The sequence below is a fragment of the Onychostruthus taczanowskii genome, unplaced genomic scaffold (assembly GCF_017590055.1).
Source record: "Onychostruthus taczanowskii isolate IOZ18803 unplaced genomic scaffold, ASM1759005v1 scaffold18, whole genome shotgun sequence".
Classification (NCBI taxonomy): Eukaryota; Metazoa; Chordata; class Aves; order Passeriformes; family Passeridae; genus Onychostruthus; species Onychostruthus taczanowskii.
In genome coordinates this window covers 4,231,338-4,302,581 of record NW_024499017.1, presented here as the reverse complement: position 1 = coordinate 4,302,581, position 71,244 = coordinate 4,231,338, and the positions used below count along the sequence as shown (strand labels likewise).

At 44.4% G+C, this 71,244-nt stretch overlaps 1 protein-coding gene and 2 long non-coding RNA genes across 3 annotated transcripts; 2 read left to right on the top strand and 1 right to left on the bottom strand.

Moving 5' to 3' along the window:
* Positions 1–36,864: 36,864 nt before the first annotated feature.
* IRX5 (iroquois homeobox 5) lies at positions 36,865–39,578 on the bottom strand. The gene is made up of 3 exons (XM_041400849.1): positions 39,134–39,578; positions 37,494–37,899; positions 36,865–37,247 (listed from the first exon to the last, which is right to left on the bottom strand). Exons 1-3 carry the CDS (start codon positions 39,380–39,382, stop codon positions 36,865–36,867), a joined length of 1,038 nt encoding a protein of 345 aa, XP_041256783.1. The 5' UTR covers positions 39,383–39,578.
* A 2,368-nt stretch (positions 39,579–41,946) lies between these two features.
* Positions 41,947–46,263, top strand: LOC121334082. Its single transcript, XR_005952398.1, has 3 exons — positions 41,947–41,999; positions 42,470–42,597; positions 46,165–46,263. It is a non-coding gene; the product is annotated as an uncharacterized LOC121334082 (long non-coding RNA).
* Positions 46,264–46,994: 731 nt separating this feature from the next.
* On the top strand, positions 46,995–54,935 carry LOC121334081. Its single transcript, XR_005952397.1, has 3 exons — positions 46,995–47,149; positions 47,353–47,484; positions 54,719–54,935. It is a non-coding gene; the product is annotated as an uncharacterized LOC121334081 (long non-coding RNA).
* The last annotated feature ends 16,309 nt before the right edge of the window (positions 54,936–71,244 follow it).

Here is a 71,244-nt window from a genome sequence, read left to right as displayed (position 1 = left end):
CTTGAAACTTGAGGATGTTTAAATTGAGTTCGTGTTTGACCCTGCAATGGGGAAAGGTTCAAGCAGTAAAGTTCAATTAGATTTGTATTATCTCATTAATTGGAGGCGTTTTCAGTCATGGATTTTGACGCTGGGTTCATCTTTTATGACCAGTGGTCAAATATAATGAGCTCTTAAACTGTCCAATAAGGAAGTTTAACACCTGCTGAGATGGGCAGCCCATGACTTCCCCAGAAATGCTCTGTTGTACTTAAACAAAATAACTTCTGCTGGCAGCTGGAGAAGCCTGGTCCCTTAATAGATGGAAACCTAAGAAGTAGAAAAGGGCCAAACTATTTTTTTATCAAAGTACTTTGATTCATATTAAATGCTACACACTTCCAAACACTCTACTTGGATTTCTACCCAAATACCAAAGGGCTGTTACAGACATATCCATAACAAAGGCAGAATTACTGAAACCTCATGTGAGAAATGCTGTTCTTAACATATCCTTCAGCTGAGTTTTGCAAATGAACTACTGCTGATTTGTTCAGATATGGCCCAAATGTTCATATTGATTTTGTGGGCTGTTCACCCAAACATCTCAACTGTAGCAAAGGTTTGACCCATCACCCACCCCCCATCCCCCTGATGCCTAGACCAAGATGTTATGGTGTGCAGTGATGCTGATAATATTGCATTTCCCAGGAGCTTTTAATGTTACGGTGATGAAGACACAACATGATACATGAGTTTCAAATCCAAAAATTTATGTGTTATACAGTATTTCAAAATAAATCCCTTAGAATGCTTTTTAATAATGTACTCAGAATCTTATCTTTCAGTTGTAAGCGAAGAATTGTACCATTATAAGTTGTTAGTTTCTCTTTTTCTTTCTTTTCTTCTTTTCTGTTCTTTTTCTTTTCTTTTCTTTTCTTTTCTTTTCTTTTCTTTTCTTTTCTTTTCTTTTCTTTTCTTTTCTTTTCTTTTCTTTTCTCTCTTCTCTTTTCTCTCTTCTCTTCTCTTCTCTTCTCTTCTCTTCTCTTCTCTTCTCTTCTCTTCTCTTCTCTTCTCTTCTCTTCTCTTCTCTTCTCTTCTCTTCCCTTCCCTTCCCTTCCCTTCCCTTCCCTTCCCTTCCCTTTCCCTATTTAATAATGAGAGTAGCTGTTTCTCTAGATAAAGACACTTTTGCACGAGCAAATGTTTAATATGTTTCAGCCAAAAAGAAACAAAGTGTAATAACTGTGTAATAACTAGGATCATCTTGAAAAGAGCTATGAGTTGTGTAATTGTGGCTTCGTAGTTTATATAATCTGGGAAACCTGATATAAACCTTTCATTCATTTCAACCAAGCATTCTGAAGTTAGTGCTATGCCAGAGTTTAAATGAACTTTGGTCCTGTTCTCCGTGCTCAGTTGCTGATGAAAAAGGAAACATCAATATTGTCTTCATGAAGTATTTTTAAAATATTTATCTAACATGAAAATTTTTGAAGTAAAATGCTTTTGCAAGCTATTAATGTCCTTGTTTCTGTCTGCAAATCTCATTAAAAGCAGCTATACACATGATTCCTCCTTTAATACAGAATTGTTGTAGGGATCTGTGATTCTTTATGGGCCCATCACTACTTCTTTATAGTTTCTTCATTATGAAGGGTTTTGTACTGAAGAATGTTGGCCTAAATTAAAGGGGGGTTAGAAAATAAATATGGCTTGCTAATAGTGCAGCCATTGTTTTAGAGGCTTCTAGGTTTCACATTGACACATCTGGTCATTATAGTTCAGCTTTTGTATTTGAAGGGACATGAAAAGGAGAATCCATGCTATGTATTTACCAATTATTTGACTTTTAGCTTTAAATGAAAAGGGAATTTTCTAGCATGTGCATTTAGTTACCTCTAGCATGTACCTCGTCTGTGTCACTTAAACTTTTTTCTCATCTGTAACTAGATCCAGTGACACTTTATCTATTGTAGAGAGATATCATGAAGATCCATTTCATGTTGTAAAGATGTTCCATCAAAAGGTAATTTCCAGGGCTCGATACCATCAATACCTCCTATTGATTTCAGTGAGCTATGCAGTGAAAGTAATCCAATAATAAAAGCATTCAATAATAATGTGAGGTGCAAATGTCAAATTTAGCAGAAATATTCCTGGGTTTCCATCTCCAGTGGTTTAGTTTCACCTTTATCAATGTGTAAGGATGATTTGGCTTCATTCATGATGAGCTATGCCAAACACAAGTAAGGTGAGCATTAGGCATAGGAATTTTCCACTCTTTCCTGTTTTTCTGGATACTTTCAAAATTATTTTACTGTGTTCACCATTGCTAGTGCCACATAAATCAAAATAAAGAAAATTAGGCACTGATGTGAACTATGTAGCTGATATAATACTGATGTGCAGTATTTAGCTAATTTCCCATCTCCAAGCAGGGCTGTAAATTCCAGCAACTAAGCTACACATAAGAGTGACTTGGGATCTGTCTTTTTCATGCTGAGGCCAGTGCAGAGGTATTAGAAGTAAATATAGATACAATAAAATGGATATTTTTATTTTACTGTGTCTCTAAAAAAAATAAACTTGGATTAACATAAAGAGCCCTTCATTCTGTGAGCATGTACCGTGTGATTCCAGGACGGTGTATGACCTAACCATATGTTCTGCAGAATAATCTCTGGATCCCTGAACTTTCACACGACAGCTTTGCAGGGGCATGTCCAAAAGAATTGGGTGAGTCTCCCAGAACGTGATGGAGATGTTGTCCCTGAAGCCTTTGTACACAATACCTGACACCTTTCAGTGCCAATGAGAGAACCTGTCTCGGTTTTCCCAGCGTGTTGTAACAACTCTCACTCTGCTGAGCCCCGCTCCGGCTGCAGCAGGAAGCTCTAAACAAAACGCTCGAACGTGTGTTTATGCTCAGTGCCAGATTTCAAGCACAGGAGAGAATCCCAGTGCCAATTTATTACTAATTGTCCCTCCTGGCATTGTCTGTTCAACTTCTTGGAACTGCCAACTCTACAGATCACTGTAAATACTAATCTTCTTATACTTGAGGTATCAGGTTTTCTTTGATGTTACCAAACATGTTGACTCTTATCTTGGTTGAATGCACAATCCAGACACAGTTATCATTAATAATGTTGTGTCTGCTGCTTTATTATGGAGAAAATAGCAAGATGCTTCCTTTCAGAATGATAGCTTTTCAGCACTTCAATAATGATCAAGCCTATTTGATTTACACCCTATTTAATGTTCAAAATGAGACACATTTACATCTCTGAATTTAAAAAGGAAGCTAGGCCCTCATCCTGGTTATGTGTGTATGTTAGCTCAACACTCACAACCTCTTCCAGTAAACAAAATACACGAATAAATATGTGCAGGACTGAGGTCCTGTGCTCTGTTTGATTGCATGGCTGTCCTGAAGGCAAGGATTTTTCTAATATATATAGTCAGCTTTCAACTCACAAAGGGTCTGAATCTGTTAGCTTTAACTGGCACAGGCAGATCCATTTCATCCTCTATTCATGTGATATTTTGCCAAGTCATTAGCTTAAGTAGAACAATTCATCCAAGCAAAGGCTTTTAGGCAGAATCTGAAGAGTTAAAAAAATTACATGCACTAAATTTCATTATATAGAAGATTAAATGTCATTCACTAAATTCCACACTCTTGTAAACATAAGGCCTGATCTTCACCTACAGTAAATTGGCATAGAGCTATTGACTTCACCGGTGCCACTGCAATTAATATCAGCTCAGCACAAGTCAGTTTTCTATACAGTGACATTTTAGTCTCTTCATGACTCATTAACTTGACCACATACTCCCTGTGAACCTGATCTAAAACCTGTATCTCAATTACTTGATCATCCTAAAGAATGGCTAATTAACAACGGCAGGCTTTAAAAAAAAAGGGAAAAAAAGAAGGGGAGATATATTTTTATGTTTTCCATTTGGCAGAGTATTGTGCTATGAATAATATAATATGCATTTCAAGATCTTGTTAATTTTGATGTGATAATAAATGGGAATTCCTAGTGGAATTTTTTGTCCAGAAATAAGAATGGTATTAGCTCAACAGTTATATGATTAAGCAATAAGACGTGCTGAGGCAGGCACTGCTCGGGGATGATTGACTGCTTTAATTGATTGACATCCAGAGGTAAAGCCAAGGGCACCAATTTACAGATCAGGTCAATTATCTCCTGGTAATGCCCACTTGGTATGTCTTATTGCTATGCTAATATTAACTGTTATTGAAACATTTTAATGAGTTTTTAATTTAAAAGTGATAAATTTAAAAAGGGTGAGCATTAAATTATTCAACTTGAAATAATAGGAACAGAAATATTCTGCTTTCCTAATGGTGATGTAAAAGTTTTGTTGTGCATATCAATACTTCTAGAGATCATTTTAGTTCATCTCCCAGGGAAGTCAAATTCTGTTCGGCATTTAATGAAAACCCTGAATGTGGCAGCACACAAAACACCCAGGAATCACCTGAGCAGCTCCCAGAGCCTGGGAAATAAACACGCACTGCCACATCTGCATATTAGGTGGAAAGTCACCCCAGGGAGGGGCCTCCTGTGGCAGTCAAAGGTCTTACGGAGGCAAGGGAAGGTACTCGGTGTGACCCCAAACAGATAACTCTAAAAGGCAGGGAGCTCAGTACAGGACTGAGTACGTGTCTCACAGAGGGGGGACATGTCCCTGGAAAGGGACACACCCAGCTCTGCCAGTCCCCACCCACAGCCCCCTGCTTTCTCCACCTGCTTTAGAAGCGCAGGCACAAAGTGCTGCAGGGGAGATCAGCCCTTGTCAAGGTCTCACTCCTGTAATTTAGCCCAAACTCTGTAAGGAAGATTTCATTTCAAAGAGCCTGTGTTTTTTACAGAGCAAGGGGTGTGAGTGCCCTGGCTCACTCCCCACCTGCGAGCCCCCGTGGCCTGTGGCTGCTCCAGGTTACCCAGAAAGCCAGCAAGGAGCACAGGGGGATAGCATGTGTTGGTCTCAAGGATGTGCACAGCTGTTCTCAGGGCCAGGTCAGAGACAGTGACAGACCTGTAAAAATCACCAGGGGGAAAATAATCTGAATGCAGTTGCCATGTGAGCTTGCAATGGCAACCAGGAAGATGCAGGACCTAAGGTTCTACATGAACAGCCAATTAGCACCTCTAGAGCTCTGTTAGAGAAGTAAGACACTTAGCCAGTCACTGGAAAATAAAGGAAGCAGATGCATTAGGCAGGTACTGAAATATGCTGTAACTTTTTCTGTGTGTAAGACATGCAATAGAACAAGTACATGGGTTGTAGCCAAAGGACAGGAACTGTCTTTCCTTTATGTAGCCTCAAAGTAGAGTTCCAGTGTGGTCATAAAATCTTGTCCAAGGAAAAAGTCAAACAGATCTAGGAGCGCCTTCAAGAAGAGTATGAAGTGCACAAGTGCAGAGTCCCTGTGCAAACAAAAGAGAGGAAGGACAGTAAAAATCCAGTTTAACAAATCACAAATGTTTCACTGGGAAAAGGAGGGAAAATAGCCTTAAGATCAAAGATTTATGATTTGTAAGTGGAATGGGATGCAGTTAGACAGACCAATGCAGAAAATGCAATGCAGATGGGACATCAGTAACCTAACAAATTTCTTTGTAGTTCCTGTGAGAAGCTAGAGTAGTCACAGGGCTTCTGGGAATGAAAATCATGTCACTGGGCTACAGCATAGCAAATATGGTTCTTTCTCCAAAGGACTAGGCATGGAGTGTTTTAGGAAGGCTCTTGACATCATCCCATGTGCTATTTGCATCTGAAATCTAGGGAATTGGTTGAAAAATGTTGAAAAGCTGTAGTTGCTAACAAAAAAGCATTAGTGGGCATTTGTGGAAGCATGCTGCAGGCCCTGTACTTCTCAGTATTTTCATTAGCTGCATGGATTGTGTAGGCTGCAGTATCTCCAGCACTGGGGGTGTTTATGAAAATGTGAGACAAATCTGTCATGTGGGACACAGCAGCTGATCCAGCCTACAGGCAGAAGCATGAACCAGGTGACCTCCACAGTCCTTCCAGTGCCATCCTTCTTTGCCTTCATCAAAATATTTTAATTAATATGCCAGAATTTCAACTGGAATGGCCAAGACAGAGGAAAATATTCTTTTCTGCCAATCCTGGTTGGTACACTACAACCTTTAGCAGAGGTGGGGGAAGAGCAAGGGATGCAGTAACATCTTAAATCACCATTGTAAGACTCAACACAGCTCATGTGTCAGCAAGCCTTGACAGGAGACTCCTGAAAAAAAATCCCCAAACAGGACTATCAGGTCTGCAGCCTAGGTGGGTTCTTTCTTGTCTTTTTCCCTCCCCCACTTCTCCCTTCATTTAGTCTCTCTGTCAGCCTCTATTTAAGGGAAGAGAAAACTCAGTTATGCTCTAGTTCAAATGAAACTTTCCAACTTACAAAGTTTCATTGAGTACCAAATGATGCCAAGCAAGCTTTCCTGTCTCTGGCTGACATAACACTGTGCCACTGCCGTCCCTGGGAGCAGCACAAACACCACTTATCAATCTTCTAGGCAAGGCAAGGTTAAATGAAAGATTGAAGGGAACGTGCATGATGACAGACGAGCTTTGCACGCCCCTCTTGGGTGCTACAGGTTGCTCAGTGTACTAAAAGTGTAGATGTAACATGAGATGTAAATAGCTTTTACATTATTAGTGTTTGGGGTCAGTACCTCAGACTGTCCATAGAAAGAATGGTTTTGTAGACATGGTGTGGAAGTCAGGGGACTTGGTTTCCCAATCACCTTTCTGCACTTTGGTTTCCCTGAGTGAGGTGGTGAACATTTCCCTGCCCTTGTGAGTGCTCTGAGCTGAACAGATGGAAATAATTGTTTGAGAGCTAAGGATTTAATGCTACAAGGGTTAAAAAATGCTACTGGTAGTCTTACCCAAGGCTTGACATATATCTTTGTGCAATGTACAAAAAGGATCCATAGCTACAAAAGAGATGAATTAAGCATCTAGCACTATGCTGAGTGTGGATTGTGTCAATAAAAGCTCGAAATAGTTTCAATTCTTTATGTGTGTTTTCAAAATACCCTTCCTTAATGCTCTTGAGTTTGGAATAACTTTTATGGGCAAGGGACCAACAGTGATGTGAAGATGAATTTTACGCCACTCTTAATCCATGCCATGAAGTTATTCAAAAGTCAGTGAAAGATCAGTTCCAGTTCAAGCCACGCTGATGCCCTAATCTGCATGCTGTCATCAGGCAATAGTGACTTTGGAACTTGCCATATGGGAGCCTGGCAGATGTTGCACAAATGGCCTTTTCCTTCCTGCTTCCTGGATTTGCATCAGTCATAGGCTCTGTCATGGAAGCATGCAGGAGCAGGATCATATCAACCCTGCAGCAATTGCTCTGACATTGCTCCATTGTGCCCATTGCACGCTCCCAGGTCTCTGCCATGTTTGCTATTTTCCATAATTCAGCCACATACCAGAAATGACTTTGCAGTATTGTCCCCACTGCTTCTGTTTTTAGTGGCAAGAGCTCACTGACAACAAGTATTGCCAGTGGCTATGAGAACAGGTAATTTTTCACAGCCTACAAAATCCCACCTGGGGGATGGTTAAAACAGGATTCATCAATTCATACAGTATTTTGTCTTTTCTCACTGTTCATTGAAGGAGAAATGCCTGGATGGTTTCAGGATCCCATGATCAAGCCAGCCAGATGCCACAGCATTGTGCAGGAAGCCATGGTCAGCATAAAACTGAGCCTGAGCTCATAAACCCTGCCTAGACTGTCCTGCATCAGCATGGCTACAGAGTGTGTGTATTAGATGGGGTGGCATGAGGGTGAGCAGAACAGATACACATCCACCTGGAGACACACACACAGACTTTACTGAGATCCCTTTTTTGGCTCTTTGTTTCTTTCATTGACAAGGATGTTTCCTTGAGGTGCAGCACTTCTTTACAAAGTCAGTCTCTTTTCCTCACTAAACTTACAGCTTTTGTGTTTCATCTCCTGAATGGCAATAGATTTTCCATTTTGCCATGCTTCTAAGTTAGGGTGTCATCTTTGTTGCTGCTTTTTCTTTATATGCAATCAGGCTTCAAATAACATAAATGCAGCCACTAATGGTGTGTAACTGAGATCCCCAAAATGTCATAGTGAGAACAAGGAAAGAGCTGCTGGATTTAAAGGAACATACCACATTCCCCAGTCCCCACTTTCAAAGTTGCAACTGCAGGAGATGTTATTAGATGCAAATCTGTACTGAAATGCATAAATATTCTGACCTAGGTATCTTCTTTTAATAGTCATAAAAAAGTAATAAATAAAATAAATTCATGATGAAGCAGAGCTTTAGTTAAACCCTTTAAATTTCTCTAACTTAAGTATTTTGGACTGTCTGGGGCCTCGATCCTGTGGTAATTGCTTCCCTGATGCCAGCTGAACTCCTCTCTGTGTGGATTTTGTTACAATATCAGGTGCTTCTGCAGAACAAATAATGGTCTATTACTGCAACAAACAATCTGGGTGAAGTTACATTCCATTTCAAAGTATTTCTTTTCCAGATATCAAGAAATGTAGAAAAGCATCCTTGTGATGTGTGTATTAGAAATGGAATAGAGTAGTACAGTATTCATGAAATTCATATATATATATCAAAACCATGTCAATCAGATAAACAGAAGGTCATGTCACTTCCTTAAGGGGGAGAAGAGCACTGTGTCCTACAAGAAAACATGCACTAATGATTTGTGCTGAATCTCGTCCTTTTGTAATGAACTAATATATTTAATTTTCCTTGATCACTGAGGAGTTTGCCTTTCAAATCACTAGAGCTGCAAGAAAAGGGAGAAAATACATATCATACACGTATAGGTAATTTGTGCCAAACTATTCCAAAGCAATATATGTTGTCAGCAAACAGGGCTATTTGCTGTGTGCTGGTATCTGCTATGTGTCGCATATTATCTGTAACAACTCTGCAATTCCTCCTTTCACTCGTGTTCTCTCTCTTTCATCACATTAGATTATGTAGAGGCACTTCAAGGTAAATTTTTAAAACTGTGTGGGAGATGCATGTTGGGGAAAAGCTAAGAAGCAAATATCTTGAATGTTTTTAAGCACAGCTCCATCTGTCACCTGTTTTGACAACTTACCTGCACATGTCACCTCTGTCTCATGCTGCTGTGTTGAGTCATATTGTGTTATCTCAGAATAACATATTTTGGAGCCAGGGCTGCCTTTAAAATTCCTTTAAAATATGCTTAGTAATTATAAGATAGTCTTCTGTGCTTGAAGAATATATAGGAAGGATTATTTCTGTTCAGCCCCATCCCATCCCTGCTGTGTGTGTGGTGTTACACTGTCACGGACCTGCTCAGTGACACCACACACTTGGGGAAGCTCAAGGTCAAGAGACTCATTTGCATCATGAGTGCAGCACCTCTTGCTGAAGTGTTGTTCCACATTGTCCCCACTGATCTGTCTTATTGCCAAACTGCTCCTTCCAGATTGTGCAAGGTAACAAGTCAGCCAAGAATGCTCAGAGATGACAGTGGTATAAAATATTAATATGGCCTTATAGGAAACAATCTATAGGCTCTTACAGCACCTGTGATTTTGTTTTGCAGTTTACTGTATTAAAAGAGCACAGTCAACTTGCAATCCAGCCACTTACAAAAGCATGTTACCTGTAGGCTTCCTGATCATTTATAGTCACAAATTATTCTTTAAGGCTTTTCTGTCACTGTGTATAGGGGAGGAGCAGGAGAGAGAGAAGTACTAGAACCAAAGTGCAAGCAGACTGAAAATACAAGAGTGAACCTGCCAGCTACACAAAACAACCCACCAGAAGAAAATCTTCCCTCCTGCTCTCTTTTCCTTTATGGCTACTACTTAGTCCTTCCATTTACACACAGAGATGCACACCTCTCATGAGAAATGGGAGAGTGTGGCCCTTTAGAAAGTCAGTGGAGGAGGGAGAGCCTGAAGGGCTGGCTGATGCCTCCCTGTCCCAACCACCAGGTAGCTCCAGCTGCTCTGGGGGGGTTTTGGGATAGGACAACATTGGTCAGTACAGGGGGGCTTCAGTAATTCCCCAGGATGAGACGCACACTTGGTGTGTTTTACAGAATATGTAATTAATTAGTCACTAAGGGTGATGAATGCTAACGCAGCAGGGATGGTCTCTGCAATGATGGCATTCAGTCTGTGCTGCACAGGCCCCCATTCTACAACTGGTTGTAATGAACAGAAGGAGTCTCTCTGACTCCACTCAGCTGTTGATCAGGCCATACCCATGTCCAAATGCCAGAGCTGTCTGGCCAACTTGCCTGCTCACATTCTTGAGGGAAGTGTGATACGTGAGACTTGCTGTGGAATTTGGAGCCCAAATGCTTGTTAAGAGCAGGAGCGCTGGCCCTGCTGCACGCCTCCCTGTGTTCAGAGCACAGAGGACACTGACACTGCAATGTTTGGAAGCTGTGCAGAGAGCAAATCGAGATCCTGGAAAATGGTAGGAAAGGGGAAGCTTAGAAGTTTCAATTAGTGGTCATCCCTGTCATGAAATGCATAAACCTCCTAAGGGTTACTCACAGAGATGATAAAACTGCTTTAATTAGGTCTGCAGTATGGATGGGCAAGGAGGAAGGAGTGCTGGAGGACTGAGCTTTCTATTTGGGCCTGTAACACAAAAGCCCAGGCATTCCTGGCATTTAGGGATTTCCCCATCCTCTGGAGGCCTGGTGGACCTGAGAACAGGCTGTACAGTGCACAGGCATTGTGTAACTCTTGCAGTTAGCAACCTCTGCAGGAGGTGTAGGCTGAGCCCGGCACGCATTGTGAGATTAGCTGGTGTCAGCACAGTCTTTTGGCAAGACAAAATATAAGCATCAAATCACATGCATTCAACCAGCTTGTACCTGTCCTGCCAAGCTTCTGTGAGCTGCTAATAGGTTTGGGGACACCAAGTGGCAATGGAAATACACTGACTTTTTATCCACTGATTAGCTTTGCAGAGACAAAACAGGTTTGCTTTAAACCAGTTCTGTCCTTCTGAAAGATCATTTTGGAAATCCAATGTATACACATTTCTGGGGTGGCTTCTGCTATGTTAGTTTAGGTGGATTTTTCTGGCCTACCTCTTTCCTGAAAGCTGTGGGAGACAGTCCATAGTGTAAGATGCAGCTCCTGAGCTGAAGAGCATCAAGCATGTGAGACAGCACACAGGCCTTTGAGTAATGAGCTAGGGAGACAATTATCTATTGGGAATGGTACATCTGATTGTATGGGGAGTATTCCTCCATTTCACAGCACAAACTGAAATCCTTGAGAGAGGAGTTGCAAAAGGCAATTGAACATGTGGCTTCCACCCAATTGCCCTAGCATTGCTCCCTCTTTCTGTAGGACAGTACTGAAGAGATATTGCATGGTGGAACTTGGGAGTTGGAACAGTACTTGTGTAGCTCACTAGCAGATCATTGGCCTAGGAGGGTGAGGAGCCAGCCTGAACCAGATAAGATTTAAGATTTATTCATTTGTTTATTCATTCATTTATTCCATCTAAGATTTATTCATTAAGGCAGATTTCTTGTTCATACATGGGCTTTGGATGGTAGGAAGTGACAAGGAAGGTGCTGCTATCAATCTTTTTACCTTTAAATATTGGTCTAGCTCCAGTACACCTGAGCCACAGGTAGAGAGTGCTCTCCCAAATTTTGGGTTTTTTCCCATAGGCTCTCTAGACTTTTCTACGCAGCTAAAGTTTTTGTTTCCTAGGCCTTGTGAACCATGCAGAATGGTGTCTGTAAGGTAGAGTTCCATGAAATACAGCTTCAGCTTCAGGCAAGAAGGAGACACTGTCATTTCTTTCCTGGATTTAAACTGCACCAGGTCAGACATGGTCGGACTCGTGGCCACACCCCAGAAGGAGACACCTCAGTTGCAGCAGCCGTCACAGCACAGTCCCAGCAGCCTTGGTTTGTGCATCCTGGCACAACCTGCTCAGCTGTTGAAGGCTTAGCACTGGGAGTATGGTGGGTGCAGGCCAGCCCTTCTTTTCCCTGAGTGTACCTGGACCACCTGGCACTCCCACCTGAGAAAACCCTCCCTGTCTTCTCCTGACAGCACTAGAAGAGTGGAAGGGTGGATGCTGCCCAAAGTTTATCTTGGGATCAAACACCAGATGTTATAAAGGTCATTAATATTTTCCAAGTAACGTTCTGTTTGCTTCTCAAAGCCTCTGCCAAGTTTCTTAGAGGTGTGTTCATAAAATGCCCTGGATGTCTCATACAATATAAAAGGTAGCAGGTTTCTAAAGCAATTTGTGATACATCAGTAGCATCTCAGAAGAATATGTTCTTATTACTTGGACTTGTTCAGGTCAGCTTCCTCAGCAACTGAATGCTTACACTTGGAATGAAAAAAAAAAAAAAAAAAAAAACACCACCATATTGTTTGTATTTTAGCAGTTTTTCCAATTTTAGAGTGTTACATTAACCAAAACACAAGCCAGCTGTAAATTTAGGTTTCACAATCTATCCCCACCGAATGTTATTTTTATGATATAGTGACCTTATGATGTGTAGTACTCTTGGCTGGTGTTCTGCTGGCATTCAGTTCAACCAATTTAGAAATTCAGAGGAGGATGCAGGATTACTTGCAGAATGGATGCACTGAAAGACATTGTTCCAGTAACAGCTCATCATGTAAGAAAAACAGGTCAGTTGGGAATGGCAAAGATAATGTTATGTTTCATTTTAAGATCGGTACCCAGGCTTGATACATTTTCCAAATTACCATATGTAAACAGACTTATGAGTGTTCAGTGACCCATGTATTCACTCTCTCATTTCTCCTCTGCTAAGGACAATGGGAGATCTTTGTTTACGTACCCAAAGCTATATATCTCTTTGTTTCTAATCAGTGTGTGCACACATGGTTTTTAGCTGCTGTTCTATGCATGTTCCCTCACCCCCTCCCCAAGTTCTTGTCACCTCTAACATTTTGTCTTCTGCCTTGACCTCTTTCAGTTGGAGCAAGGCAGGTTATTTTAACAATGCCAGTACTAGATCCTTATTAATGTGGTTCCTTGTGCCTGAAATGAGGTGAGGAGCAATTATGTGAGCAGCTGAGCAAGCAGATGAGAAGGGATAGCAACTTGCAGCAGAGGGAAGTGGTGAGCAGATGGAGGAAGGGGCGAGCAGCTTTTCAGGTAGGGTACCTGCAATCAGACAGGCTTGGTGAGCACATCCTAATTGTTAGCTACTTCTGCCAACAAGGAAAAGAGAGAGGTGCATTAGGTCTTCAAGGCATGACATTTTTCTATCCACACAGAAGATCTTGGGAATTCACTTTTCAATTTAGTTAATTTTGTTATTACTGCAGTTGAATCTGCTTATGCTAAATATTTATTTATGTACAGCCTAGTTGCCTGCGGTATTATTTTTTGAGCTGCTTTAAAATTATTCCTGCCTCTCTTATGTTGAGATTTCAGAAGTGAGTACTGTGTCCTTTGGGAACACTCCTGCCAGTGGAGCATGCAGGGAGGGTTTTGACGTGCTTGGTCACTAACAGGGTGTTCTTTGAATAAAGCTCCAGGTTGCATTAGGCTTCCATCATTCTAGATTTTTTTGCAAACCATTCTAATTAATTACTTACTAACAAATTATCAGAAATACCCTACTGAATTTCAGCTGCAAATTACCTCTTTCTGTGTATTTTGTAGACTAGGAACCAAGGACCATGTTTTGTAGTAGCAGTCTTAGGGACCTTATTTGTCCATGTCAATCAACTCTGCAAGATGTATTTTTCAATAAGAGCATCTGTCTTTAGAGAAAAAAAAAAAACCCAAAACCAGTAGGATCCAAGCCTAAATAATTAAGGCCAGAGCCCTAGCTAGTGTGAACAGGAATATAGAAATCATGGGATACAGAGCAGATGTTACCAGCTCAACATCAGCTTTTTTTATATTACAGCTGTGATGGAAACACTGACCGTATGTTACAAGTAACAATTAGACTTTTCATATATTGTAGTTGGCTCACTCTTTCTTTTTTTTTTTTTTTTTTTTTTTTTTTTCTTTTTTTTTTCCCCTTTCTACCCCTTTCCCCCGCTTTCTTTTCTTGCTCTGTTGAATTATTTTATTAGAGTTCAAGATCTGGACAAGTCAGGCATTCCTGATAAACCTCTGTTACCAGCACAGCACTCAGTCATAAAACTTCAGAACAAAGGGAATGAAAAACATATTTCGCAATATTTATTTCCTTCAAGTCTTGGAATAGACCAATATTCTTCCTAAAGTTCTTTGCAAGCATTCAGGTATAATTTGGGTGAGTTAAGTATAGAGACGAAAGGGTCGGTTTCAGCTACATGAAAGAGGTTTATATTGTCATTTCAAAATGGAAAGTGGAATATGCATAAAAAATGTGCCTTGCAATTTAAAGACTGTGTTTTGGCTAAACCATTTCTGGACTGCTCAAAATATTGGCTGACAGCACAGAGAAGGAAGGAGGTGACTTCAGCAAATGCAAAGTCTATCTTACATGATATCTAAAATGAAATATAATAGGTGCCTTTCAGTACATAATAAGTCTCTCAGGTTAAACTCCTGCTCAGTTGCCACTTAACCTTTCAACCCAATCAAGGAAAAGTTAGGTTAAAGTAGTAGGTTCATTTGTTTGAGTGAGAAGTTTTAGCCTTAAACTGGGTGACTGAATTTGGGGCAAAGCCCAGGAGACAATTCTGAGAGTCGGTGGCACATTTCTGGGGGGTTGGCTCCCAGGATGTTGGCAGAGGGTGTTCTTACTGTGCCCACTTCCCCAGAGCTGCAAAGGGATGCTCACAGAAGGACAGCACATCCTCCATGGGCACACCTGAAGAGCAGAGCCTGCATGCCAGGGTATTTTGTGTATGCAGAGAGAAACTGGGATAACAGACAAAACATGGGTTAAAGGGGAAACTAGACTGAATAAATGAGAGATGAGATTGAACTGGAGCAGTCATAGAAAAGAGCCTCTTTTCCAGACAGGAATTAATGGTTAAACTTTAAGATAGATTCCTTGCAATTGGCTTGAGCTCAGTATGGAAAATAGATTTAGTAAGTTAAAGAGGAATAGAGACATGGTATGTTGAGAAGAAATATATCCACTTTTTGACATAAGGCCATCTTTACCATTGATTCCCACTGCACAGAGGTGAGCTCCATACAGTGCATGAGGGCCTGCTTGATCAGTTTAGCTGCTCTGCAGGACAAAGCTACCAGAGAGATCAGAGCTTGGCCATCTGTGCAAGGCACTGCTTTCAGCTTTTCTGGCTCTGAAAAGTTACTCTAAAAGTAAAGATGGTGAGACAAAGGTAAGGTAAAGAATCTTGCTCAGAACAGCAGGATGCTGTGCATGCATTCTGAGCATTAAATCAGAGGGGTTTGGTCTTCCTGTGACAGGACTTGTGGGGATGCTATACCAGGTATGTGGTGAGGAGTAGACTCTGTGACTGATTTTATGGTGTTGAATAATAATAAATTCAGGCACTGTGGACTGAGCTGAAGTACTCTAGCCTGCAGTATTCAGTGCTTGTTCTTGCAGCTGCAAGCTCAAGTGCCTCCTGAGCATCTGGGTTTTCTCTCATGGACACAACAACACAGCTACACCTGATGGCCAAGGCTTTGCCCCAAAATCCCTGGCTGCTTCTGTTTGCTTTTGTGCAGACCAATTCTGGGATGCAGCTGTGCATGAGTGGGAATGAGAGAGTAAATTTTGAATCACACAAATTATGTCTGTTTCCTAGCTGATGCACTTTGAGACTAGGATAAACCATCTAATAAAATCAGTTATGCAGATTCTCTGCACTTAGGTTGCTTCATGTGGGCTTTGGAAGTGGGGGCTATTACATTAAGAGCAGTTTCCTTGATACACAGTTAAAATCAGCCACTTTTATAGTTTGCTGTTGCCTGTGTGAATCTGAGTTGGCATAATTAGTTGTAAGAGACAGAAAAGGACTGCCTTTGTGTGACATATTTTTTTCCCTCCTAACTCATCAGCTAAGAGAGCCACAACTGTGGAGACTGTAGGAGGCTTCATATCCCTCCTGCTCCTCAGGACTTGGTCTGCAGTTGCCAGTAAGCACAAGTCAAAGTAGATTGCAACTGATTCATCAGCTTCATGAACCTACTACTTCTACTAACAAACCAGGGAAGCAGTTCTGCTTCTACTAGTAAACAGTAGAAGTTGATAAAATAATGAATCTTCACTTGGCAAAAAAAGGAAAAGATTAATTAAATTTGTTGGCTGGAATTGGAGACTCACCTGCTCCTACTGACCTAAAGGTGACAGCTGTATGGTGGAGGGAATATAAAGCCTTTAGGAAATAGAGTTCCTGGAGCAGAACTGCTTTCTTCCAGGAGGACGGTGCGTATTTATATTTCAGAAAGGACTGAAGGTAATTGAGGAACTTTCTCAGCCCAGGCCACTCATCCTACTCTGGGCTGTATTGTAGCATCTTCTCCACAGGACAGACCTTTACAAAAGCTTCAGGGTGTCAGGGAGATATCTCTGGTCCTTCAGCCTCAGCTCTAGCTGCTTTTCCTTCACCCTCTGAGAAGTGTAAGCAGCATTTACTTCCTGCTGAGATGTCCCCAAGAGCTGTATCCCTGTCCTGGGCTGGGGACAGTCATGCTGGGGACAACGAGGCCTCCCGTGCCCCTGCCCTCCCTCCAGTCATGTAGGAGTCTCCCACTCCTTCCTTCCTTCCTTCCTTCCTTCCTCCCTCCCTTCCTCCCTCCCTCCCTCCCTCCCTCCCTCCCCATACAGACAGGTTGGTGTGGGAGGCTGGGATCACACCAAGCTTGGCAGAGTTATCAGGTTCTGAAGAAGTGAAGTTCACAGAGTGCTGCCATGTCACACCCACAGCACCCAGCAGTGCCCATCTCAAGATGGATTATTCTGCAGTAACATCCTAGCAACTGAGTCAAATAGAACATAAAACATAAGAACAAAGAGTGCATGTTAGAATTACCCTGAAGCATGCCTGAATTAATTATGCCTCTTAATTTTTTGGATAAAAATCAGGTGCTTATTTCATTATTTATAGCACAAAATCAAAACATTACTCTTTTATTTATGATGATGATGATTCTGGCCATATTGTGTTGGTTTTCGTGCTATCAACAGCAGCTCTGGAAAGCTTGACATCTTTCCATGCTTTTAGAGAGCCAGGAATGAAGTGGATTTTCCCTAGAATTAAACTGTAGTTTAGAAATGTTATAATAAGGATTAAAAAAATTAAAAAACAAAGAATTTGAGTTTTGTATGAGTGGGGGGGGAAAGAGTATTTTAACCTTTTATCCAGTGTGTGAAATAAGTTGTAATAACTATGTGGACTGCACATATCACAGAAGTGCAAACTATTTACACATTAATCTTGAAAACACTTTTGTGAGTCAAATATGTTGGCTACTCAGCTAACCAGTTACAGGAAATTTAGATTTATCAAAATGAGTACTCACCATACAACCAAAAGAGGAGGTATGTGCAGTCATTTAGATTTCCTGATATGATAAATATACATTTAAAATACATGTTTTGCCATCCAAATATTATCTAGAGAATTAAAATTAGTAGGGAAAGGTAGTGTATTCTCCAATCATTTACCCAGGGGCCTGTGCACACTCTCAACTCATTTAATTTCACAGTTAGTTCCCTTCAGCAAATAAAATGCAGTCTGGCAAACTGTAACATGAAACATTTCTGTAATCTGTATGTAACATAGAACAAAGACATTTTTAAAAATGAGAAATCTGCCCCACAATTTGCCTTTTCTATCAGTAGAACTGTCCTGCAATCAAAGTTGTGCTGCTTTAAATCTGAAATATTGTAATGATGGATGAGTCATGTCCCTAATTTAATGAGATGAGCCAATGAAAACTGAAAGGAGTTGCTCCTTTCCAAAGCTGGTTTAATGTTTCACAGTCTCCTCCTATTTAACCAGAATGTTTGCATTCATTATTATTTTAACCCATCTCTCAGTCCTCAATAATAATAATCCTTTCATCCACATTAAGATGAGCTGCAGGAACTGTAGCAAGCTACTGCAGAGTAATTGTGTTTATAACTGTAAGTACAATTGATTGCCATATGAGCATGAACTTCACATATAGGGTCTATTACATTGGGAAGAAATGTTTTTAGTGAATTCCAGTGTCACCTAAATTGATAGTTAAAGGTATGAAATTCAGCACTGATAAATGGAAATGGTTTTTTTACACAACACATGATTTAACATGTGGGCCCGTCTGCCACAGCAAATTGTTCAGACCGAGATTTAGGATTCAGATTTAGATGTTTATATTGAAATCAGAAGTACCTAATGTTATATATAATACAACACATAGTGAAAAGGATATTGAAACACGTGTTCTAGGATGTAAATCAGTTTCTAACTGCTGGGGAGCAGGATATGAAAGCAAGCTGCTTACATCTGCCCAATAATAAGCTTTTGCATATCTCCTGATATATTAAGTACTGATCAGCATCAGGCAAGAGCTGCTGCTTTGGTTCAGACACAGAACCAATTGTTTCCAAAAGTGCTTTCTTATACTCTTCCTAGCAGGAAGACATTACATCCCAATTCTTTAGTCCGGGCTCAGAAAAGCAAGGCAGAAAGACCTTCAAACATATATCATCGTACCATTTTTCCTCCAAAGATCCCATTCAACTTTCCTTACAGACAAGCAGGATTCACAATCAGTCTGACTACTTCTTTTGTAAATTTAAGATTTGAAACAGGTCTGGAGAGCAGGTTTACATCACTCTGATTTATGGAGGCATGGAGTTGCAGGCCAACACCTTTGAGAGAGAGGGTGGGTTGCATGAAAAAGCTTTTGACCCAATACTGTGTCATGCCTATGGAGCACAGATACTTAACAAAAAAATCCTAGGTATGACAGAAAAAGTCATATTTTGAGCACCACTGAAGAAAAATTCTTGATTATTACCAGTTGCTGGTACTCAGTGCTTTGTATCATGGAGGGATCTGATGGCACACAAGCTGCATGTGCTCCCTTTGCTTAAACCACAGGAGATAATGCTGTTCTGGGCTACACCTAATGTGTTAATTCAGTTCAGAGCACTAGAGTAGAGCTAACCAGAAGTAAATGCCCTGGTATTGTGAACTTCAGGCATCTGTAGATTGGCTACTGCTGGCTGCACTGTCCTCTAAAAACCACTTGGCCTTCACAGACTTGCTGTTTTACAAAGTGGTCATCACACTCCACTGTAAATTGCCTGAGGCAGCTTTGCCCCACATCTTTTAGCATCTTTCATTTTCAAGTGTTTTGCCTCCCTCTGCAAAGTCATTAAGACATTTTAGGAACCTCTGGTACAATAACTAGCCTGAAAATTATATTTTGAGTGGATTTGATAATTCACATGGACTGTGAAGTCATAGCTTAAAAGTGATGTTAGGTGGTAGAACAAGGAAGTAAATGGAATTTCTCTTCCTGAAAAGATGTCTCATTTTGAAATAATAAGAAATGTGATTATCTTGTAATTATCTATATTTACCATTTTCCAAGTACTCTGTATTATTAGCTGGTAGCCCCAATGTGCTGGGGAGGTGTGACCTGGTTTTCTGTTTTGGGTAAGTCACATAGCAAACACTTAGAGCTGCTTTTCTTCTGCTACTAAGAAATACCTCTAAGAGTGCCATGGAAGATGCCATGGCAGGTGTAAGTCAATCCCAGTGGTTCCAGAAGTCTTTACCCATATCCCAACAAGAAGGCAATGATTTCAAAGGGATGTCTGAGCATCCCCACCCTCCCTGGGGTCCATGTTGAAGGGAAAGATTCTGCTTTTACCCCAGCACTGGTGCAGTATGAAGCAGATGCAGCCCCAGCCCTCTCAAAGTCACCATCATTCCCACATCACATTGTCTTTAAGAGTCCAGATGCTGCGAGTCCTAGGAGACAAGTATTCTGGGCTGCTGGCAAAATTGGAAGAAGTTATGCAAAGCACAGATAGGACATTCCTAAACTGGAAATAAATAGTGCAGTGATTTGCAAAGCATTAGGAGCACTATCACTGCAGTAGAGGGATAGAGGCTGAACACTCACAAACCCCAGATATATCCTATAACAACAAATACAGAGCTAAAGTAAAAGCAGAGGGAGCAATATGGTTACTATCTGATAATATATCTACCCTCTAGCCACTGCTGAAAGACATTCTAGCCCACACTAGATTTAAGATGGATGAGAGGTTTTCTGTCAAACAGGCAAGGCTTAAAAGAGTAGAGGAACTGAAGGTTTGATCTTTAACACCAGATGGAAAAGAGAAAGATGAAAGAAAAGTTAATCAGAGACTTTTCTTAAGCTCTACTGATTACTGGAAAGCTTTTGACATGGTCTGTAGTATGCAGAAGTGAGTGGTGAGCCTTGATATTAACCAGCTCACCTAACAGTTTTTTTCCCCCTGAGTTTAACAACTCGGTCAGTAGCCTGCTGGTGACTTACTACATTTTCCACTGCTGAAACTGACAACTTTCTTTTTTTTCTTCATGACCCTCCCAAATGGCACCAGCAAATTTTTCCTTTAAAAGTCGGTCTCATCCCTTGTGAAAGCAGCAATGGAAGAAGGTCAAGAAAAGGAGTGATGATCATCTCCCAAGATGCAGAAACTGCTTTATGAGCAGGTGCTTTAGGTCAGTTATTTAAAGAATAAGGACCCAAGTGGTTTTTGAGCAGATGATCTCTGTAAATGTTTAGTGCTTTTGGTCCATTCTGAAGAACTAGTTCCACTCTTGTTCTGTAAGCCACACAGGACAATACCCAGTGTACTGGACTGTACAGGAGGAGACAGCTGCAGGGCTCTGCGCATCCTGAAGTACTGAGCAGCCCTCAGGAATGGGCCTTGGTTAAATGTTCCCCCCTCACCTGGAGAAGCACATCAAGTATCTCAGTAGCTGTGGTCAGCACAGAAACTCAGTGCCCTGTGTGGTGGAGTCTGAGGTACCTTTTGAACCAGAATTGCCCAGGCTGCTGGCAGGGAGTGACTGCACCCACCACATCTGTAGATTCATCGCAGTCTCTCTGAGACCTACAGTGATCACCCAACAGGTCATGTCTGCAGCCAGCCCTGTGACTTAGAGCACCACAGAGCTGCTATTCACCCTCACAGCTTCCTGCCCAGGAGAAGATGAGAACGATGTTATCAGTAGTTTGCACTTGGGCACCGGATGCACAGAAGACTACAGGATTTGGTTCAAGGTCACGCTGTCTGTGTCTCAGAACTGAACCCCTTAAACACAAGACCTTTCTACCCCATTCTAATATCTAATGTCTATGAGTGTATTTTTCCCTTAGGGTTTAAGCTGGACTGTTGGTTCCCAACTTTGAAGCAGTTTCCTGCCTTTCCATGGCATGAATTTTGAACTCGTCCATTGAAAGCATATGGGCTTTTCCTAGCAAGCAAGTGAATCTACAAACTTGGAAAGGCATGTGAACCAGAGTTTGAATCTCAGCCAAACAATTTGTTCTGGCTTTAATCAAGATGTCTTCTTTTAACTTCAAATATCGTTTTTTAAAATCCCATATCAAAACTTCTAGTGTCACACTATGAAATCAATAAATGCTACCAGTCATTCAACACAGAAGTACTTCAAAGCAGCCTGAGTGATAACCATTATTTTATTTTTAAAAATATTCATCAAAGAGATGCAGTTAATATGAAGGCAAAACAAAATTAACAGCAACAAAGAAATGTGTCAGTTACATTTGAACTTGCAGAAATACCACAAATCCTGCTACTAGTTTTGCTTTTAAAGTTTCCCTTTTTCCATTCCTATATTGACACATTTTAATATTTCCCTTTTTCTCTTCTCATCTGATCTAGTAATTTAGTTGGGCAAAAACTAGTTTTGATGCAGTTATTTGATTAATCGTATATTTGATGTTATTTCACACCTTAAAAAAACCAGATCTTTGAACCTGAATCTCCTACATAAAGTGCTGTGTGAGGAACCAGTCCAGGCTGAACTGTGCAATTTAATTGTGTGTTGAAGTCTCATCAAGTTCAATGGCTCTATGTTTAAAGCTAAGTATGTGACTATATGTGACTATAAGCATTCCTGAGTAAGGGTCATGAATTTTTATCTTATTCCATAAATATTTCAATGGAAGAGCAAGGGAAGTGTTCATGAGTAAAGTTGCAATGTAAGTTAGAGTTTTAAGCAAGGGTTTTGTTGATTAATTATAGCAACCACTGTATAATTTAATTGTGTACTGTAGTGGTACTTAAATTTATGTCTTAGAGATAGTTGGACTGTAAGGATTTTCACAAGTGATTGTTTTGCTCATTAACATCTTTTTCTAGACTCAGGAAGAACTCATGTATGTTTTTGCAGGAGGTAGATCTGGGTTTTGTTAGATTCAGATCCCTGAAGTCAGGGAACTTGCAGGGAGAGGCACATCTGTGTGTAGCTTTGGGGCAAGTCCCCTCACCTGGCTTTAAATGTCCCCTGGGCTTTCCTCACGGGCAGTAGAGCAAGATCAGCACTTTCAGTGTGTCAATCCTCTGATTTGTTTTAGGCATTGATTTAGGGAGGAAATGAATCATGTTGTAAAGTGTCTTTTCTTGCTGGGGACTATGAAAGTGTTTTGGGCTGACACTCACCCACTCGCACCTTTTTGTTTTGTTTGAGGTGCCCAGGTACCTCCCTGGCCTCCCTGCTGCCCCAGTGCAGGACTCTCAGAGATCCTGTGTGCCATGGGCATAGCTTAGATGTCCCAGAGGAATCTAAGATGCCACAGAGGCCTCTTTGTGACTGAATCCCTGCCAGATGCCAACTCAGGTGCAGAAGCTACCTCCAGGTTGGAATCTATGTAGTGGCTCCCTGAAAAAATGGAAAAAAATTAAAAAATTGAGCATATTCAGTGCCTGGAGGTTTAGGCCAAACAAAACCTGGGAATGTGTTCCCCAGGAAAAAGATTCTGAGAAAACTATGGTAACAGCTCTTATATTTTAAACTGTAAATCTTGACATCTGACCTCAGTAGCTGAAGAGTTTGAGCAAAAAATATCCAATGGCTTGATTCTCAGTTGAAGGTCAGGATTTCCAATGCACAGTGTGTTTAAAAACTTTATGATAAAAAATGGAGAAAACTATGTTACTGAGGTGTGTGAGTCCCAGTTTTGCCCACAGAAGAACAATGGAAAAAGGCAGAATGAGACTAACTAGCCAGTTTTCACCTCCTATCTCCCCATCCTGACCACAACACCATCATGTCTTGCTATCCCATTATGTTGCATGCTGCCCTGTGGAGTTTTTCTGGCTTCTCCCCTGGTGGGGGTCAGTGGCAGGGAGTGAGGCCTCAGGGCTCTCTCTGTTGCTGGTGTGCACAGCTGTGCCAGCAGCCAGCAGGTTGGTGCCCTGTGTGCCACAGATTATCCACAGGTTTACCCTGTACACAGTGGTGGCCTAAGCTGCTTTGTGGGTTGTGGTTCCTGTTCAAGCCAGTGCTGGGGGCTGCCAGCCTTCTGCTGGCCTTGTGCCCATGGCAGGAGTCCCCCCTGGGTCTCTTTGGCCACTGCTTTTCACTCCTGGTGACTGGTCCCAGGCTGCCAGGCTCTGCCCAGCTTCAGCACCACCCCTGTGCCTTCTGCAGCCCCCGTGCCAACCTACAGCCCAGCTGCAGCTTGTGCTTGTCAGACATCACTTCCATCCCTCTCTGCCTTCTCCTTCTCCAGTAGATTTATCTGGATGGGTTGAGAAGGGGTGCTTACTGACACAGCTCCTGTGCCTTGGTCTGCAGCTTTCACCTTCTAGTGTTAACTCCTCAAGGAGCCTCTAATGAGATGATGGATATCATCATGAGATGATATGCAGTCTCTATGAGATGATGGATATCTCAGTCTCTGCACATTTTTAGAGTAAGCATGGAAACGTGATTCAAACACAGGGTAAATCCACTCATCTGATTCAAAAAAATAAAAGGAGGTCACTAAAGAAGAATTAGTTTAAATGAAAAGTAATGGAAACGTCAATCTGAGTACATTGTGCTAGGAAAATTTCCAAAATGGAGCATAAACAACTTTCTCAGCACCAAGTTACCCTGCCTGGGGCTGCTTTTGTTTAACAGTTGGTTAGTACTGCCACCACCAGTTTTCCATCCTCTTGTCCTCTTATCCAGTGATAATCACTGGCTAGCTCAACTTGGGCCATCCAGAAATGGGACCAAAGGCTAGAGCACTAGTTGCATGGGAAGCTGTTGAGAATGGATTACTGCCAAGGGAATGATACCATGAATAAGAAAATGGAAATTTGAGTGTAAAATTATCTATTTAGTCTTTGTCCATGGCTGTGTCTTATGTCTGGATTTTTTAATTGCAGCTAAGAGTGACTATAGTATACTGTGTAGCCTTAACAGCTTTGGTCTGTAAGATTTCTTAAAAATGAAACATCTAAATCTCTGTGAGGGTCATTAAGACCCTGGAAGAAACCCAAAAGGAATGTTCAAAATCTAGATACGAGATGCTTATGGATTGGAGTCATACACTTCATTCCTGGCACAGGACTGGTGTAGAGTTAGGGGTGGGGAAGGGCAGACTGTCAGAGCAGTCCTGTTCATCCCAGAAAGTCAGTCTGTAACTGGTGTCCAAGCACCATCTCAGGTTAGAAAGAAAAGGAATTTCACCAAGGATGCTTCAGCAGTGGCTGGTGAGCTCCAGGAGGGCTTGTCCTCTTAGGTCTGGCAAGCAGATTTACCTTCGGTTTTCCAACAAGTCAGCCCTTTGTCTGATTGGACTTTTTTCTAACCAGGAATTCCAGCCGCTTTGTAGTTTAATTCATTGTTCAGTACTGCTGTTCTAGGAAATTTATGAACTCTTTGATGCTGTCTTCTCCTTCTGGAAAGGATTTAAGAGTGGGACATTGTGTCAAGGTAGGTGTTCTTGGCACAACAGTCAGTAAATAGGATGTTTCTTGCTAGCTACATGATTTGTGGTATGTTTTCATCTTCATCATCATTTTTAAGTGTCTGCGTCCTTCTAGTCCATTACACTGCCTTTGCCAGCAGTGTGGAAGTGAGCATGTTGTAGCTGTGTTCCAGCTACTTTCCTCACCTAGGCTGGGGTGTGGGGCACTGGGAAGGCAGGAGCTGGGGGAATGGGGAAGTTGAGCACAGCACAGGAGGTTGGGAATGCCCCAGTTCTGGGTAAGGTGGAGAAGAACTGAAGTTTCAAGCTTGATCTGCACAGGCAACTGCAACTTTTCACAGGCTGCTGGAGCATTCTGACCGTGGTGAGGGCAGCATGTTGATGCTGGAGTGTTAGTGAAGGAAGAGTGGATTATATTGGGAAGGCTTGTCTCTGAGATGGAGTATGGAGATAGACAGCAGAGTGAACAGCAGCCAGCAACCTGCCTACATGGCCAAGAAGGCCAATGGCTCCTGGCCTGTATCAGGAATAGTGTGGGCAGCAGGATCAGGGCAGTGATTCCTGCCCTGGGTTGGCACTGGTTAGGCTGTCCCTGGAGTGCTGTATCCAGTTCTGGATCCCTCAGTTTAGGAGGGATGTTGAGCTGCTCAAACACATGCAGAGAAGGGCAGCAAGGCTAGTGAAGGGTCTAGAACACAAGTCCTGTGAGGAGTGGCTGAGGGAGCTGAGGGTGTTCATTCTGGAGAGAGGAGGCTCAGGGGAGACCTCATCACTCTCTACAGCTCCCTGACAGGAGGATGCAGCCAGGTGGGGGACAGCTTCTTCTCCCAGAAAACCAGCAACAGGAAAAGAGGACACAGCCTTAAACTGCTCCAGGGGAAGTTTAAGCTGGAAGTTCTTCATGACATGAGTGATTGAACATTGGAATGGGCTGCCCAGGGAATGGTGGAGTCACTGTGTCTGGAGGTGTTTAATGAAAGACTGGATGTGGCACTCAGTGCCATGGTGTGGTTGACAAGGCAGTGTTAGGTCATAAGCTGGACTCCATGATCTCAAAGGTCTGTTCCAACCTGGCTGAGTCTGTGATTCTGTGAACCCCTGGAACAGGACACGTCTCAGTGCATTGGTATCACCTGTGTACATTTGGGGTGGCAATGCTAGCATGGAAGGAAGGTCCTCCGCTGTAACTAAGTTACTGTTCATCGGCTAACGTGTTTTCATGAGCACTGTTGGTTTGCTTTTCGTACCTGCTAATGTGATATAGTGAAGGCTGTTTGGTGCTGTGCATGCAAAGCTAAATTAGGCCTGGCAGGCAGCCCAGGAAGCCGTGCCACGTGTCCCAGCTGCTCACGGCGCTCACCGTGTGCTCCTCTTCCCCAACTTTGCTCCTGCACATTTTTCTCCAGCTGCTTGCAAACAACAGAGATCTTGTGGCCAAGAACTTCCTCATGGTTTGGCATAGAGCAAACAGATAAAGTTTAGGAAGAGGATTTCTTGCAAAGGTAGTCTGAGTTTGCAATTCATTTTTTTTCCCTTTTTTTCCCTCATTTCAAAGACGAATGTGCCAGACTCCTCCCTCCACAGGTGAAGTCAGCAAATTGGTGGAGACATTACAGAGACTGACTTTCAGGAAAAGGGGGGAAAATTATTTTATTTTTTTCTAATTCTGAGCACCATTACCCCTCACCTCTGAACCAAGAAAGACTTTACGTGGTGTCATAATTTAGCAAATTACTTCCTCAAAGGAAGGTCAAACATTTTACCATTCGATCAATAGGAAGCGACTTACAAATCATGTGTATTGATCATTGTAATCATTCAGAGGAATGTAGGGCAGACACTAAAATCACATGCACTTAGTCTTAATTGCCCACATTAAAGCAATTATGTCCCAAAACTGTCATTGTCTAATGCTATGCACACTACCCAGCATGGTAACTTTTAGCCATACATATTTAATCATGAATCAGCCTCTTAGGTCTATTGCACTAAAGACTTACAATATTGCTGTAATTATGCAAATATAACTATGTATTTTTTCATCAATGTGTAAAATGATGTTGCATTGGGGAGACGAGTAGAAGAAAATAAACCCCTATATTAATGCATCTGGTATTTAATACATATATTTTACGGCTGTGCTATGCGTTCATGACACAAGTACTTAAAGTGACCTTAAATTGCTAATGAACAGAGAGCCTTTGTAAAAGCAGTCACAAGTCAAGGACTTGTAGATAAAACTTGTTGAGAGGCACATTGATGGTAGCCTTGTGTCAGGAGAGTGCTATTTGTTTGAGGATGTTTATAAACATTATTTTCCAGAGGATCATTTCAGCTAAAAGTGTCTCAGACAAATACCAATTGGTAGAATTGAAATAAATGCTTTCTGATCTTGTTAACATAAGGTGGGTGCCTTTTTTCTTTTGTCAAGGAAGCCAGTGTGTTGTCTCAGGAAAGTTTTGTTTTGATGAACTAAAGATTGGTCAGGATTATATTCCTTTTACCATTCCAGAAACTATTTCTAAAGTGATATAAAAAATGAACAATTCTTGGTATGTTACATACCTTGTATTTTGCAAACAAGAATGTTTGAAATCACAGTTCTTATCTAATATGGAACAGCCAAATTTAAGAATTTCTCAGAAAATATCAAGGAGAGTAATTCTCCTGCCTTCCTGGGCTGAGATCTAGACTTGACTCAGTCAATTCCCAAGCAGTTTTCCAGAAACATAATCTAATAGAGCCCAGAACAGAACAGGTCATGGAAAGAAAACAATACAGGAGAGACTGCATTGTAACACAAGAGAGCAAAAGGAAGGATCATCTACAGCCTGCTTTCACTTCTTGACTCGCCTCTGAAGGAGTGCAGAGCAGGCTGTGCTCTGGCTCTGCATGCAGAGGCACAAAGGGAAGGTGCAGAGAGGGAAGACAGGCTGCTGGGATTGCCAGGTACCTCCACATTACCATTTCCTGCCCCTCTGAGCCTTATTGGAGCCTGAAACATCACATCATCTAGCAAGTGTTGACCACATCAGCAGTACTGCAAAATGTTCTTGCACCTTCTCAGTCTTCAGCACGGTGGGCTGCTGACACACAGGCCTGAGGGTACTTCTGAGAAACCTCAAAAGGTAATGAGACATGCTGCCTTTTTGGCAACAGGATCCAGATAAGGCATGTGCATCTTCACTGGGAGACGTGCAAGCTGCAGATCTCTCAACAAGATTCAGAGCTGCAGGAATGGGGAACTGTGCATGGAAGCTAAGAGCTAAATTATTCCATTACTGGGAAGATCTCCGACTCCAACTCTCAGGCAAACTTATTTTAATAAGTTTTTCAAAATGTCAGCAACATTTCTGATCTTCTGGGGGTCTCAACCTGTTCAAAGCAGCAATGTGTAGTGCATAAGATACCCTGTAAGTCACACGTGTATGCAGGTGGGCACTGAATCACAAGTAATTTAGTACGGGCTTTTAAAAGGGAGAAAGTAAGTAATTTCTCTGAGAAGCCCTTAGCTCCCGAAGAGTGATTCGAGCATTAAATACCGAGCAGAGGAGAAAGCTGTTTCAGTGGAGGAAAAAGAACATAAAATGTATGAGCTCAAAATGGTTGCACCAAATCTGATCAGAGTACCAACCAGGTTACATGCTGGCCCTGGATAAGGCCAGTTTGGGGCATCTTCCCTGTGTCTCCATGCACAGCTGGGTGGTGAGGTGCTGCAGCATGCCTGATTGCTCCGGAATCCCAGCACTTCCCGCACTCGCTCGTTCTTTCAAGTAGCAATGAAGTTGTTTGGCTGGATCCTTTATGAAAGTTAAAATTGGTTTATCATTTTCTTTTTGCTTCTCACACCTTATCTAGTTTCTACATTCTTCCCACTTCAGTAGTCAAAGTGATTGAAAGCCGAAAACTGAGCAGATCTGTCCCTGCAGCAACTTTCCTCGCGTTTCTCATTTACTGTTTTATCAAACGGGCTCTTTGTCTTTGCAGTCCCCTGATGTTGCCTCTGTTACACGGTGATATTCTTCAGGTCATGGGGGTTAAAAGGGGGCTAAAAAGGAGATCATATTGGACTTGCTTTACACAGACATGTAGCATTAGACCCAACGCCCAATAGAGGAAAGATATACTACTCCTATTTGATGAGCAGCAGGCCAATAAATTCATTAATCATCATTTTATGCCTCATCAAACACTACCCAAGTTCCTCCATGGGAGTTATACAAATTAGCCACTGAAAAGGCAGTAATTTTAGTTTAGCTAGGTAAGTGCTTTTTGATTGCCTTCCTGAACAATGCTTCCCTTGACAAGCTAATAAATCAGCCCTTTCTGAATCAGAAGTGCAGCAAGTGCGAACAATAACTCCACATAGTTTCTCCGCTGATTTCAGCTGGAAGGCCTAAGAGGATGATCTGGGATCAAAGTCTCTTACTTTATTGCAGAGCAAAAGCTTTCTTTATGAAGAAGAGCTACAGAGAAATGAGGGAAGGGGGATTTTTTTTAATCAATTAATGAGAGGAAAAAGTCTTGAAACAAAAAGGAGGCCTAAGTCTCCGATTGCAGGGATGCTGGGAGGCCGGCAGGGCAGCTCGGGCAGGAGCCAGCCCTGCCGCAGGTGAGGCTGGAGGCATAAATCGAGAGGCTGTGGAGAGTTACAGATTACCAGGGCGAGTCAGAATACAGACTGTATTTAATCTGCGACCAATTGATTCCTTGAGTGTTTCAGGTATTTGTAGTGTAGGTTTAGATTTGTTAGGTGGCTTTACAGTGGGAAGCCTTGAGGCTGTACTGTCTTATCTTTTTTTCAAATTGCTGCCTTTGACAGTATCATTTTTTTTAACTTGGCCGTAAATCATTTCACTAATCAGCTGTCACCAGCCAACATGCATACATTGGCATTCAGCCGGAGAATTTGTTTTGGAAGGCCTTTAGCAACAAAAACTATGTTTGTATCAATAACCGTCTGTTAATGTCTCATGCATACGGATGTAGAACACGGGGAGGAACAAGGGGAGACGGCAGTAACGGAGAACAATTTTGGTGGAGGGAAGGAAGAGGGGAAGAGCATTAATTGCCACGTAGGGCGCAGCCTCTCCCCGCCCGCCGCGGCTTGGGTGAGGAGCTACGTGCGGGAGCTGCGGCCCCGCCGAGCCGGGCTGCGCGGCGCTGCGCGGGGCCGGGGCGCGGAGCCCCCCGCCGGTCCGCCGCGGTGGAGTTCGGTGCTTCCCTCTCCCCGAGTCTAGACCTGAGGTATTTTAAGTACAGTGTGTCTCTTCTCCTCTTCATTAACTTTCCCTCCACACATCACTGCATGCCTCTGAAAATAACTTGGCAAACTGGGAGCCGTTTATCTCTTTTATCTTGGGACCTGATCCAATTAAATAAGTGCACATTTACATTTGCATCCATCAGCCATGAGCGTGGAGAGGTCTGTGGTTAGCTTTAGGCAAATAAGAGCCAATTTCGGGGGAAAAGAGGTATCAGGACCATGCCGCTCCCTTCCCGTCGCGGACGCAGGGGCGAGCCGAGCCAGGACGGGCTCGGGGCAGGATGCGGCCCCAGCCGGCCCTCGCCGGGCTGCCCGAGCAGCACCGCCGCAGCAGAAAGAGGTGGTTATTGCACAAGTGCCTGCATCAACCCGAGCCGGGCTCCCGGCACGCTGCGAGTTCGCACATGCTCTAATTATAACAGATGAGTAACGCCGTGCGGAGGACATTTATTTTCTGGTAGTTGGAGGTGAAGAGATCCTCGGCTGAGGAGGCTGGAAGCGCCCGGCGGGGTACGACCCCGGGGAGTCGCTGAGCACCCCCGCACCAGCCTCCTGTGTTCGGCCCCGCCGAGGTGAACCGGCAGAGATTTCCCTGACACAAAAGTGCAGAAGGAGGCGAGAGGGGCTCGGGCAGCCCCGCCCGCCACGGGCGCCCCTCGCCTGCAAACTGGCCATGAAAACAGCGCAGGTTGCTCCCGTTGAGTACCGGCTATTTAGCGAAGGCGGCCGCCCCCCAAAAGAGGGGGCGGGGAGCGGGATGCAGGTGACCCGGCGGGGAGCGAGATGCAGGTGACCCGGCGGGCCGCGCCGGGACCTAAAGCCGCACCTCCTGCGCGGCTCTCCGCGCCTTTGCGACCCCCGCTGCCTCCTGCCCCTTGCGGGGCCCGGCGCAGCTCTCCCGGGGGACTCCGCGGCCGCGCAGGGAAACGCTTCTGCCTTCGGGAGAAAAGTAGAAGCGCCCATGTTGGAGGGTGCTGGGTGCAATGAGGGAAGCCGAGTAGGTCTTAGGTGCCGGGGCTGCAGCCGCAGCCTCGGAGCAGGGGCAGGGACCGGAACGCCGCTTTGGGACTGCCGGGGGCGGAGGAGGCGCCTGCGGAGCGCTCTCGGGCAAGAAAAGGCAGAGCCTGCGCAGGAGCCTCTGCCGCGGCCGCCCCGTCGGGCAGGGCCGGCACCTCGGCCAGGCGCGGCCCGTTCATCCCTCGCCGGTCCCGGGCGAGTCCTTTGCCTGGCAGAGAAAGGTCCCCGGTTTGAGTCGGGCCGCGCCGCCGGGCCACCGCTTCCGCGCCCGCGGAGGCGCGGTGGAGGAATGCGGGGACAATGCGCCATCTGTCACCGCCGGGTCGCGCCGCGGCCGGGAGCGCCGCCGAGGGCGCTGATTTATGCTGAATGCGCCTTAGAAGATCTCGATGTAGACTTTGTCTTTCTCTGTCAGAGCCAAGTAAAAAGAAACAGCTGGCCTGAATTTTTAGCACCCATAATTAATTAAGAGCTTCATTCCTGGGATTTGATGATTCAATAAAGCAAGACCCTTATTCCCCTATGTGATTCCAGTGAATATCTACTCCACTCCAATCCTTTTGGGTCCCAAGATAGGGCAGATTAACACTCTTTTTCTGTGGGAGAGAAGGGGAAAAAATGCCTCAAGATTGCATCTGAGGCGCACACAAAAGGTAAATTCAAAACTGCCACTTGTTCTCTGCAAAGGCTCCTTATTCTCCGCCATTGATGTATTTGTGCCAGGTTTTAAAGAAACCAGAGGGGGGATGAGGAATTAACATATTGCTCATTTGGAAAAACAGCCGGTTCTGGTTTTGGTAACACTTGTTCCCTTGCCAGCCACAGATGTCCTTACTAATAATCGTGGCAGGTCACAGAAAGAGGGGAGCGGGAGGGGGATGGCGGGGAGGGCGGGCGGGCTCCCCGGCAATCCCGTGCGGCTCCAAGCCTGCCCCGAGCCAGGCTGCTGCTGCTGGGGCGGGCGGAACACTGCGGAGCCGGGCTGAGGAATACCCGCGGCTGCGCACCGGCGCTGGGCGCCGGCCGGACCGGGCCGTGGGGACGAATTTTCGGATGTTTTCTTTTAGGTTTTTTTTGTTTGGTTTTTTTTTTTTTTTTTTTTTTTCAGTTTTGGGTTGAAGTTCCTTTACTTTTCCCTACTGCAAACCCCTGTGATATTTTTTATTCGTCTCCTTTAAACTTGCTGATCGTGTGATTTCCCATGTTTTCTTGGCGGAGGGGCTTTCACCTCCGCCAAGAAAACATGGGAAATTCCTGGGCACGGCAAGGGAAGATGCTGTTCAGAACCTCTCTCCAGGGCGGGGGAGGTGTGTGGGGGGAGGTCCAATAAGCCAATTAGACGCGACCGCGCCGTCCCGGCCGCCGCGGAGGCTCCGCGCCGAGCGGGAGCCCCGTAGGTTAATCGTGACAATTGGAAAGGCAACACTCGCGGGGAGAGCAGCGGGGGGGATGTAAACACGGTCCGGGGTGTTGAGGGTCTAAATTAGGATTTGTTTTGTTTTTAAGCGTGAAGGAGGAAGCAGCAGGGCTGCGCCAGGCTCCCCGCCTCTCTCGCCCTCCGTTCCCGTGATTGAGAATCGGGGCTGGAGGTACAGGGGGCTCCCTGCCGGAGCCCGGGGGCTGTGCTGGACCGCGCCCCCAACTCCGTCTCTTTGCTTCCAGGACTGAGAGAATTTTGCCATGGATGGGATGAATGGGACCAATGGCTGCAGCCCTGGGCTCGCAGTCCACCTGGGGTCGGTGCCGTCATCCCGGGCGCGCTCAGGTGGCAGTAGGCCCATCGAAACGGGCACGGATGAGCTCGGGACACTTGCCCGGGTTTCTCCGGGGAAGCTTCATCCTTCCCCGGGGTCAGGAGGCTTGGCGGGGACGGGCGAGGAGGGGAACATCGCCCCGGCTCCCCGAGGCGAGCTGCGCTCCCTGCCCGGCGCGCTGCCGCTTTCGGCCGAGAGCCCCCGCCTGTCTCCTCTAGGGTCCCGAATCCTCGGTCTCCGGACGTGACCTGGAGACTCAGCTGTTCCTGCGGCCCCACACGTGGGCCCTGCCGGGCCAGCCACACCAACACGCTTATCGCCGCGCTGGAGGGTTTTGGGGGGATGTTGGACTGTCACCTGCGGGAGAGGGCGGCCCCTCTGCTGCACCCCGCTGCCACCTGCGCCTCTCGACTCACGCCGTCCGGGCGGGCGGCGTAGGGGTCGCGGCGCCCCCGCCCCATCAAGGGCCGTGCCGTGGGGCCCGGGACGGGAAGGGGAGGGAGTGGGCACGGAAAGGGGCGAGCGGTTTCTTCCGAGAGCGGAGGCTGGGCCGTTCCCACCTGCACCCCTGGGCAAGCACCTGCTGCCAGGCGAGCTGCTGAAAACCCAGGCTGGAGGAGCCCACCGCCAGCCCCGCTGGGAACCCTCACCTGCCCAAAAAGCTCTCCGGAGCGGTGGCGAAGCCCTCGCTCCCCAAACCTCCGCGGGGCAGCCCGCGGCCCGGGAGGGCTCCGCTCCCAGCGGGAGAGTCGCTCCCGGCTGCTCCGAGGGCTGCTCCCGAGTAACCTACGGCAGCTCTAACTGGCAGCAGCAGGCGTTATTTTTATTTTATTATATCCTCATTCTTTTTTTTTTTTTTTTAACAACAAATTAACATGCCAGAGGCAAAAAACGCTGCCCCCTCCCCCCTACTCTGTTACGGGAAAGAAACTGGTAAATTCGTGCTTATGTTAAAGAATGGGTATACAGTATATCTCCTGTGGCAGGGGAAAAGGGTGATGAATAAAATTGTTGTATGAAATCGTTTGGGCTACAATAATAGTTATGGTTTAAAATAGGCGACAGGCTGCAACCTAAAGGAAACGGTTAATTCCCTTAGGAATTTATACATCAAACGAAAACCGTATTGAGATGGCTAATAGACCTATTCAGAATAGCTCGGAGTATAAGGAGTAGGGCTTTTGAACGAGGGAAGCTCCTAAGCTGCTTTGCAAAATAGCTTTTTCAGAGATCGCAAGATCAGCTGTGGAAAGGTAGCACGACAATTAAAAAAAAAATCCATAGCTAGATGAATAATTGAAACCTATTTATTTTGAGGTTAGTCGTTCCTCTGCGGAACCTGTTGTCTGGGGAGCGCGGTCCTGAGGGGCTTTGTCGCTCCCTCTAGCTCAGGGCGCTGGGGAGTTTCCCGAGTTCCGCCGGAGGCGATCTCCGCCGGGGGACGGGGCCGGCCGAGCCCGGGCGGGAGGCGGCCCGCGGCGCTTTGCCTCCAGCCCCGCACATCGGGGCTGATTCTACCCGGGCCAGCGCTACGCTGCCCCTCGCCGCCAGAACTTTATCCCATTTTAAACAAGGCAGGTGAGTCCAGTAAAGCTCACTGCTGCGCAAAAAATACGTCTTCCTGCAGATCTCACTGACTGGAAATGAAATATCCAACGGAGGAATTCGAGCGTTTTTTTTTTAAATCATTTTTTTTATCATTAATAAAACGGCAAAATAACATACTATTATCCCAGGAGTATTTGATTCTTTGCACGTTCAGTTGAAACAATTTTGATTTTAAATCAGATTATCTACAAAAAAAAAAAAAATCGTATAACCAAGAACATAGACTGCATCTTTAAAACTCAAAATACAAACTAGTATTTAAATTCCCGTAAAATGTAAATATGCATGAATAAACCTGTTACAGCTAATAAATGGCTCTGACAAAGTTGAAGAGATTACAAAATAATTATCTGTCTCGTAAAGAAAAAAAAAAATCCCAGCAAACGGAGGGGTGTCTCGGCACCAGCCCCAGAGGTCCCAGTCATACTCCCATCACATCAGCAGTGTAGATGTCAGCGTACCGCTGGCACCCCCAAAATGCAGCCTGAACAAGGAGGGACCCGTTCCCGAAGCCGGGTGCTGGAGCAGTCCTCGCCGTTATTTCTTTGCAGGGTACCCGGGCTGCTCGAGCAACCCCACAAGCGGGAGCTCACTTTTGGTCGGAGGTTCCGCGCTGGGGAGCCCCTAACCCGCCCGAGGGCCCGCTTCCCCTGCCTTGGGCTGCGGAGCGGCAGAACGGCGCGGAGGGGGCTCAGGGCGCTCTCTGTCCCCGCACCCAAGGGATTTCTGGTGGCCGGGATGGCCCCGGCGGCGCGGCCCCCGTCCCACCACCAGCCGCGGCTCTGCGGCCTCTGCGCGGAGCGGAGCGCGGCCCCGCGGGACTCCGCACGGCCGAGCGGGCGGCGGGAGCCAAACCCGGGCCGAGTGTGACACCTACCTGCCAGCGCCGGCAGCACCGCGCCCGCGGCCGGCCCTGCGCGGGGCTGCGCGCCCGCGGGCCCCGCCGGGAGCGCCCCAAGCCGCGGGCCGGGCACAGCGGGGCTGCGCGCCGGGGCTGGGCAGCGGGGGAAGGGAAATGTGCCCCCGCCGCACCGAGCGCCTTTGCCCGTGCAGGCGGCGGCCCCGGCTGCAGCCGCTGCACCGCCGCTGCAGCGACGCGGGCTAAATCTGGCAGAAAATCGAACTCATTAGCAAAGTTCACCAGCTGATTGCTTTGCATAAAACACGACACTGATTGGAAGTAATTAGGTTAAAAGATGGGACTGCGCTTCGATTTGGTGTTTCTAACAAGTGCTTTTGTGCGTGGCCTGATTTAAGCCTTCACCTCTGGGAACTGCGTCCCTCCCGCACCCGGCCCCGTCCCGCTGCCGCCGCTCGCCGCTCCCGGCCCCGCGGGCGGCTCTTGCCTCCGGAGCCCCCGACCTCTTAAAAATTCCCTGCCACTTCCAAAAAGGCTTCAGGTACTAGTGTGAGGTCCTAAATGGAGCCCCGCGTCTCTTTTAAGAAATGCTTTTATTATTTCGCAGCTATGCACGTATCTGCCCGTTGCAAAAAGAGAGTGGGTTTGATTCTGTTAAAAATCTCTTTTAATTAAATATTTGCATTTTTACAAAGGCGGCTGCAGGTTTGGGTTTTTTTAAATCTAATACGTATAACCTATTTCCTTTTTTTGTCTCGTTTTTGCATTATAGTTTAACTCACACCCAAGGAAAAAAAAACAATAGGCATAAAAAATTAAATTAAACTTGTATATATATATTTTAAAACTATGAAACAATTCGGAAAAAGACACAGAAATGTATATATTTATATTACGAAAACAACATTAATGCCTGTACAGTTTTCTTGATTTCATAATTTACTTCAAAGATACTGGTTTATCAATTTAAATACAAAAAAGCTACATTAAATATACAGAATAAGATTTAATACAAATCTTTCTTCTTTGTGTGTGTGAGAGAGAGCGTGTCACTCGTTTGCTTTTCACTTGCTTAAGACATTTCTGGGCGGTTTCCACCAGCCATTTCAAATAGACTCTATAAACTTTTGAAGAGGGGCTGGGAGGGAGGGGGGAGCTGGTCTTTTTCTGTTTGTTTTGTTTTTCTTTTGGTACTGGAAAAATAACTGCCAAAGCAATTTATTATTTCTCTCAAATAAATTAAAAAAGGGGAAAAAAAAGGAACAAAACCACAGTCCCAGGAGGGGTAAGGGAGGAGAAGCCGATATTAAATGTTGGACATACCTTTCTTCAGTTCGTAAGGTGAGTCTTTGCAAAGGTCTACTTGGGACTGGCTCCTGATCATTTTAGAGTCTTTAGCCAGGCTCTCGGCTCTGCTGAGGACAGTCTGATTTAATCCATTGAAGTGGGCGCCGGGGGCGGCGGCGGCGGGCCCGCCGGCGGGGTGCCCGTGCAGGGCCCCGAAGGAGCCGTAGTTCGTGTAGCCGGGGTAGAAGGGCGCCGTGTAGTAGAGCGGCCGGGGCAGGACCGCCCCGTTGGGGAAGGGGCACTGCGCGGCCGGCGAGCGCGACAGTCCACAGCAACAGGCCCGCGGCCCGCCGGACACGGTCCCAGCGGGGAAGCGCCGGGCGCCTTGAGGGGGACGGGCGGCCCGTCGAGCCGCTCCTCCGCTAGCTCTTTGCAATCCGAGTCGCTGAGGCCGCTCTCGGCCTCCCGGGGACCGGGGGACTCCTGGAGGCGCTCGCAGCCCGGCGCTGCCTTGGGATCCGCCGCTCCTGGTAGGGGGAGAAAGGACAGGGGTGGGGGGCAGCTCTCGGTCTCGCCCTGCGCCCCCAAACCCGCCCACACACTTCGCCGCCCACCCTTCGGTCCCCGCCGTGGCCAGGCCCGCTCCGCTGCCCGCCGGCTCCCCCCGCCCCGGCTGCATGCCCGGGGGAACAGGCCGCCCGCCACCGCCGCACCGGGCCGGGGGCAGCCCCGAGGGCGCGGCCGTGGAGACCCGGCCGAGCCCGCTGTCCTACCTGTGTCCGGAGTCCCGGGGTCCCCCTTCTCCTCCAGTTTCTGGGGCTCGTCCTCGTCGTTTTTCTCCAGGTCGATGTTCTCCTCTTCCTCCTCGTCCTCGCTGCGGTTTCGTGGGGTCCAGGTCATTTTGTTCTCCTTCTTGAGCCGCCGCCGCGCGTTGGCGAACCAGGTGGAGACCTGGGTGAGGGTCATTTTGGTGATGATGGCCAGCATGATCTTCTCGCCCTTGGTGGGGTAGGGATTTTTCCGGTGCTCGTTGAGCCAGGCCTTGAGGGTGGCCGTGGCGTCCCGCGTCGCGTTCTTGCGGTACGCGGGGTCCCCGTAGGGGTAGGAGCCGAGCGGCGCCGCGTACGGGTGGTACCCCAGGGAACCGGCCATGCCCGGCGTGTGGTCGTAGGGCGAGCCCTGGGGAGAGAGGGGAGAGGGCCCGGCGGGGCGAGGTCAGCGGCCGCGGGGCGGCAATGACAGGGCAAAGACAGCACCAGGGCCTGCCCGCAGCCCCTGCCCGCACCCCGCAGCCTCTCCCCCGGCGCCGGGCCCTGCCCGGCTTGTCCTCCGGTTCCTTCCCGGGAGGAAAGGCCCTGGGGGCTATCCGGGGCCCGTAGTCTCTGACCCCAGGAGACCACCGGCTGCTTGCAGCAATCCAGCGGTTCTCCCACAAATGCAGGAGCGGAAAAGCAAGTGGGCAGCGCGGCGTGGGGGCGGACAGCGGCAGGGGGACCGGAGCCTTCCCCCCGCGCTGCGATCGCCGCAGACAACCTGCCGGGCCCAGGCGGCCGGGCGGGCTGGGCCGCTCCTCCCTGCCCAGGGACGGGAGGAAGAGAAAATAAAAGGGAGAAGAAGAGAGAAGAAAAGAAGATAAAAGAGAAACAAAAAAGGGGAGAAGAACGGCAAAAATAAAAAGGTAAAAGAAAAGAAAAGGATACAGAAAATGGAAAGAAGGAGCTGTAAAACTCTGCCCTAAACATAGAGGAGAAGCTGAGCCAAAGTCACCGGTTTTTCGGGGGAACTGAGGGGCGTTGGCTGTGGCCGCAGCTCTGCGGTGTGGATGTCCCGCACTCGGACTGGCCCCGCGGTGCCCCGCGGGCGCGCACGGCGGCGCAGTGCCCTACCTTTCCTTCCCCTTCCCTTCCCCGCGCAGCCCCGCGGAGCAGCTCGCAGCCATGGCATTAGAGCTCTGCAATGTTTAAGCCTAATTATCGCCGGGCAGGGGAAAGTTGCCTGGATTTATCACCCGGATTTCTCCCATCGCCGACCCGTCCTGAGTTCATTCCCTTTTCAATCACAACAAGCTAATTGTTGCAGAACTATGATTGGTGTTTTTTATACATTTAATTTTATTTTTTTTTTTTAAGGGAATGAAACCGGTCCCCGCCTGCCCTGGACATGCTCACCCGGGCCGTGCCGGCGGCTCCCCCCGCGCCCGGCCCTGCCCGCCGCTGCCGCCAGCAACAGTGTGAGGCAGGGCACGGCGGCGATGCGGGAAAGTTGGGCGGCGAGGCGAGGAGCCGCGCTCCCTTTTGTCCCCGAGATCTCAAAAATAAAATGGGAACAAAAAGCAGGCCCGGGAGGGGGGGACAGGCGCCCACGGGATGCCGTCGTGCCCGGCGCGGTGTCGGCTGCCCGCGGCTGCTCTTACCACGTAGGAAGTGAAGGCGGCGGCGGCGGCGGCGGCCGGGTCGGTGCCGTACTGGAGGTGGGAGTTGTAACCCGGGGAAGGGGCGGTAAAGGCGGTAGATCCGGCATAAGGGGAAAAAGCGGAGCCCGAAGAAGATCTCCCAAGTTCATCGGTCCTGGGTCCGGAGATCACGCTGGTGCTGTACGCCGGGCAGGAATAGAGAGCCAAAGACGCTGACGGCTGGTACAAGTAACCCTGAGGATACGACATGGCCAGGCGCGCACATATACCCGGGAGCCCAAGGCGCCGGGAGGGAGCCGCCGCGCTGCCGGGTTGGGGCGGCTGCGGCCGGGGCTTCGCGGGCGCCTCTCCGCCCTCGCCAGCTGGGCAGAGGCGGCACCTTGCTCTGCGCCGGGGCTGCTGCTCCGCTTTCGCCTGCAGCCGGGCACCGCTTCCTCCTTTTTCTCCCCCCTTTGCTTTCCCCTCTTTCCCTCCCCCCCTCCTCTCTTTCTCTCTCTCTCCCCCTTGCACTGGGGGGCTTTTTTTTCCCCTTTCCTCCTCGCTCTCGCTTTCCGAAGGGTCCTGCCAAGATGCTAAGTTGGAAATTGCAGCTCCTGACGCCTTCAGCACGGCCCGGCGAGGCTCCTCCTTCGCGGGGTGTTGTCAGTGGAAGGACTGGCAGGACCCCGCTGGGCTGCCGCGGCCGGGCCCAACCAGCGGGAGGGCTCCGCGCTTCCCGGGCCCTCCCCAGCGCTCAGAGGCTCAAGTGCGCCGGCTCCTGGATTGCAGTCACCTCCGAGCCATTTAAGATCAGCTCCAACTTTCTGCATGTGCTAAATACCGTGCGGAGCCGCGTTGCGCCGGAATGCAAGCCAATCAGTATATGAAAAAAAAAATAGATCTTTAATAAGATTTATTAGCCGCCCGGCTCCCCCTCTTCACAGCCGCCCCTCCTCGTGCTCTCTGCCCCTGCCCCTCCCTCCGCTAAATCATTGGAGGTGGGATATACGGTGGACTGGTGGTGCTGTTAGTTTTCATTTTCTTAACAAAAAAGGAGGTTTTCGTCGGGGAAGAGCCGCAGCCCTGTCCCTGGGCGGCTCGGCCGGTCACTCCCGCGGGCAGGGGCCACCCCGCCACCGGACCTGTTGCGGCGGCTGTGCGGGAAGAGCGGCGGCGGGGTCCGGCCAGGAGCGGGATCAGCTTCGCGGAGGGCTCGGATTTAGTCTTTCCCAGCGCCGGCCGCAGGAGAAGGGCGATCCGGAGGGGAGTGGAGGGGGCTGAGATGGGTCCGCAGACACCGCTCAGAGCGAGGGTTTGCCCGCGGATCTAAGGAACACACCGGGTGTCCTCCCCCCGCCCTCGGCTCAATGAAGGGTCGAGGCGAAAGCAGATTAAAACCATATGAACCGGGATAAATCCCTGCCGATCAGAAGATGTAATCTCCTGTGATTTCACCAGATATATTTCTCAATAGAAACATATCCCGATTTATTTCCTTCTCGCATATTTTTTTCCTTGCGGTTGAGGAAAGGAGCTGCTCCAGCGGCCGCGGACCCCTGGCCATCGGGATCCGCCGTGCCTTTCTCGGTCGAGGGAGGGGGGGATAGCATAAGATTTATATTTTCAGAATTTATTTTATTTTGTAACTTTCGCATTTCCCGACCCTAATGCTCTCGCCGCGCTCCCCGCGGGACGTACGCGGAGACGCGAGGAGCAGGGGTGTGTTTTAAAACGGGCAGGCCGGGGCAGGAGCTCCCCGTGTCGCCGTAGAGGCGACACCGACGCCGCCCCGCTTTCTCCGTCCCTCCTTCCCTCCCTCTCTCCCTCCCTCCCTCTCCGGGGCTTCGTCCCGGCGGCTGCATCCACAGCCCCCCAGCCGGGCGCAGGCTGGCACTTGCCGAGCGGCCGCGCTGCAGGGCCGGGGCTGGGCGGGAAGGGCGCGCTGTCCCCGCTGCCTTCGGGGGGACGCGGCACGACCGAGGCCGGCGGGGCGGGCGCTGCCCACCGTACAGCAGAGTTGCCCCCGCTGCCGTGCCCTGCCCTGCACTACAGTACCCATCAGGCCGCGGCCCCGCCAGGCCCGCCCCCGGCCGTCCCGGCGCATGACTGGCTGTTCCCCCGCCGGCGGCGGGCGCTCCGCTGCTTCCACGGGCCCGCGGACCTGTCCCTCAGCGCGGGGTGTGGAGGGGCGGTGGCAGCACGGGCGCGGTTGCGGCGGAGCCCGGAGGCGGCGCTGACAGGACGGCGCGCGGAGGCGCTGCGGGGGGCGCTCTGTGGCGGCGCTGCCCCGCCGCGGGGCGCCCCCTGACGGGCGGCGCGGTTCGGCCCCAGCCCCGCGCTGGGCCCGGGACTGGCGGAGCCGCACCGGGCTCGGCTCCTCCTCGGCTGCGGCCGGACCGCGCTCCGTCTGGCCGTTCCCTCCTCTGTCCTCTTGCATTCCTCTCGCCCCCTGTTTTGTTTTTTGAATTTAATTTTTTAATGTGCGGTGTGCGGAATTTCGTTTCTTTAAACTCCGTGTGGTTCTGCCCCGGTAAACGGGACAGGTCGGTCCCCGGCTCGCACGCTCCCTTACATGCTCAATCCACACAGGTGTGCACTTTCATCAGTTTTCGACTGCGCAGTGTCACCGGTATTTGTCCCCGGCTTCATTATAGCGATCGCTCTGGAGCACTGCATTTCTTTCTCCACTCGAAAGCTCTTCTGTCATAATCCTCTGACAATCCCCCTTGTTCGGGGAGTGAGATATCATCTGGTCAAGTTTTATACGTTTAACATTCATTTTATATGTGAGTAGAATAACTAACTGCTTTTCCGTGCTGCTTTCTTTGTAGGAAGAAGCAGAAGTTTTAACCATCTTCCCATGGCATCTGACTTTTTTGAAGAGGAGGTAAGGTTAACGTCATGTAAAATTACCCTCTTTATTTCTGATGTTCCACTAATCTTTCTTCTGTAGGCATACATTTTGGAAACTGTGGTGAGTTCATGCATACTTTCATGCCTTGCAAACATAATACCAGAGCTGATTAATAAACGGTAGTGATAGGACTCTTATGCCGTCAGGATTGTAAGTGCCTATCAAACTGACATTCTCACTACATTATGCCACTATTATATTCTTTGCAGTTTTAAAAGAACTGTAGATAATTATTCAAGATATTGAAACATTTAGTTTATAGTTCTATTGCTGTGGTTGTCACCTTCACTTTATATCAAATTTGAGACTCATTTCTTAAGGATGTCTCTATTTTCTGCTTTATTTGCACATTGATAGCTTTACTGAATGACTAGTCACAGCAACTTTTTCCTCTGATAGCAGCATATTAAAATGTGAAAGCTTAAGACTAATCTGCTTTGCAGGACTTTTCAACCACTTGATGGAAGGGAAATAAGAAGTTTGTTTCAAGGCTCTTATGTTGTTCATCAGTGCTGTTAACAAACGTGGGGCTTGAGGATACATTTGCTGCTTCTCTGCATTTTTGCTGAAGGTATGTGCATTTGAAGGTATGGACGAGTTCTTGGTATCAGGAGTTTGTGTATTTTGCAGCTGCCAGTGAAACTATAACAGTGCAGGTTGATATTAAAATTCTGGACTTTGTGTATTTTTCTCATAATTTTTTGTAAGATAAATTGTTAATGCAATAGGAAAAACACTTGCCCTTAAAATCTTATTTAACAGTGGGAAAGATTTACGGTCTGGCTATGCACTGTTCATGTAATTTAAATTTAGGCATGTGAATTTAGATTCAGCTTCTATAGTTAATAATTGAAATCCCTGTTTTATAGCCTTCAGTCTGATCGTTTGGGTCTTTGGGTAGTTTAGTAGCTGGACTCCAGTAGGGTTTTTGGTATGAGAGGAACTTGGATTTGAGATGACTGTACAAAACGTGACCCAAAATACAGCAATGTTTGAATTTGCATATTTGTTTTTTCTACACTGGTTTCTTTTGCATGATTTCATTTAGATTGTGCAAACGGGGTAGAGCATAAAGTGGCTTAATAAATCAGTGCATGAACGTACAGTAGGGATCAGCTGAGAATATTTTCTTTCTGGGAGAAACAAATGAGAAGAGGCAGAATGATCCTGAAAGTAACAGCAAACTGTGGTTTGAAAGTACAGCTATTGGTAGGCTCTAACTCTAAAAGGTTTGGTTCCAGGTGGCTTATAGTGAATAGAGTTAAACTTGGCTATCTTGGATATGATACACCTTAATTTAATTAATTTAATAGCTACTTTTTGTTGAAACTTTAAAATCTAACGATCCTGTTTTTATTGCAGTCTTTAAAGATCTAATCGTTCTTCTGTGTGTCTGAGATGTAAAACTTAGTGCAAGGAGAGGCAACAGATTGGTTCCGTCATACGATTTTGTTGGGTTTTTTTGAGAGTACTTAAAAGATTATGATGGATAATGCTGTCTTGCCAAAGAATGCCGACACAGGTGTTCATCATTATCTTAATTAAGATCCTGAGAAAATGTCATCTTTCGGCATGAATTATGAAGGGAGATGCATTAGGAGATCATTTCAACTTTTTTTTTCTTTTTACAGCGGTAGATGAGAAGGAGGCTGTTTTCTCAAAACCTTTTTGATATTTCTTTATCAGAATACCTGACCTTAGACACTGGATTTGTTTCTCCAGTTCAATTTGGGACAATATTGCCCAACAATTATGTATGTGACGCTAAAGAGGATCATCTTAAAGAAAAAAAAAATTAATTAGCAATTCCTCTACAAGATACCCTGTTTCATTTAAAGCTGTTCTATTAAAAAAAAAATAAACCTGTGAGACTCGGATGGTAGTGGAAATTGCTGCTGGAAACATCTGATAGGAGATGTTTCATACAGTATATTTTAAAGTATTAACAACTTATAAGAGAAAAATAAATACATGTGAATATTCATTTTTTTTAATTATGCATGAAGAGAAAATTTTCTTTCTCATCTTTGCACTACCATAGAAGTCAAACTAATTAGCATGCAAAGAGGAGGGAGGGGCCTGTGTCTTTCTGTGTTAAATCAATACATTATTACCTGGGCAAGAGCTAAAAAAAATGCGTGTAAAATATTGGCTGTAAAACTTAGGAGCCCTTTCCTGCCGACACTGCTGCTGCTTCCCTCAGGTGCAGCGCTGGGAGTTCCAGGCCAGCAGTGCAGTGGAATGCCCGTGTTTTGTGGCTCTGAGCCTGGGTGAAGGAGGAGCTCTCTGAGCAAGACACCCTCAGCTGCTCTGTTGTTTCCTCTGCCTGCACTTCCTTTGCCCGGGATGCTCCTTGTTCACACTCTCTGTGTTTGGGTCTGAGAGCGAGGTGTAAACTCGTGAACACCTAGAATTACTCTTCTGTGCCTAGCATTTGGGTATTAGGTAGGTTACAGTTTTGTTTTTCTCTCCAAGCCTTTCAATTTTAAATCACTTCTTGTCTGCAAAAGGAAGCCTGATTATCAGTTCCAATCTTTTTATTTTTTTTAAATTGCTTCAGCAGCCTTTTTAGTGTGTGGAATGAAATACAGAAGTGCAGCTGACAAGTCTTTCAAGCACCTAGTTGTTGTACTGAGCATGTAACTCCAAAGATCTTGACAGTATCATGGGAGAACCTGAAATTGTATTTCAGTTTCCTTGAAGTTTCCTGTAATTAACTTAAATGGCATTATTTGCTTGGATTTGTTGGCATAATGTGGACTAAGTTAAGAATGTCTTTAGGGTTTATTTTACTTACAGTTCCATGGACATTTGCAGAAAATAGACCCTGAGTGAAAAATGAAAAACTGCTTTCTTTCATGTCTAGAACAAGTTTTTCACTTAAAGCAAGCCACATCTACTGTTAGTTGGCTCTTATGGCAAATGAGGAGCAGCTCAGTGGGAAGGATGGCTGTGGCTCCCTGTGCTTTTTTGTGGGATGTACATGAGCCCATAGCTTCCCTCATGGTGGCAAATTCCCTTTTGCCTGCAGGTGCTGCAGCGTGGTGGGAGCCCCTGCAGCTGGAATCTGGCCTTCAGTGTGGGTGTTAGAGATGAGTGTCTTAATAGCAGTGTTGTGTTCCAAAGATTTTGTGCTTTATCTACTTTACTTACATATATTTGCAGTCCTTATGACTGGTGTTTGTAAGAGCTCAGCAGTACCTCTCTGAGGAGAAACATAAAGCCAGGTGGCCTTTCTGGCCTTACACCCAAGGAATTCTTTTTAACAGTTCATAATTTCTGGGGTTTTATTAACATTAGGGCTTTTTAGGCTGTATTCCTTAATGTGGGTAGTGCAGATGTAGATGATTCTTGAAGCTGTTTTTAACAGATTAAAGTGAATGTATTTGTAGAACCAGCATATTTTTTTTTCTCTATTATTAATTCATTGCTTAAGGAGAAAAACAAACAGCTGGACCTTTCAAGGTGAATATGGATCACCATAACAGAGTTTTCTGTACTAATAAACATGTGACTGATTACTTTGCTGCTCTTCCTGAAGGAGATGCACCTTTCTGAGCAATTTCTTTCTTCCCAACAGAGCAAAAATGAGGTTTTTCTTCTTGTAAGCACGTATTTTTCACAGTATTTTTTAGCATTTCTAGTGCTGATGAAGAACACAGCATTTACCTCTGAAATATTCTCTGCTGACATCTACAGAAATTTTCATGCCCTTCAGATTTAATTTTGTGTAAAATAATGCATGGTATAATACGTAGGTCCTGTGTTTTCAATTAAGCTGTGTTAGGTAACTATGCTCTTCTTTCATATCCCATAGCAAAGTATCAATATCCAGATGGCAGTGTGCTGGGATAAAAGATAGCTACAGGCTTGGCTGCTACTGTAAAGCCAAGAACAAACATTTTAGCCTGTGTGATAAATAAAACCCAGGTTGAGACTCTCGGCGTATTGGAGTTGCACTAAATAATTCTACAGTGCTGTTTATTACTGGTTTCATTGGATAATATGCAGCTGTAAAACCTGCTTGAAGCTTTTATTAAGAATACTCTGTCATTATAAAAAGGTGTCTACGACTTCTTTATGATATTGGCAGTGTGAGAATTGCTTTGTTTGTGCTGACTTTCTGGCTTTTATCTAGGAGGGACCTTGCTGTCTCCCAGCTGCTGTGGACATTAGGTTTCATGGATGTCTCTTGGGAAGAGGACAGCTCTGCAGAGCCTAAGTTTCAAAAGTAATTTTAAAGGTATTTTTTTCCTTTATGCTTTTTCTTAAGTTTATTTCAGTATTTAATTTATTGCTTCAGTTAAAGTTCAGGTGATATTCCCTGTAATATACACTGTGCTACTGTGTCCCTAAGTAAAACTTAAGCTGAGGTCATCCAGGTGGTTCTTTGGGCGGAGGCTGCAGAAGGGTGGAGAGACTTTTAGGCTGGCTGAGAAGGGATTGGAAAACTTAATAGCAGGCAAGGGGCTAGACCTGGGTTTGTTTTCTCCTTGCATTTCTGGCACATCCTGTGACCTGGATTTGTTCATGTAATCTTGGCCTCAGTTTACCTAGCAGGAACTCTGCTTGTCTCAGAAATGTTCAGATGTAAATTGGTGTCCATGCTCATATAAATGTTAGACTGTTGTACTTTTGAGCAAGTGATTAATGCTGTCAGTGTTTCATTAGCAAAATGCAATTAAACTGCCCTGTTCCTCAGATCTTTGATTTCCATAGACACCTGTTTGTGGTTCACCTCTTGGAACATGCAGGATTGAACACCATCCAATGGGATGTGGCAGTAACATAGTGTCTGTGGAATTTAACAAACATACAGGGTCAATGGATGAAGAAACCCTTGCATTGCTCAGTCTGTAATCCATGTTTGTCAGAGAAACATGCTGCTGAATTAGTGACAAATACGGTATTTTTGTTCCATACCCCATTCTCCCTATGTCCCTTTTCTTTTTTCCTTTCTAGATTGCACCGAGAGAAGCAGTGAGATGCACAGTGGGGAAAAGGGACCCAGCAGTCCATCCTATCCTGTACCTGCCTGAATATGGGAAGAGACCTAGTACAAAGCCAGAATGCAGCTGGGCTTGCAGTCTTTTTAACCATATTAAGTCCTTTCAGAGTTAATGGTAAGTAATCTGCTATGAGTAAGATATGATTCATTAAGCAGAGTATTACAGAAGGGGCACTTTCCTTTGTGGTGCTAGGTTCAGTCACTTACAAAATGCATTAATGTTTCCACATACATCAACTTTATTCTCGTTTCTGTTGAGAAAATTGCACAGTGCATGTAATAAGTATGTTGCTTTCTTTCTATTTTTGTTCTCTCCAGATGAGCTGAGTGAGATGGTCTCAGCAATGCTGAAGGAGGGAAGGACAGAATTGGAAGGCAGGAGCTACTTTAAAGCAGGATTTTTCATCTTTCTGTAATGCCCAAACATGAAGACTTTATAAACTTCATTAGGTAGAGTATTGCTAATAGTGTCATATCAGTAATGTTGCATGATGTAATATGGCATTGCTGTATTGTTTAGTGATCATATGGAGCTGCATTAAATAAATGAACATATGCCAGAGACTTAAATGAACATTATGAGTGAGAGCAGTAAATGGAGAAGGTGGGTACTAGAGGAAATGCTAGTAGCTTCTTTAAAAAGCCAGTGTCTTTCTTTTTTCAGCTCTTTCCATAACCAGTAGTGCTTTTGTTTCTTGATAAAGATGGAAAAAAACCCAACCCATCTTTTCATTCAAGAAATTGAATTTAGTTCAACTTCTTAACCAGAAAGACTTCACAGTCCTACTAGCTGTTAGAGCATCTTAATGCTTTGTCCAGCAGGAAATTGCACTCACAGTGCTGACCTATTAACATCTGTAGTGCAGCAGCATGTGCTGCTCTTGCTCCTCAGGGCTTGTGAAATGTCTGCTGTGGCACAGCCCTCTGTGACCTCTCGCATTGAAGGATGGAATTCGTGAGTCCTTTTCTGTCTGGAGCTTGTGGGAGCTCCCTCCTGAGCCAAATAGTTCTGAAATACTGCAAAAAAAGACCTGACAATGTTGTCTGGGAGATGTGACTGACTTAATTATTATTAACATTTATTAAGTGCCTTACAATGGAGTGGAAGAGCCATTGCTGTCCTTTTTACAAATAGGAGAACAGGCATGTAAGGAAGAATGAATCTCTTCTATCTTCTGCAATTCTTGACCCACCTAATTAGGTGATTGTCACAAGAAATGAGAAGCTGGCTCAGGGGAATGGCGCTGGGGGAAGCTGCCGACACGTTCTGTGCGCGCTGCGCTTCCCCCTCACACAATGGCTCAGCCTGGGGAGCAGGGCTTCCCTCTGCCACTGTCCCTGGGCCAGGAAGGAGATGTAAAGGGGCTGAGGAGCCTGGGGCTGTCTATGGGATAGCTTCATTATAGATCTCATCCAGGGAAAAGGTGGGGAACTGCAACTCATTTCAAGGAGCTGCTCTGGTTTTTAGCCGTTGCTCATCCGCTGCCTCCTCCCGCTCCCTTTCGCTTTGGAGTGGCCTTTCCCCACAATAAGCTGATTTTCTTCATGGCTGATATTTACGCTTAGTTAGCCTCTAAGGCACTAACTGCTTCTTCTGGTCTAAAACTTCAGTTTCTTTTTTTTTTTTTTTTTAAATAATTTATTTTGCTGAGAAAGCGAATCTGTCCAGCTGCTACAAACAATAGTGGTTTTGATGCATATCAATAAAGAGTTAGAGATGTATGTTTTCCAAGTAGAAGATAAAGAGACTTAAAGCCTGCTTTAAAGGAAGGCAAACCTTGGAGAGGTTTACTTAGATGTACAATATGCCCTATTCTTTGATTTTTAAAAACAGTATTAAGGGATTTTTTTCAAGAAAAGAGAAAATAATTTCATCTTTTTGGTTGCATTTTTTTCTTAGTCTCACAGTTGTAAGATAAATATTCAGAATTAGGAGTTGCTAAGGTTAATGTGATTAAAATGAGTATGTGATAACGGGCTCTGCACATTAAAGATTAAGAGCTCAAATTATACATTCCAGAGGGAAACACTCCATGAGCATTTGTAAATTTTGTTTGTGCAAAAAATGCAGGCTTAGGCCTGTGGTTGCAGTTGCACAACAGTTTTATCCTGTTTTATCTGCAGAGAATTCTTTTAAACACCGAAGTGTTGGGGTAAAAATGTAGTGAGGTGGGGGGACAAATGAAAAAATAATTTTGGGCTAAGCATCAGTGTTACTCTATAAAAACAGATTAGTTTTACACAATTTATTCACATTTACAAAGGTCAGTTTATAGCATTCTGAGTGCAGTAGTTAATTCTTTGTGTATAAATTGATCCTTTATACAGATGTAATTCCATATATACAACATTTAATCTTTGAATGCAAGTTGAAAATATATTAGCAATTAATTTATGTAGGTTATGACTTTCTTTCTCATGTACTTTGCAGTGGTTCCTACCCTAAAGTTGAGTCAGTGTGTGCTTAATGAAAATTAGATGTGAAATGTAATATGTGGAGGACAAAGAAGCATTGAAATCCTTATTGCCCTTAAAAAGACAAAGGTACCTCAGATAATTCTCCTTTCTTAATCTCTTAAGAATTTGATGCATAATTCTGTTATGAGCAATTTGGAGTGAATAAAATATTTTTAGAAGTAGTATTAGTACCAGATACTATTTCTCACCTTTTATGAAGCATAGTTTGGTTTTAAAATTTAAAATGCTTTGCATTTTGCGAGGCTCATTTATAGGCAGTCTTCCACTGAGAAGGAAAAGCACCCTGGACATTTGTGGAGGGGCAGGCCTTGTTATATCTATGAAATTTGCTAATGTTGCAACCATTGAAATAAAGTGTTTGTTTACATAACAGCAGTGGCATTTCTCCTCCTCTTCCTCGTGGTTTTGTCCAACTAGATGTTATGAGTGGCAGTTGCAGTGACTGCTAAGTGTTTAAATGATGACACCATTATGTGAGGTGATTTTGAAATGAGAGATTCCAGCCAAGAATTACATCTGCTCTCATCTCCTTCAAATCATACTCTCTGGCTGTGCAGATTATGATTGATTTGTTTGTGACAGATTGCAGGAAACAGTCATTGATTTTTCAATATTTTACCTTAAAATTATTTACAGTTGTAACCAAGGGGAGGTATTTCCATGGGCTGTCAGCCCCTGAAAGACTGGGATAATATTCCCTGCTCCCTGACAAGACAAATTACCCGTAATGAGTGCAGTAGCTGAAGGGTATACTTTTATTTTAAAATATGTCAATAACCCAGTGACTAAACGAATATTGATTCAGCATAATGAAGCCTGAGTAATGTGAAAATGAGCTCTTCAAGGAGCATGGTAAAGACTTTCTTTTTAGCTTGTAGCAAGAAGCTTTTCATTCTTTACTGTTAGGTAGTTGAAATGTGCAGTCTTAAACAAGTCATCCTTAAACACTGGTAATATGTGGAGTAATGTAACAAAAGAACTTTGGGGGTTTTTTCTGTTTATTTTTTCTTCTTTTTTTTTTTTTTTCCCCTCTGTTTTCTTCAATATGTTTCAGTAGATCAAACACATAAAGAGGGAAATGCAAGTTGTCCAGGGCAGAGATAGAATTACTGTAGGTATAAATATCTTTTGCAGTAATATTCTTCAGCTAGCCTAATGGCATTTTTAATGTGGAATCTCAATATGGGCATGGGAATATATCTAAATAAACTGTAGATTTAATTTCATATTATTGACTTCTTGACATACTGATGTGTGTTCTGCGTGATCAGTCTAATATTCTTGTCCTTCAACAGTTTAGAATGGCTGGTTTATGAGCACCTAGATATACTGTGGTATAAAACTTAGTTACCATAATGCACATTTTTCTTTCCATAACATATAACACTGCGTGTTTCTTACCACATGGGAATTCTCAAGAAGTAATTCATTTAAATTACAGTAATTTATGCAGTGCCATAGGTGTGGTGTGGAAAGGCATCTAATAGATTAATACGAATCTACTCAATTGTTCAGGGTAAGGATTAAAGACCATGTTGAGGTACAATTTTTTTAAACATTAGAAGTATTGAACACTAAAACAACCCCCACCCTGTCACGTGAAAGGATCAATTGGTCATTTGTATTCAAGAGCATCGTGCAACATGGGGAAGGCTCTGCAGAAGCCCTGGGTATAAATAGCCATCTAATCCAGGCATAGACAAAAAGATATTTTCTTGGGATGTTTGTGTGTAATGTGTCAATTATGAAATAATGTCATAGCCAGAAGCATTTAGTGAGCATGTTTGGGCATGAAGACGACTTGTCTTATTTTCTGAGGACTAACTTCAATTGCATCCAACTAGCTTGTGAAAATCTTCAGAAGGATGTTTTCCTGTCAGCACACAGGTGATTTTTTCCAAATGTCATTCCTTTAGCACAGCTAGAAACTATTTCAGGAGGCACTTGAGAACCTGTGGCATTGAGAGTTAAATGGCAACCCTGGAATGTGAGATATGTTCCTGTTTTTAATTTGCTAGTTTTCAGAAAAAGAGTGAGATGTATGTTTGAGTGGGTTACAATTAAATACTTGTAGTTTTGAGAGGGTTTGTGCATAGCACCTGACTTCCAAAATATTGGAGGATATGAATAATTATTAATAAACTGAAGTATTTAGCTGTGACAGGAGAATTTGGGGCTCTTGTCAATGTTACAAGAGATCTACAAATGTTACAGTGTTGAACCTTAATTTCCTGCTCAGTGACATTTTACACACCTCGGGTTCTCTGCCTGTTCTTTGTTTCTGTACCTTTTTGTTTCTTTGGCCAACAGCAGGAGATGGAAGGGGAGGATTCTTGTTCAGTAGCTTTCCCACAGTAGCGAGGCAGAGGGAGACTGTTCAGGGCTGGGTGCCAGCTCTGCTGTAGACTGAAGGGCAAATAAATGTTTGTTTTAACAACATCTCCTTTTCGTGGATAACACTGCATGAGCTCATGGTACCAAACTGAGTAACAGCAGATCTCTGCTTGCAAGCCATTGGCATTTTTCACTTGCAAGACAGGCAACAACTCTGGCTTTGCTGCCTTTCCCAAAGATGAGGTTTTTTTATTGAATATCTGGCATTCCAGCTCAGGCCTGAACCGTGTGCTTGGCACTAAAGGCAAATGGTGCATTTTTGACTTTTTATTTTAACTTGTGGGTGATCCTGAAGATGTCTGATGATGGTGCCTTGGAAGCTCTGCAGTTTATTCATACATCTTTCTGTGTTAGAACTGTGACAATTGCTAGTCTACTTTCAGGTGGACTATGGAGGAGAAAATAAAAACCGCCGACAAAAAAAACCCCTAAATAATTAATTTGTGAAAAGGTCTTGTGGCGTTTGGGATCTCCCAGGAAGAGAATATAAGCCCAGTTGCTGTTCAGTTAGGTAAAAGTAGAAAACACAGTGAAATTAAGATCATGGGTAGAGAACAGATTAATGTAATTTGTGGCAGAGATGAGGCTATTGGTAGTCATGAAGGGCTAATGTTTAGGGGCTGTATGTCCCTCAGCACTCAGCAACTTGCAAATTTTGACTCATTTCAGTAAATTTCACAGTGAACGCAGTGCATCAGAATGTTCTTGTAGTGGGTGGTTTTGTGTAACAATTCAGATCTTGATTTCATTGTGAATAAAGTAGCAACCAAAACCAATGGTGGATTTATATTTGTTTTTCCTGTTTACTCAGCCTCTGTGTTATCTGTCTGCTCTACAGACAGCCAACTAAAACAAGTTTAGTTTAAAGTCATAAGGAGAGCATGTTGGTGTAGGTGGTGGAAGTTGTGCTTACTGGCTAAGCCGTATCCATGCTGCCTCCTTCCCATTGCCAAATTACTTATTTGAAACCTAAGAACTGATATGTGATGGAATCCAAATCAGAGCAGTCTACAAGTGGGCAGACAACACTATGTAAAATTTGCTCATCTAAATGTCATGATTATTTGAAACCAATTCTTTGTGCCCTAAACTGCACTTTGAAGGTGTTGTTTCTTTTTGTTTAAATTTGTGGCCAAATTATTGCTTTCCCAAAAGCAATTCCGTATATGCAAATATTCTATTCTTTTGGGATGACCATTTTATGTACTAAAAGCTGTCAGTAGTGCAGATAGTATCTCAGTCTTTGGTGTGTTGGCATATGGTTTATGGTGAACTGTAAGACTGAGATAACCCTATAAAAATACGTGAGGGATCCAAGATGCTGTGAGAGTCTTGCTTAACTGCAATGGTTAAAAAGGCATGGCTGACTTAATGCATGAGTGTTGAAATCTGTGTCTGGAATTATGGAAACAAGTTGAGAAGCATGAACAGAATTGATTGTTGATTATTTTCCTTTGTAAGAGCTGGGAAAAGATGTATTGTGCTTTTCTGTGGTCTTTAAAGGCCTGCAGTGTCTTTTTTTTTTTTTTTTCTTTTGTTAACTTATCTTTTAATATGAAGTGTCATTCCCAAAATGAAGTAGTGTCCTTGGGCTGGTGGCAACAGCTGGAGTTGCAGAATTCATAAATAATTCAGAGAAGGATAAAGGGTAGGGGAATTTTTTTGTCATTTGAATCTTTATTATGTGCACACATTTCATTTTAGATACAGCATCATTTGAATTCATTCAATATGATGATTGCACTGACCTGTCATATTTATTTTGATGTCCCTTCCGAGGACCATATGCTCTGTCCTCAGCATGAAAATGATGCAAGTTGCAAACTGAAAGGCAGCTCTGTTCCTGTAGGGATGAAGCCCTCACTTCCCGTTGTCACGTCAGTGGATGTACAGCTGCACTGCAGTAGAGAAGGTGGAGTTGTTATGTCAGTGCAGTTACTAAGTGGCAGTGTAGCCTAGCAAAAGGTGGAAAAAAGGGCAAAACCTATTTGCATCAAGGTACTGTATGGCATTGAAAACTCAGCTGTCACCGAGGGCCAGTTGGTGTGAGGAACCTGGCATGTGGAGGGTGGAAAGGATTAAAGCCAGCTAGAAATCTGCCAAGGTGGAGGTGTGCCATGGTAGCTTTAATGTGGGAATACAATTAATTACTCTGTTTGTTGGAAGTGGGGTTGCCATGCACACAACCTCCTGGGGTTGCACGGGACTCAGTCTGGATATGCAAGGCTCAGAGCTTTTTTCTTTACCCAGTCCATGTCCTCCTTTCCTCTTGAAGCTGCTTGCTTAGTCAGAAAAAAATCTTGGGTAATGTTTTTTTGGGGAGAAGGAAATATGCAGTTATAGTTTACCTCTTCACTAATTCTGCTGTAACCATTGCATCTGGTCCTTCATTTATTTTGTTGGTGTGTTCCTGTGGACGAGTGGTACATTTTCCAGAAGTTACAGGCTCAAGTTCAACCATGTCCCATAAGTAATGAACTGCATGATAATGAGCAATGTCTGGCCCCTATTGGCTAAAGCACTGGCTGCTATTAGCAATTCACACTTGGTGGATAACAGGGCTCTGCTACCAGGACTTTGTTACTGTTACCTTTGTGTGTAATATTATCACCACAGGATTGCAGCCGCCTGCATATTTTCATGGTGTGAGGGGTAACAGGGAGCACAGTGAGTAACAGTGATTGGTGTGAAGTACATGGTCCACTGTGCCCATGCCAGGGGCAGAAGGAGCCAATTAAGTGCAGTTTAGTGAAATGCAATAACTGGAACCTGGGAATGAGAATAACTGTATGCAAAATTGTTTCTTTTCTAGATCCTGCCATCAATGACTGAGCCTCCCTGAAATCTTCTTATCAGTTACTGCCAAGATGAGAGGGATAACAGGAAGGAGGAGTGCTTAAGTGGCTTTAATGACAGTTAATTTCTTCTATTTATCAAACAACAGATTGTTTTTTCCTCAAAGCTCGATTGCCATGACAAGATGCTTTTGGAAGTCATCTTTGTAAAATAAAACTGACAATTTTTAGGCTATAAAGAGCTATTGTATCTTTCTGTTGAATGTTGTCATTATGGGAAACTGCTGGAAAGTCTTTATTTTTGAAGTAATTTAACTTGCAAACTTCATTCATTTATTTTAATATCTGTTGAATGCCATGTGAAAAGTTTCTTGCCAGAATTATTTTTATTCAATGGAATAGTTATTGTTACAATGCCCAATTTATTAATGTCTAAATTACTGTTGCTCTAGCCTCCTGCAAAACTGTTTCTTATTAGTAATTCTTAAACAAATAAGGAATGAATGAGGTTTTGTCCCCTTTGTGCTTTGATCAGCATATTTTCCCTTTCAGTGAAAGTGTCTTCAGTTTTTGGAACGACACAACACAAAGAAAGGTAGTTTGATTTTTGGAGGTTTTTTTCCAACAGTACATGTCTTTTGTGCAATGATTTTTTAATATGTACATTGCCAAGATACAATTGCTGGAAGGACAGAGAGAAGCTGTTGGGAATGTCATGTTATGCCAAATTAAGAATTATTAGCTCTTACTTTCTGTGCAATCTCTTCGACTAGAACTCGACCTATTGCGTCTGGCATATACTTTGACTCTAGTGGAACTAATGTGTCCTTGGAGTAGCATTTCAGAGTAACTTCAGATTCATGCTATTTTCACAAGTCTGCTTTAAACTGCTGGGATTAACTTCAGAGAAGGCGAGAGATACAGGCTCCTTTGTCAGCAGCTGTGCTGGTTGAAGGAGGAGGCTTCATGCACGTTGCTGGCTCATTCTCTCCCTGCTAGGGAAGCAGGCTGAGCTGTTTCCCTGAGCACACGCAGACTGACTTCAGCCCAAGTTAATCGTGCTATCAAATATTAGTTATCCAGTGCCCTGGGTCACTCTGATGAAAGGACAGGGCAAGCACAGACCAGCTGTGCAGACGTCATGTCTGGGAAGGGTGCTGTGTTGACAGGAGTGTTGCTGAGGGCTGGCCCTGGTGTGTCGCCTTTTCAGCAGGTGCAGTTACATATCTTGGATGTGGTAAAAATTGGACGTGTTAGAAAGCTGTGCAGATCTGTCATGCATAATATTCACATTCCAGGGACACCCTGGATAATGCAGAATAAACCTGTGTTCTTTGACTTATTCCTTGTGTGTGCCAGTATGAGGGGAGAGAACCAGTGTGTGTGTGTACATGCCAGACACCTATTTCAGGAAAATGTATCTGGTCAAGGTGTGGGAATGGTACAAGTGTTTCCATTATCTAGAGAACACACTTGTTACTTTACTCGTCAAAGAGGCTGCCTCAGCCAACACATGCCCCAGGAGAGCTGCTTTTGACACATCAGCTGCCTTGAGTGGAGAAGGAGAACACCTCCAGCAGGAGTGGCTGCTGTTGCTTCTCTACAGTGTTGGATCAGTAGGTGCTGGAGTCTGGTGAGGCATCCAAGCTCTTGCTATCCCCTGTGCCAAAATTAGAATGGTATGGATAATCTTTAGTACTCAAAGACATAGTGAGTAAAAGCAGTGCACTGAATGGCTCCTTCCACACTGCCCCTTCTTGTGCAAAGGCCATGGAGTGTAGGTGCCTTCCTAGAGCCAGCCTGGGCTTACAAAGAACAAGAGAACTGTCAGAAACCTGAGAGCAGCAGCACTATTTGCATCTCCTCTAAGCGTGCTGTCCTTTTCAGGTGAAAAGAACACAGCCACAGAAAGAACTGAGCCTCCAGCTCAGGTTATGTGTCATCTATTTTCTTTTATTTGTCCTTAAGGTAAAGGATGAGGAATATGCAGTGGCCATACTGGATGTGTGGAAGGGAAGAAAATAACATGTGTGAGGAAGGAGCAGGTGTGGCTCCAGGTGTGAGAGCTGTGCCCTGTTCCAGCAGCCCAGGGCTGAGCCATGGCTGAGCTCTCAGTGCTGGGTTCAGAAGTGATGTGCCTGCCCCAAATGACTGTCACATGTCTCCCCTGACCATGAACTAAGTGCAGATGACCTCCACAGCTCTCTGAGACAGCCCATAATCCATATGACTATTTTTATTTTAAAACGGATTATTGTAGTATCGAGATTGAAATGTTTAAGGAAATGCTTGTGATTGCTTAGGAGTCTCTTTACCTGCCTAAGTGGTAATACAGGTAAACCAGTTCTGCAAAATAACATCTTACATAGAGCACTGTCAGGGATTTCAAGCTGATGGGTAAAATTTTACATCCAAGCACTTAAAACCATCAAATACTATAGTTAAACTGCCATACTGTTTATGTAGTGCTAAAAAGACAACAAAACTTCAGGGAAGGCAGATTTTCTTCTTATAAATATTCCGTATAATAGCTTGGTTTCAAGTAGACTTCCTGGCTCTTTGTTGATTGCTGAATTTGGTCTGAATCTATCAGGAATCCCAGTCATAATGGTGTGTTTATTATTATAAGCACATGACTTCTATATAAGTTCTCCACAAATATGTTGGACAAAACATAGTTTACCTTCTTAACTGGTACTATATGGTTACTTTCTATCTCCTTTAATTTCAGTTCTAACTTGATTCAATAAAAGGTGCATTCCTGACAATAATCTTTATATCTGTAATGGAACACTTGATTTTATATGACTGTTTGCATACTCCAGACATAACACAACATTTTTGCAGCAATATGTGTTGACAATACACAGAGATAAAAATCAGTTTATGACAAACGAAGGAGCAAACTTTTAATAAGACCAGTGAATCATTAGAAATTACTAGAAAGGGAGTATTAGATTTTCTATCTTTTGAATGAGGATGAAATATTTTTATAGGGGTATATGCTTGAACAAATGGCTGGGGGTGGTAGAGGAATTCCTCACTGGCTTCTGTGGCTTTTGCAACACCTGAGGTCAGTCTGGGTCATCTTAGACATCCTTCTGGCTTGGAAGGGAGTGAGAAGTCTCAGTGTAGCAAATATCTTCATAGAAATGCAGCTTCCACTGAAAAGTTACTCAAAGTTAATTAAGCTTACCTTCAAAAAGGATTGGGAGGAGCATTGGGAATGTTCCTCTCTCCTAGTGCCGTGCCTTTTTCAAAGATCCTCTTTCACCTGTGGGGTGTTTCATTGGCTGGGGTGGGTTTCTCTGGTTCATCCATCCTCGCCCCACCCACATTAATCAAACAGCACATTAATGTCTGTTTTCAGAGCAAATGTCTTCTGCAGAGTGTCTGCTTCTACAAAGTGTAGTGCTGCCTTTCTGCTAGAAATAATTATTAGGTTGAAAATAATCTGACAACATCCTGCTGTGGATAAATTAGGTTTGTTCTCTACTAAGATTAGTTAGCTGGCATCCATTCACTAATGCATTACAAAAAAATGATTGCCAGTTGATTGTATCCAGTTATCTGCCTTTTTTTTCTGTTTAATAGGCTTTTTGTTGCCATGCTGTCACCAAATGTGTGCAAGTCATACTTTTCCAAGTGCCCTGCAGCCTGGGGAGATGGTGTTTGCTGTCCTCTACCATGAAAAGACTTTTGGGCAGAAGTGTTTGGAGAAGGGGAGAGGTTGTCTCCATGTAGATTTCTGAATCCTGTGCACCTTTGGTTTTGGCCAACAGGGGTGTGTTCTGCTCTATGGCAATCAATACATTACCACCAAAGTCCAAATGCCAGGTATAATTAGCTCATGTGTTTAAATAGGTGTTGTTATTTTTCAGCTTGTATATACAAGCCTGTTTTCATGCAGAAGTCCATATTTACTTGGGAAGAATGCTGTGCAAATCAGAAAAAGCAGAAAAATTATTTTAAAAGTTATATGCTAGTGTTTAAGATTTTAGAAATAACTGTGAGATCTTGTAGGCACACAGTTTGTGGTGACTGGGATGGGGCTGGCCCAGCCTCGTCCCCAGTGGGCAGAGCTGTGAGCAGCAGGTGAGCAGCACTGACAGCAATGAGCCATGGAGTGCCCAGGGGCACTGACCAACACCAAAGGGAGCAGAGGCACACAGGGGCAGGGCATCAGCATGAGGGGATAAAAGGTTAGGCTAAAGAACAAGAAGGGCAGATGCTTGCAGCTTTTTGAAGTGGGATGGTGTTATTACTCTGTATGGGCAGACACCTGAAGCCTTCTGCTGTGGTAAGGTGTGGCTCTGTTTGGGGGAATGCTTAAAGCCTTCTGAAGTTGTATGGTGATCATCTCAACTGCAACATATATTGTGACAAGACCTTTATTTCTTTGTTTACAATTGATTAGGGTTAGAGTTTTAAAATCTTAGTGCTGACTCAAAGGGCTTTACAGTCACTCACTGAGAATTATGGACTTGGCACAACTCACATTTTAGTCCTTCAGTATATCCATTATTGTTAGATGCTGAGTGGTCATTGCACATAGATGACTGCTTTTTTGGGTATTTTACATTTTTACATGGTCAGAAAAGTACTTTGTTAAAGTAGCTGCTGGGTGAATGGAGTAATTAAAGCATTGTACTGGTTTTATTGAAGCTGACGTATGCTGCACATTCCTTAAAACTCAGTATGTGAGCAGAATGTTTTCAGGATTTATTGAAGGCAGACATCTAGAGATACTGGGGAGCTTTTATAGTAGAAAAAATAACATCCAAGTTTTATGCTGTTGTATAAATCTGTCTTTAAGAAGAGAGCCGTTATTGCAAGATGTTTCTTGTGTTCTTCATATTTTGTCTGTGTGTATGTTTTATGTATGTGTTTGTACACTTTCACACAAATGCTTGACCTGAGCACTTTCATTTAACAGTGATTGTATATTCTATTTGGTATTTATTTGGGGAAAAAAGTGTTTTAATGCTGACTGAGAATCTCAATTTGCTTGGTATGAAAAGTAATCTGTAGTATATTGTGGGGGTTTTTAGTTTATTTTTTTAAACTGGAATACATCCCTACTTAGATTGAATTGCAGTTCTTACTGTGTGAGTGTTGTGGTAGCAAGCAAGGAATCTTACTCAGCATAAACTGAAGCTGGGTTTCATTTTAACTAGTATGATGAGTGCAATGTTCTACATGTGATACTTTTGCAAGTAGTGAAAAAATGTTGTGTATCTATCATCCATATTTCATGTGGTTTCAGAGTAGAATGTTGTCATTACTGTTAAGTTGCTTGGCTAAAACTAGCAAACTTTCACCTGTATATTTTGTAATGTTTAGACCTTAAGCATTTTTTAAGCAATATGTTCAACTTACCATTGTTGCATACTGTAAAATAAAATACAATATTAAAATACATGCTGAAAGAACATTCTTCATCAGCTATGAATAAACACGTGGAAAAGCTGTTTTCAAAATTTCAGGGTTTTTTGCTAAGTTGTTCCCAGTTGAGTCCCATCTTTAATGTTGGACTTGGTCAAGAGATTGGTTTCTCTTACCAGGATACATAAGGTGCTGTTTTGTGTCAGTGTTCTAAACTTCTAGGACTGGGTAAATGGAAAATACACTTTTATAATTTTAGCATTGTGTCAGGTATGCAGTAGAAGTAAGTTTTATTCCTGGTTGTTTGCATGAGCAGGCTAGGTATTTTTAAGTGTCTTTGTAGTACAAAAAACTCATTTTATGGACAAATCTTTTCATATTGGGTTCTGGAAGTTGAAAACAAAAACGTTTCTAAACTACTCATGTATTTTAATACTGTGAGTCAATTCCCATGTGTTAAAGTGTAAACTACTAACTAATCCATAGGAGTTTATGCAGCAGAAAGTCATTTAATTAACACTTTTAATTTCAGCTATGAAAGAAGGTGAAAATGAGGTCTGGAGAATGGAGAGAGGCTTTGTTTTTCATTGCTGAAGTCTCCCTGCACTGTAAGTCTACTGATGCCCGTGGTGCATGGACCATCTCCTGCCTGCTAATTAGGCCTCTCCAGTGTGCTCTCTGGAAATGTGCTGGAGAAGTTTTTTTCAAAAAACCACCGTGCCATCATAAATAAGGAAACAGTACAGTATGTAACTATTATACACCACTCATTTGGCAGACTATAATTTAATAGAACAACAATGATCAGACCTGTATATCAGTTAATTTTCAAAACATTTTATTCCACGCAAATTAGCTCAGGTCCTGGAGGGCAAAATGACAAGAGGTTACTCGTACACTATGTATTTAATTAATTGAAAAATGCTCAAACTGCTTTTACAGTTGTTATTAAAAAGTAGAATCAGTGTTGCCAGTGCTCAACCATAATTAGAACCCCGGGGAATTAAATATTTAGCATTAGTAATGTAACAGCACTTAGGACACAAATTTCTATTTTTGTAATGAAAGCAATACAGTGTAAGTGCAAATGGCTGAAACGACAGCTGTGACAAGCAAACCAGCCTGGGATATTTCAATAAGACACCTCGTTGGACAGCAAGTCTTACTGCATTACTCGTTTGTAAGAGTCTAAATCCCAATAGCCAGGCATTACACCCAGTATTTAGATTTCTAATTGCTCACAGGATGAACGCTCGGGCAAATGTCAGCCTGCGGGGTGGGAAGCACGGGGTGTTTTCCCAAATAACGCGGCAGAGGTGGGTGCCTTTGGCCGTGTGGGCAGGGCTGGGGCACGTCCCAGGGCAGCCGAGGGGGGAAACCAGCCCTTGTTTGTTTTAAGTTTAATTACATTTGAAGCATAAGTGCTTTCAGTGATACAACATGAAAAGTCGGATATTGGGCTCTAATGAGCTGTAGTGGTAGATGGCTGGAGACCCTGAGGGATTCATTCACTAAATTAACTGAATAACAGTACTTGGTTTGGGCATGGTAGGATGGCTGAGCTGTGCTTAAAATCTCCCTTTCAGAGCTGTCTCTCATTCCTGTTTTTGTTCTAAACAGTGTAGTGACTTCCACAGCCGCCTGCTACAACTGTTCAGCTTGTCACAAGTGTTATGTTACCAACTAATAAGTAATAAAGCACATTTGATTTCATTTCTTTTCTGTTTTGCTGGGTGTTTTTCCCCTGGAATGGCAGGAGAAGGAGGAAAGCTTGAAGGCACTTGTGTGTCTTCTGAATAGAGTTAAAAAAAGCTGTACTTGGGCACAGCATGCTTTGGCCTTCTTAAAAGCACTGATTTGTTTCTCAGAAATAGGACAATCGAGCAGAGGGATGGACTACTTGTTTTTGAAGGTGCTTTTGTTCCAGTTGGCACCTGGTTGCAGGCTAGAGCTCGTGTTGGAGCTGAACGTGCAGCGAGGACGTGCTGTCTGGATGGCTCCAGCCCAGGATAGCCTGTTTCTTGGGAGAAGCAGGCAGGAACTGCACAGTGCTACTTCCAGCACCAGCAGCAATGCCCCAGCTGCTGCTCTCCTGCTTTGCAAGCACTTTTTTCTGCTGCAGGTCACTCTGTAGAGAAATCAGGAACTTTAGTTTTGTTTGTTTCCTGACCAAGTGAAAAATTCCAAGAAAATCAGCTTTTCTCTAACAGGTTTATGAATTTGGGGCTCAGAGTGTAGGAAGGAGCATTTCTTGAGTATACTGAAACCTTGTAGGGTATCTGAGCTTCCCTGGGTGCTTCCATCCCACCTACTTTGATGCAGTTCCCTGAGCTTTTTCCCAGCTACCAGAGACTTGCAATTAGAAGCCCTTAGTGCTCTGTAATGTGTGTGATGCACAGAATTAAGGTACCCAAGGGTTTGATGTAATTGTGAATTACTGCTGTGTGTAAATAATCCTCATCAGCTCTTACTTTCAGAAATAAAATTGTGGCATTTTCCCACTCTCCTTCCCTTTGATGCAATTAGAAGGCCTGGGAATAGAGCCGGGGTCTTGCCAGCAGCCCTGACTCGCAGCAGGACGAGCTGCACCTGGACTGAGCTTTCTGTGCTGCCATCTGAAAGCTGTGCTGAGCCTCTCCTGTGGATGAGCCAACAGCTGCACTGACATGACAGTAGCACCACTGCTGGCTGTCTTGTCAGTGATCTCGGTCTAAGAAGTCTCTATTTTGGCCTGGGATGAGATATTTATTTATTTATTTAAAGTGTGTGTCTACAGAGCTGTTCTTTCCTAAAGTCTTTGAGGCTTGGGTCATGTCTGTCATTGGCAGGATCAGTTCCTGTAAGTCCTGCAGCAGTTGGTCTGTCTCTCCCTGAGGATGGGAGGGAGGGGCTGTGGGCTTTAGTTGCCTGGAGATTGGCAGCTGGAAAGGCATTTCTCCCTTCTGCTTTATTTTTGTTCTTTGGAATCTCTTCTTCCAGTCTCTGTGCCCCCTGTGCCGTGCTGTAAAGCACACAAAGGCAGTCTCAGACTTTTGCTGGTTTCTCATCCTTTGAGGATAAAATTCCCTATTTGGCTCCAAAATCTACCAGCATTGCCTCTTCAGAGGCATGTTACAAGCTACTCCATCACCAACTTCTTCCTTAAAAATAGACTGAAAATACAAACTTTGGAGAAGGTTTGTTCTGCCAATGGCCATTGAAGTTACTTCTAAGGCTCTCCATAGCCTTGGCTGCTGCCTGGTGGGTAAGACTCTGCTCTGAGCTCTCTGGCAGGCAGGAAGATACTAGACAGGCAGAGACAAAGCAAAAGTTTTCCTTGGGACCTTCTTCTAGTCCTTGGGACCTTCTTCTGTTCTGACAGTCCCTGATGTGTAAGACAGTGTTTAGTTTGGCACATTTCATTGCACTTTACCAATTAAGATAATTTTTTCAGGAAGTAAGTGTTCAAAGTATGGTTTTTAATATGAACTCGGGCTAACACCTTTAAAGCAGCTGCAGGGGTGTTGGTAGTGGTAAGTGTGGTATTGGTCATAGCCACGTTTTTTGAGAGCACCTAACTGACCAAACATCCAGCATTGTACTGATGGATGTTTCTGTTGTTTAAACAAGTGAACTTGGTGTAAAAAATCAGATTTACCTGCAAAAATATCTGGGCACTGCTGCAAGTTTTCCTGCAGCCCTGACTGAATGACTCTCCAGTGGCTGGTTGGTTTTACCAAGGTAATGGAGCAGCTCTCTGACTCTATGCTAGGAGAAAGCAAATGAGCTGAAAGTAAAGGACAGCTGTGTACAGGAGTCCTGCTCCTTACATTGTTGCTTCTGCTGATACTGATGCTCTTCTTTCAGTTATTGTAAGTAGTGTTTTTCTCTGTTTTTTGTTTATTACTGTGTTTTGAGGCAGGGTTAACTTCTTTTCTCTGTCCCTTTTAGATGTTTCCTCTTATTTAATGGCTTAAACTTCTAAAACTACTCTCAGAAAAAAATCTGCTTTGTTTTTTGTGACTTGTTGCTCATATCCCCTGTTGTATTTACATTATTGAAGTTATATTTTATAAACACACCCCTGCAGTATTTTAGATCTTTGATTACCTCCTAAGTCTTTCATTGTGTGTCTTTTGTTGTTGGCTTTGGGTTTTTTTTGAGGGGTGGGAAGGTTTCTTCTTGCTGTTGTGTTGTTTGGGTGTTTTTGTTTGGTTGTTTTCTTTCTGGTTGTTGCTTTTCTTTTTAATAATCCCATCCTCAGGTAGTTGTTAGAGGTACTAGAGCCACCCTGCCACTATCATGTGATGTTTCGAGTCATCCTCATGCTTTCTGCTGTCTTTAGGACCCAGACCTGAGGCTGCTGCTGGGTGTCCTGCTAAAGCCATGAGCCTGCCAGTGCTGCAGGGTGGGAGCTGCCAGGTGTCCTGCTTGCAGCAGTGACCCTAGTGGTGCTGTGGCAGCTCATCTAACAGTGCTTGCAGGCTGGGATCCGAGGGCTTTGCGACTGTTTTGTTATAAATACAGCAGCTAGTCCCCGAAATAATCCAAAACTTACATCCAACTGCTCCAAAAGCCCTGAAATTGGGTTCCCGCTGCGTTGTGCCGCTGCCTGACGTGCTCCCAGATGGCTGGAGGAGTTAAACTCCTGTTGCTGACCTGGGCCATGTTAAATGAGCAAGGGGCAGGTTTTGGGTCTCAGCTGTGGGGGTGGAAGCAGAGTTCTGGGGCTCTCAGTGTTACACTCCCGCTTGTGTGCGTGACGATGAAATGAATTGGTTAATGAGTGCCCAAGCATCTGTTCGGCCTCTGGTAGATGCTTTGCCAAGGTTCAAGTTCCCTGAGGAGGATTAGCCACCTGGTCTGGTTTTCATGATAGAGTGACAAAGGGGACACCCACCTTTCATTTTACTGCTGAGGATGGCCAAATGCACAGGGTCCCCGGGAGGTCTGAGAGTTTGATGTCTTTTTGTAATTTAACAATTACTTTTGTAATTGTTACAATTTAGGTTACAGCAGAGCCTGCAATCACTGTGTGTTTTTATAGGAAGAGTGACATGTACTCACCCAGTGTGTCTCAGTCTTGCCAAATAGACTTATTTATTTCCCTTTTTCTCAAATGACACACAGCTCTTTTCACACAATTATCTCTTGCTGTATAATATAATAATCAATATACACCATAGGGCAACAAGAAGTGGTGATAAAAAGAGGTTTAAATAGGAAAATGAGCATTTCATAGCCTGAACTTACAATTAGGCTTTCCAAAGTGTCTAGATTTTGCTGCATGGACAGCATTATGACTTGATGAAAGGCCTGCACTAAAAGGCTTAAATTTATGTGTGGTAGTATTGCTTTACGATGAACTTGATTTAGTAGGGCTTTGACCCATCAGACACAATACAGCAAAGGAACTTAGTATTCTTGATAGACAGAAACATTACACATTTGTTGCTGAACTTTGAAAAAGCTGAAATCATGTAACCAGCCTGGATTAAGGCAGTGAAATGGATGAAATCTTGGCAAACAGCAAGGAGGGCTTAGCTGGACTTTTGCTCCTGGGTTACCTGCTGAAGCCATGCAGAATCACTCTCTGATGTTGGTTTCTGTTGGGGTGGGGGCAAAGGAAGGAGGTGTAGGGTTTTGTTAACCTGTGGTTTGGATAGTTACAAACCCTGCAGCGAGCTCCATGGCAAAGAGAAGCTGGAGCAGCTGGGTAGGTGTGCTGAGCACTCTGGAGAAGAGTCTGAATTATGGCAAGATACCTTCAGTTGAGCTGCATTTATGACCCTGATGCTGCAGGACCCTGTGCCTCAGGCACAGCCTGAGGACAGGCAGATCTGCCCCACGCTGGGGATGGTGCAGGTGCCACCACGGGGGAATGGCTGAGGCAGGACAGTGCTGCAGCAGGAGCTGCACCTCCTTGCCCCTGGCCTTTGTGCAGACACACCATGGATGTAGCCTGTTGGCAGGGAGGTGAGAAAGAATGAGGAGGAACTTCAGAGCCCTGTCTGCTGGATTTGGCAGTGGGTTAGGTGCCCGTGGGGGAAAGGAGACAATATGACCATTTGGGCTGATCTTCCAGCCAAGTGTTCAGCTTTGAGCAGCTCATGAGTAATCCTAGAATGCTTTGGGTTGGAAGAGGTCTCAAAGACCATCTTGTTCTGCCATGGGCAGGGACACCTTCCATAGATCAGGTTGCTCAAAGACCCATCCAACCCAGCCTGAAACACTTCCAGGGATGGGGCAGCCACAGCTTCTCTGGGCACCCTGTGCCAGGGCCTCACCACTCGTGGTAATTTTTCCTAACATCTCCTCTAAACATCTCTATGTATGTTTTTCCTCAAATCTAATCTAACCCTGCCCTCTGTCAGTTTGATGCCATTCCTTCTTGTCCCATCACTCCATGCCCTTGCCCGAGGCCCCTCTCCACCTTTCTTGGAGCCCCTTTAGGTATTGGGAGGTGCTATAAGGTTTCCCCAGATCTGTCTCTGCTGCAGTCTGAGCAGCCACAGCTCTGTCACAGCTGTGCTCCAGCCCTCTGATCATCCTCACAACCCTCATCTGGACTCACTCCAGCAAGTCCATGTCCTTATGCTGTGGGTCCCAAAGCTGGGCAGGGTGCTCTGGTGGGGTCTCATGAGTGCATGTAGAGGAGAAGAACCACCACCCATGAGAATTTGGTGCACTTAGGTGTCCCCAGTGCCACTAAGTGTGCTGCTGCAGCATGCCATTTTTAGACAGCCTGCATGTGAAGGACATATTTACAGCCTGTGTTGTCAAACCTGATGGTTGCCCTTCCCAGACTGACTGAAGTTATTTGTAGTCACAGGTTCTGGTCCTACCTTTTATTTGGCTTTATGTAGTCAGTATTGTTTAGCCAGAAGAAAAGGTGATATCTTTCTGGCAGCACAAGGGAGGACCTGCCAGTTGGGCTGGACAACAACAGCACAGGATGCTCTATAATTCTTAGCTTTAGTTTCTGAACTTATCTGTAATTTAACAGTGATTTTAAGTGTTTGTTTTTTTTTTTTTAATGCAAAATAATGATCAAATAGGTAATCTGTGGAATATAACCAAGAACAACATGGCAGAAAGTCATTCTAAGTTTCAGAGCTGGTCTTTTTGCACTGTTTCCTCTCCTTACAGTCCCCAAACAAGACTTAGCTCTGCAGGAGCTTGCCCATGGGAGTGCAGGCAATCCATGCTTCTCCAGCAGTCTTGCTTTGCTGCAGGGCTCCTTGTGGCTTGGGAATAAGGGGTGTGACAAAACTTGACAATTCAATGTGGAGGAAAATAATGCACAGGGGCTGTTATTAAGTTCAAACCACCACATAGCATCATGTCAGTTGCTTTCCCTTCTTTTCCTTTTCAGTGAAAACTTTTGTTGGAAAAATATCTGAGAAATTCTTTCAGGTTTCTAAAACCCTGTATGAGACCAAATATCTGAAGCCCCAACCTTTCAGCTGGGTGTAACAGGACCCACTCTGCCTGGTGGGGTTTAGTGCTGCAGCTGGGTCACTGAGATTCTTGAGATCAGTTTACCAAGGCTGGTTTTGGCAGATCACACCAGTCTCCCAGTATGTCTTTTACATATTGCAAAACCATTCACTTGATATTCACCAGCATCAGCTCAAACCCACTTTGTGAGCAGTTCTGAATTTCTGCATGTGTTTTAAATATATTGGGTTTGCCAGCAGTGAGAATAAGCAGCACTGGGGTTTTATTCCTTCTGATTTTGAAACTTTTCCTGCTGGTTTGCTTGCTCTAGCAGATCACAAGTAGATTTCTGAGATTTCAAACCGAAATGTAAGTCTAAACTGGCCTTTCTGAGGTAATGGGTAATTTAATGAAACTGGATGAATGAAAGCATTTTTAATTAAATATGGCAAGAATAGTAAATAAAAGTTGTGTAAAATAATTTCACTTGGCTGAGTGCATGCAGTCACAGAGGCAGTTAACAGATGATCTTTCTCACTTGAGGTTATGTGGATTTCTTGTACTTCTTTAGTCAGTTCTGTGACTGACCAAATTGTCCCATGTCCTTGTGTGTGAGCCCACCTGCTAAGGGCTGGGCTGGGCTGGGCGTGCTGGGGAAGCTCACAGGATCCTTGCTGGCTGCTCTGTCTCCCTTCCACTGGCTGTGCCTTTTCATCTTTGTAAGTGTACAAAAGGGAAAAAAAATCCTATCTTGTTAAAGGCTGAGCTTGTCTGCTGGAAAAATGCCCATTTGCAGGTGAGAAATTGTCTGTCTCAGGACAAGGGAACTGATTGTTTGGCCCTGTCTGGCTCTAAGCACTCTGAGCAATCTGGGCTCTGCCACTTCCTCTGGGAGATTACGTTGCTTAATACATCAGAGCACTGGGAAGTTGGTTTCTTGCCCTGAGTATTCAATTTAAAATTTTCTTTAATTTAATCTCATTACTGAAGCTGGCGAGAAAAACAAAATATTTTTCGGAGCAGGGGTTTGCTGGTTTCTCAGAAACCTCTCAGTAGCCTGAAACCCTGTGTGTCTCCGAGGGAATTGTCTGCAGGTGACAGCCAGGCTGGAAATGTTCTGATGGACCCTCTTCCAGCTCCCTACAGACTCTTCATCTGCTTGGCCTTCAAGAGTCCTGACTGGTTTCTGTAGGGTGTTATAACATGTATGACACATTACATGTAATTACTTTGACCTTTCTAAGCCTAGTAAAACTTTGTCATGGAAGAAAGCAGTAAAAAATGGGAATATTTCTAAAATATCAGTAATTAGGGGGAGATGGGAAATGTATGTGTGAGAGGTTCTGTCTCCAACACCTGGTGACTCAAGCCCCAGCCCTCGTGACCGAGGTGGAGATGAGGAATGGCCTCACACCAAGGCTCGTGGCTTGGAGACAGAATACATGAGTTTTGCTGTGCCTTACACTGATTTATTTGGCGACCCTGTACAAATCACTTAACCTCCTTGTGCCCACAGTCCGTACAAGAAGGATGGTGTTTCCCTATCTCGCAGAAGTGCTGGACACTTAATTCATTAGCGCTTATAAAGCGTTCTCAGGTCCTTTAGAGGAAAATGCTGCGTGCCCATGAAGGCTTAATGTTGATTCATGTGCAGATTCTGAGGTCGGGCCTTGGCTCCCCAGCCCCAGGATAAAGACTGTGGCTGATGAGTTCATTTTTAGCATGAACCTAAATCTTCTCTGTGCTATTCCAGGACTTGCATAAAAGAAATTCACAAAGAATATTGAAAATAAATATGGAAATGTTTCTCTATTTTATGATGAATTTTGTAAGCTTACTTTAAAAATCTCTAAAGGCTTCTCAATGCCTTTTGAAAGCTGAGCCCTGTACTGATTTTGAAGAGTCAAGTGAGATGCTGAGAAAATAAGTATTTTTTTCAATCCATGCTTTATCTTTGTATGTTTTCTTGTTAAATTTAGAATTGTTCAGAGATTAAAAAAAAAATCATAGATATTCAGATAAATGTTATCATATTCAGCATGGTGGGACATGTCATTTTCCATTGGCATCATGTCATAGGCCAGTGTAATATGTCAGAAGTATTTTATTGCACTGGCTTCATCACGTAAATGAGACGAGACGGGTTGCAAATCAAATTTACTATACCTACCTTTAGAATATCCTAAACAAATAACAGCATAGATCTGGCTAATCGCACACAGTGTGGTGGCAGCAGCAGCAAAGATCTGGCCTCAAATGTTGCTACAGGTTATGAGGGACAGGCAGTTTGTTACCTCTTCCTGTGAGCCTTGCAATATCCTTTATTATCTACAATTAGAATTGTGTTTCAGTTCAAAGATAAGTGCTGAAACAGGCAGCCTGATGCAGATTTGGACGAGGCAGGGCAGAGGTAGAAGTGCATTAGCTGAGAGTCCCTTGCTGCCTTTTGCTTTGTTAGGGCTGTAACTTCTCCTCATCAGCCATACAAAGTATGTCAGACCTGCTCACTTCCAATCTCTTGGCTTCAATCCACGTTTCTAGGAGGAACTCCTCGTGTCTACCAGTAATGCCTTGGAAGAGAATAGGTTTCGACCATTATCAGATTAATTTGAAACCTTGAAAGTAAAAATGAAGAGCTGTTAGCTTCCAGTGGAAATCAATATCTGCTCACTAGGAGTCAAGGTACACAGGGAAAAGTGTCCTCTGTGTCCAACACTGAATTGCTGCTGTTTGCTGCATGGTGAGCTTGGGTAAATGTAAAGACATCATTCAGTCATACTTACTTGGAAGACTTGCTATTGAGGAATAGCAACGAAGCCAAAATAATTACCACTATTAAATATATTAGCATTTATTTCAACAACCCAGTTTAATCTTAATTTACAGTAAAGCTTCATATCTAATTATGATAATTAAGTAATTTGGTAATTGTAGGTTGAAATAAGTTTGTAATGGAAATGTTACAAACTTCTTTGGGTGGTTGAGGTTGCTATTACTTTTCTTTTAGGGTGGAAAAGGAGAGGCATATTACTTGTGCAAGGGTGAAATACACAGATTATTCTCTATAGAAATTCAGAACTCAAACCAGAGAGAACTGTAGAAATTTTATCTATACCTTGAAAATATTAATTTCTAAACATTGAGATATAATTCTTTAAAATAAAAAAAAAAAAATCTGTCCTGAAAAATATGATCATTTGGGACTCTTGTGTTTGCAGCATTCAGACAAGGAAAAATTGCACAGAACACTGAGAAACCTTAGATTGGCTAGAAAGGGAAAAGGTGGAAAAGAGAGAGAGGGATGGGGTCAAAAGGAAGGTGATTACATGGCCACGAGGAAAATATATTCCCAGGGTACAGGTTTTGCTGTCCTGGCACAAGTGCTGAAGCTGGGGAGGATGCTCTTGCAGGAGGTGACTGCACAGCCTTCCCTGAACTTGGCCTTGGGCTTCCACTGTAGTGCCATCCCCTGGATATGGAAATCTCAAGGCAGTGTTACTGTCCAACTTAAAATCTAAGACAATGATGCTATGAGCAAGTAGATAAAAGTGGCACATGGTTTGTTTGCTGCTTGCTTCATTTCAGCCTCTAGCTAGCACACGAGGACTGCTGGTGGCTGCCTGGCTGCAGCGAGCTCCCCTCCATCTCCTACAGAGTGAGTGCTTGTGGCTGATGATCTTAGCAGTTTGCCACTGCAGGAAAGCTTTGAAACGTCCTTTTTCCCCCCTTAAAACAAGAG

Excerpts from the sequence above, each read along its gene's own strand:
- IRX5 (XM_041400849.1), bottom strand. The coding sequence starts at position 39,382 with ATGTCGTATCCTCAGGGTTACTTGTACCAGCCGTCAGCGTCTTTGGCT. Across the intron at positions 37,900-39,133 it reads CCGCCTTCACTTCCTACGTG|GGCTCGCCCTACGACCACAC; the intron begins GTAAGAGCAGCC and ends CTCTCTCCCCAG. Across the intron at positions 37,248-37,493 it reads CCCCGGGACTCCGGACACAG|GAGCGGCGGATCCCAAGGCA; the intron begins GTAGGACAGCGG and ends TCCCCCTACCAG.